Source organism: Elephas maximus, chromosome 15, assembly GCF_024166365.1.
Source record: "Elephas maximus indicus isolate mEleMax1 chromosome 15, mEleMax1 primary haplotype, whole genome shotgun sequence".
Classification (NCBI taxonomy): Eukaryota; Metazoa; Chordata; class Mammalia; order Proboscidea; family Elephantidae; genus Elephas; species Elephas maximus.
The window spans coordinates 23,587,923-23,660,011 of record NC_064833.1 but is presented as its reverse complement, the minus strand read 5'-3'; the positions used below and the strand labels follow the sequence as shown (position 1 = coordinate 23,660,011).

General features: G+C 40.2%; 1 protein-coding gene across 1 annotated transcript; it reads right to left on the bottom strand.

The window, feature by feature from the left end:
- Positions 1-14,639: 14,639 nt before the first annotated feature.
- Positions 14,640-46,425, bottom strand: TNFRSF11B (TNF receptor superfamily member 11b). The gene is made up of 5 exons (XM_049854099.1): positions 46,187-46,425; positions 24,675-25,044; positions 19,997-20,188; positions 18,037-18,261; positions 14,640-15,767 (listed from the first exon to the last, which is right to left on the bottom strand). Exons 1-5 carry the CDS (start codon positions 46,214-46,216, stop codon positions 15,379-15,381), a joined length of 1,206 nt encoding a protein of 401 aa, XP_049710056.1. The 5' UTR covers positions 46,217-46,425; the 3' UTR covers positions 14,640-15,378.
- Positions 46,426-72,089: the final 25,664 nt, after the last annotated feature.

Here is a 72,089-nt window from a genome sequence, read left to right as displayed (position 1 = left end):
GCAGATCACTCCATTTACATTTCAACAGGTAATAATTTGCTTTCAGTTCTGCCTACCCCATTAAATCGAAGTGCTGTGAGAGCAGATGCTGGATTTTGTTAATCATACTGACCCCAGTACATAGCACAATATCTGTTCGTTGGAGTGGCCAGTGAATGAACTGATATTTGCCTTACATTTTGTGAAGTTCTTTTTCATCTACTCTTTTCTCTAACCCTTAACTATAGTTCTGTGAGATAAGTAGGGAAAGAATTTCTTTGATGTCCACTTTATAAATGAGAAAATGGAGGTTGGGAAAGTCAGGTGACTGCTCTACCATCACTCTGTCATCTAGCTAAGTGAGGAAAGTAAAACTCAGACAGGTTTAGACTTTCCAATGCCCCTTTTCACTAATTCTTACTGCTTTGTTTCGATAGGCACTAAACCCTACTGAACACTAAACCCTACTCTTTTAGGAAAAGAGTAAGATCTCAAGGAAGAGAAGATATGGGACCAAGGATGTTAGGGGAGATGACAACACACTCAGAAACCACAACTGCAGAATTGCTAGAACTTGCAGGTAAGGCTGCTTGGGCATGATGAGAACCCTGGAGAGCACTGTTGAGTGACGTAGACTTGAGAGAACACATTCTTTGATTAGAACAAAGTAGGTAGGAATAAGGGTCAATCGAAACACCACAAAAAAGATTCATATGCAAAGCCAGATTACACTTAAAATCCAGCCTCAGGCACCATCTCTGAGTGCTGTTACTTTTCAGCAGCCCTCTGGATTGCTCTAAGTCACGATGGATAATTTTATAAAAGTCTTAACCTGTTTCTAGGAGTCCTTTTTTAAAGCTATAAGCAAGACAAAGAAAGTCCTAAAGAGCCAAGAATAAGCTCCGGAGAAGGGGAGGGCAACCGAAATAGTTACAGGCTGGGGTAGAGGATGGCAGTGTTGCTTGTTTCACCTCATGAACATTGTTGCCTTATCCACTTGCAAGTTCTGTGGGCATTCTGAGCTTGGCTGAGGGTGGGGTGGGGGAGAGGCCAGGCAGGACTGGAGGGCTGAGAGCTATTTCAGACTTGATGCCCAACATCCACGGAGACCTTGAGTTATGCCACTGAACCGTCTGGACTCTCAGCCCCTTATGCCAAGTGCAGTTTCCAGAAAAAGAATCCGCCTCATCTTTGGAAGCCCATCAACCAAAAGTTGTCGAGTCACTTTCATACGAAACTTTTTTTCATTTGTGAATAGCATATTATTTTGTTTAATTATGGGCTTTGAGGAGATGGCATAAAACAGTGGAAAAAGCATGGGCTCTGGAGTCAGAGAGACCTGGGCCTGAATCACAGCTCTGCCATCCACTGACCTGGTGGGCCTCAGAGTCCTGGTCCATGGAATGAGAATAAAAAATCAGGTAATATCATGGGTTGGGGAGGACTTGATAAATTATAAAGATATGTAAATACAAGTTATGACAACATGAATTTTGTTTTGGATCCTTTGGCAAAAGCTAGGAAAGTTCTTGGTGCTGTGGCCACCTGCTAACACTGTTGACTAACTTGTGTTAAATGCCTGGGAGTCACCGTGAGGTTACTTAGAGATTCTCCACCGCCAGATGGAAGGAAATTGGGCAACATTTTTGAGTAACTGTCTCCTCTGAGTCATGTTCTTTGCAGTTCCCAACATGACCTGTGTGCTGCTCAAGGTGAGCAAGGGATTTCCTTTCTGGAGTTGGCTGAGGAATAGTTTAAAAATCTCTTCTTAGTCTTTTGTTACACCTCTTCTAATACTATCTACCTGAGTACTGATTCCAGTAGCTGCTGCAGTCGAATATATTTTGAGTACTTGCTCTGTGAAGGGCACAGAATCCATTTCTCTAATGGGACTCCATTCAAGGATACCCATCATGCCTTAAAGACCTATTTGATGGTCAAGCATAATTAATAGATGGCATAAGTGCCAATAAGTGGTTAAAAGATACCTTTTAGCTGTAGTTGACCGCCTTTCTTTCTTTACTTTCTCTCTCTCTCCATTTTTCCCTTTTATATTCCTTCTCTTTCCTTACTTTCCCTTTGCTATACTCTCCTTCAAACCACAGGTCTGAAATGGCATTCCTAGGTATAGAGCATTCAGCTTCATGAGAGGTACTCAGAACACAAACAATTGTAGCCGTTTAGTTTAGGTCTGAGATTCTTACACTTGCTGTCCGTTATAATTACCTGGAAAGCTTAAATGATACTGATGTGCAACGAAGTCAGTATCTTTAGGGGTAGGCCCTAGGCCTGTTTTTTTTTTTTTTTTAAGCTTCCAGAAGGACTCTAGTGTACAAACCAGGGCACAAACCATTGATATAGTTGAAGATACTTGAGAAGCAAAAATATGACTGAACTACCCTAAAAATAAAATCAGATTTCAGGCTCAAAGGGCTGCAATCATGTGGTTTGACCACACTTGCTGTTACCACTCCATCAAATAACACATGTTTTTTGAGAACCACAGAGAGGACTTGGTCATGCTCAGGCAGAGCTTCTAGGTCAGCTTCAAAGATAAGGCAAATACCACAAAGCACTTTTATAGCTAACATTTGTTGAGAGTGTACTCTGTGCCCATGCAATACTAAGCACTTTCGTATACATTATCTCATTCAGTACTCCCAACAATTCTATGAGGTATTATTATTCTCCCAGGTTTACAAATGAAGAAACATATGCACTGAGTAGTTGCATAATTTTTTCAAGATTCCACTAGTAGTGAGAAGTGGAGCTGGGAGATCTGAATACAGACTATTTGATTGCAGAGTCTATCTTTTAATCATCATACTATACCTCCTTTCCATAGTTACAAATAAGATGAAATTACAAAAATTTACTATAGCACTAGTTGTCAATCTTGGCTATATATGAGAATCACTAAGGAAGTTTTTTTTTTTTTTAATATAATTCGTTTTATTGTTGTTGTTGAGAATATAAACAGCAGAACAGACAAGTCAACAATTTCTGCATATGCAATTCAGTGACATTGGCTACATTCTTCAAGTTGTGAAACCATTCTTACCCCCCTTTTCCAAATTGTTCCTCCTCCATTAGCAAAAACTCACAGTGCCCTAATTTCCTATCTAATCTTTCAAGTTGCTGTTGTCAGTTTAATCCCATCTAAACCAAAACAAAACACCAAACCCAATTGCCTTTAGGTCAATTCCGACTTAATCCCACATAGATAGTTCTTAAAAGAGCACAATGCTAAAGGCAGACATTCATTACTAGTTAAGCAAAACTGTTATTTGGTTTTAAGAAGACTTCAGGGATATTTTTGGTTTAGGTTTAAAGGTTATCTCAGGGCAATAGTTTCAGGGGTTCATCCAAACTTCATGGTTCTAGAAAATCTGAATTCCGTGGGAATTTTACATTCTGTTCTATATTTTCCCCCTTTTGATCAGGATTCTTCTATAGACTCTTTGATCAAAATGTTCAGTGGTGGTAGTCAGGCACCATCTAGCTCTTCTCATGGCAAAAGGGACAGATGTTTATGGAGCCAATTAGCCACACATTCTATATCCTCCTATTCCTGACTCTCCTTCATCCTCTCTCTCTTGCTCCAGGTGAATAGAGACCAACTGTTGTACCTTGGATGGTGCTTGCAAGCTTTTAAGACTGGCTGGGGGAGATTTTTAAAAATCCTTTGCCCAGGCCACATTCCAGGCCAATTTAATCTGCATCTCTGAAGAATGCAGTCCAGACATCAGTGTTTTTTAAGGTGCTCTAGGTGAAAACTACTGCACTAGAGGAAAGAAAGCAACACAGGTAGGAGTTATCAGGAAAAGCTTCACAAGTAAGATGCTACTTGAACTGGGCCTGTAGTAGGCAGAATAATTCCTTCCCCTCAGCATGTCCATGTCCTAATCCACAGAATCTGTGAACATGTTACATTACAGAGAAAGGAGAATTGGATGACAAATGGAATTAAGGTTGCTTATCAGCTGACCTTAAAATAGAGTATATCCTAGGTTATTGAGGTGGGCTTGATGTAATCACAAGGGTCCTTAAAAGTAGAAGAAGGGCAGAAGGCAGCACCAGAGAGATGGAAGTATGAGAAAGACTCAGCCTGATGTTGCTGGTTTTGAAGATGGAGGAAGAGGGCTGTGAATGAGTGTCTCTGAGAAGCTAGAAAAGGCAAGGAAATGGAGTCCTTCCTGGAGCTTCTGCAATAAATGCAGCCCTGTTGACACGTTGACTTTATCCCACTGAGAACAACTTGGGACTTTTAACCTTCAGAGCTGTAAGGCAATGAATGTGTGTTGTTTTAGGCCGCTAAATTTGTGGTAATTTGTTACAGCAGTAATAACAAACTAATACAGGGCCTTAAAAAGTAGAGGTAGGATTTACAGAAATGTGTGGTAAGAGAAAGAAATGCCTACTGAACTGCCAATTAGATTTTTCTGTTACAGCATAGTGTATAATATTAGACGAACATATTGCTTCTAAATACTGGAATATTTAAAGAAGATTGATCTGATAGTTGAGTGCAGAAATTATTGAAGTCAGTGAAGCTGGAGTCAGGCAGATCACTCAGGAAGTTGGACAATGATTTAGAATCCTGAGGACTTGAACTCTAAATGGCAGTGAGATTAGAGAGGAAAGTATGTGAAGAAATTCAACCTGAGGGAAATTATCCTACTTGAGGAGGGAAAAAGAAAGACAGAGTCAAAGACAGCTCCAAGTGTTCAGGTCTGGAAGACTACCAAAGTGGTTGGTGATGCCCTGAAAGAATTGGGGATACTAGAAAAGGGAACTAGCTTGAGAGCTGGGGAGGGTACAGTGGACTAAGATTATATAAACACCTGTCTGTGGGCAAAGTTTCCAATTATAAGAAACCAGTTTTCTCTCAAATCCAGGGTAAAAAGAAAACACAGAACATTAAACACAACTTTTAAATGTTCATGTCTTGATTCTTAACTCTTTGACTTTCCCAAAGGTTTTGGGCCGGTGTGATAGAATGAAAATGCCATGGGTTTGGAAGACAGAATTGAGTTCAAATTCTGTCTCTGTTACTTACTTGCTATGAAATGGTAAGCATGTCATTTGGCCTCTTTGGGTCATAGCCCTTTATTTTCAAAATGCGAATGTTAATACCTAATTTGTAAGCTGTTAAGAAGATGAACATAAAAAGGTAAAGGTATTGGTAGTTGAGAGATGGTCAATGACTGTTATGTTCTGCAGTCTTTCAGGATTATTCTCAGTGTTAGAATGACTATGTCTGAGAGATTCCCTCTTACCCAGAGTTATCAAAAAGAAATCGAAGTGATTGATGGGGCTTCACTGAACACTCGGCGAATTGCCTGACTTTTGGGGGACATAGTGACTCAACCTCTGTAGTGTCAATGGCTGTTAGAGAGTCTTATCCTAAGGAAGGTCTTAACCATCACTGTCTTTGTGATGCATCCCAGAAAGGAGGACATCTCTCTAATGCCCGCAACTGCTTGGTGCTACACTTGTCACAGGATATCTGAGTGGCAGGTACATTGGGTCCATACTCTGAATGGCGCCATTGCAACAGGCACACTGTAGCTTAAATGACTTGCCAAGGGAGATCAAGAAAGTCTGGGGCCTTGAACGAAAGCCAGGCCTGCAGATACCTCCTTGTATCCTCAACTGTTTCTCCTGACTTGCTTCTCTTTCATTTTGTGGTGAAGAGGTTACAGCTCTGAACCAAAGAATCAGCAAAATTACCTGGAAGAATTCCCCTTTATCTTCACCCTCAAAATAATCTCATAAAATATCTGTGTACCATCCGTTGTGCTAATTTATCTCATGAAGGAATAGGTTTTAAAAACACCGTGCCAAATTCTGTAATAGAAACTTGCACGGGGTGTCAAAACAACTCCATAGATTATATTCTATCTGTTGTGCAGATTGGGAGCCTGAGCCCCAAAGCAATCAAATAACTCACGCGAGGCCACTCTTTTAAGGAGTAGAGCCAGGATTTTATCCCTGGTATGTCTCACTCCAAGCCCTCTTGCTTTTACTGTTTGTTAATCTGTATGGACCCACTTCTGAAAAAGAATACTATTTATTTCTGTGTGAAATCTGTTCTTATTTTCTCTTTGTTCCCAGACCCCATCAGTTTTTGTTTTCTCTAAAAGCTTTATAACTTTCCCTACTTGTTAAATGTAGCTTAGTCAACAGAGTCTATTTTCAAATTATTGGGAAATAATACAGTGCCAGTTACACCCAAGTGCCAGTCTGCTGGCTTTAAGTCTTTTTTTTTTTAAGACCTAGTCTCAATTTCAGGGTTTGGGTTTAAACAGAAATTATTCTGGGAGCTTTAGCAAAATTTACTGCTTTTGCCATCTCCTCTTAGTAAGCAAAACCTGGATACTTTCCTTGCCACGAGTGTTTAATGGCAGCGAAATACATCTTGTCACTGTCCAAGGCAGATCCTTTTGACTGACATGTTCTTCTAGCTCAAGGGGAAACTCTGAATCAGACCTCACAAATAGCAGATGGAGTTTTCCATACAAAACCATTATTCTTGGATTCCTGACTAGTGAATTTCTGTTTCTCAGAGTTGTGATTTTTTTTTTTCTCCTGACTCTTGATGTCATCCTGTCTGAGAAGTGTGATGTTTAGCTTCTTAAATTTAAATTCAAAGGCATAGGATAGATTATTGGTAGAATGGATACGTAAGACTTGGGAGACTTGAGTCAAGAAGATCAGACAAACATTGGGGCCAGTCCAAGCAGTAGACAGTAGTGGAGGCCCCATAAATGAGACATTCTTATATGTGATGTCAAAAGAAGTCAGCTGGTAAGGTTGTTAGGCTTAGTAAAATGGTGATGATTTAATACATAAGTGGAGGAGGTCGGGAAGAGTCAGCTAATTGGGTTATTGGAATGTAATGAGATGATGTCTCTAATGGATCTGAGAGTGATTATTTTGGAGCCCTGGTGGCACAGTAGTGAAGTGTTTGGCTCCTAACCAAAAGACCAGCAGTTCAAATTCACCAGCCACTCCTAGGACACCCTGTGGTGTAGTTCTGCTCTGTCCTATAGGGTCGTTATGAGTCAAAATTGACTCGACAGCAATAGGGTTTTTTTTGTTGTTGTTTTGTTTAGTTATTATTTTACTAGTTTTATTACCTTTAGCAGCAGCATCAGAGGAGGCAGATAAACTGACAATTATAATTTCAGGTGGTAAGTACGATAAGAGATGCATACACTGTGTGATAAATGTATCCAAAGAGGAGGTCTAGTTTTTCCCTGTCTTCATTAAAAGAGTCACAAAGTTAATCAATAAGAACCTTGGTAAGAGTCAGAAGCTCTGAGTTCTGCCACCAGTTGTACAATTTAATCTCTACGGGCTCATCTGGATTCATAAGGATTAGGTTAGACTAGTACTCACAAATTTGCTCAGTGAGGATTCCAGCGTCCCAGCCCTAATGCATGGAGTGAAAACCAGCTTGAAAGAGTGCTTGGATGTGCGTTTTCAGCAAATATCCCACGTGATTCTTATGATCAGGCAAGTTTGATGAACACTGAGCTAGAACAATCTAGGCCCTTTATGCTCAGAAACTTCAAGAGAATAGGAACTTCTACCAGTTAGGAAACTATGACCAATTAGGAAACTACTTTCAGAGTGATATTTGTTAAGCCTTGGAATTGGATTCCATCAGGTATGGTGTATATGTGGCATAGAATGGGGAGGATATAGAGGGTAATTATAGCAAGAAGATTAAAACTGATTAAATACCAAGTCACCATTCTCTAAGGTGTTTTAGACATGGCCAGTTCAAAGGCAGGAGAGTTGGATAGAGGACCTCATGGTATTGCTTAGAAGCCTAGGATTCCAGGACAATGATACAGGTTTTATGCATGATCTGGCCTATTTACCTCCTCTTGTCTGAAGTCAGTGAGTCATGCAAAGCCAAAATTGCTGTAGAAATGTCAGTTCAGAAGATATCTTTGTTTCAGTTAGAAGGATTTTTGTAGAACTACAGCTTAATCTTTTTTTGTCACCAAAGATGAGGTGGATTTCCCTGGGAAAAGACTCAAGAAACCCCAAGGAAATAGGAGGTTTATTTGAATTAAATACTTGGAAAAAGACAGAAATCTCATCCCATTAGTCATAACCAAATGCCCAGTGATGGTGCTGCTCCTCTGATGACTCGTCAGGGAAGATTAACGGTTCTTTAATTTGACCTTTCTTTTCCACTCAGGGCTCCGGCCTCCGTTCTGAGTTGTCTGTCACCTCATGGCTGGACTGTCCTAATAGTCAGCCAGCCAATTTAATTGTCTCTAGCCTATTTCTGCTCCAATCCATTCTACACACCCATGTCAGAATAAGCTTCCTGAAACACTACTTTGCAAACATCAATACTTTTCTTAAAACTCTAATTGTTCCCATTGTGCTTATAGGTAAATACCATAAAACGAAAGATTCTCAGGTGGGTGGCACCTCAAATCATCATATTTAGCCTCTCAAATAAAAACACCTTTGTCGGACATCCAAGGCCCTCTTAGATCACTTCACATATTAGTCAGGACTCTTGTTTGCAAGTGAGAGAAACACAACATTAACTGGCTTGGGTGAAAAGGAAAATTCAGTGGTTCACAAAACTAAATACCAAGAGGAAAAGATGTAACTAGAACCAGGGTCTTGACCACCATCAGGTTTCTTTGCTGATCTCTTATCCCTAGCTCTCTCTGCTCACCCCACTTTTCTATAACCTCTGACAGCTTTAGGTTCAGGATTATGATTAATTTCTTTTTTTTTTTCTTTCTTGAATCTTGATGTCATCCTATCTCAAGAGTTTCACTGGACAGCAAAGAATCCTCTTTCAGTAATTCCAACTGCCAAGATCCTAGGGAAGGCCTCTGAATGAATTGAGTTAGGGGTGGGGAAGGGTTGTGGGGGGCAGAAAGAGAGGCTATTATTATCAGCCCCTGTTAGAATAGAACTATGGAGCCCTGGTGGTACAGTGGTTAAGAGCTATGGCTGCTAACCAAAATGTTGGCAGTTTAAATCCACCAGCTGCTCTTTGGAAAACCTATGGGCCAATTCTATGCTGTCCTATGGGGTTGCTATGAGCTATCAGAATTGATAGCAATGGGTTTGGGCTTTTTTTTTTTTTTTTAGAACTACCTGGTTGGATTGGAGATATGAGGTCAGGGGGAACAGTTCCGTAAAGGAAGGGGGTGCTTACCAGAAAAAAGTGTCCTGAATATATAAAGCAATTACTTTTATATATTATAACCCTTAGTCTGTTAGTATTCAACTTCTACAAGCTTGTTTTATACGATTCTTTGAACTTTTATACAAACTGCATGTATCCAGTCAATCTTTCTTCTGTAAGGCACATTTTAGCCTCTAAGATTTTTCCAATACAATTCCCTGTGTCTAAAATACCCCATCTATGTCTCTTTGCCTAGCTAAAGCCTCCTTTAAGACCTATCTGAAATCACTGCTTCTTGGCCTGCCCTTGGGTTCAGAGATGGTATTTGATGATCAAGCCCTGCTTATACAACTTAATTGGCACTAAGCACATACATTATTGTATTAGCATTTACTCTTTCACGTGTCTATCCAACTCATGTCTTCAGAACAGATGTATTTAAACTCAGTTACAGAGAAACTTGCTGCTGGCTATTGCTGTTGGTTAAATCCCTGTTCATAATTTCCGGGATTTGGGGAGGGACAAATTTGGGAAAAAAACAATGAGAAAGTCATAAAGAATTACAGCATAGTTCTTGTATTCAAAATTATGATTCAGCAACCATAATTATATTAGCTGAAGTGAAAAATACCCACTGGGATCTCTGATCAAAGAAAGAGAATAGTAAAAGTTTCTCCTTTAGATTGAGTTTGGGCATTGTCACAAAAGGTGCTAAGTATTTTGGAAAGGAGCTACTTGCAAGGATATAGAAGGCCTCTGTATTGGTAAAGACGGGCTTAGGGTTCTGTTCTTAAAGTTCTGTCTCTCACACTCCTGTCTATACTTGTGCAAAACTTTGTTGACAGATACGGTTTCACAAATAAAAAATTAAAACAACCTAAGACTCTATGCTCCTGAGAGTGGTGATGGTTTGTGTCACAGATTAAATTGCGTCCCCCTAAAATATGTGTCAACTTGCCTAGGTCATGATTTCCAGTATTGTGTAACTGTCCACCATTTTGACATCTGATGTGAATTTCCTATGTGTTGTAAATCCTACCTCTATGATGTTAATGAGGCAGGGTTAGAGGTAGTTATGTTAATGAAGCAGGACTGAATCTACAGAATTATGTTGTGTCTTAAGCCAGTCTCTTTTGAGATACAAAAGACAGAAGTGAGTAGAGAGATATGGGGACCTTATACTACCAAGAAAGTAGTGCTGGGAGCAGAGTGTGTTCTTTGGACTCGGGGTCCCTGCACTGAGAAGCACCTAGACCAGAGGAAGATTGATGACAAGGACCTTCTTCCAAAGCCAACAGAGAGAGAAAGCTTTCCCCTGGAATTGGTGTCCTGAATTCGGACTTCTAGCCTCCTAGACTATGAGAGAATAAACTTGTTTTTTTAAAGCCATCTGCTCGTGATATTTCTGTTATAGCAGCACTAGATGACTAAGTTGCAAACTGTAAGATTGCTTATAACTGGGTATAAAGTACACTGTATTGAAAACCCTAATTTGGCACTCCAAAGCATTTTTTAACGAATTAGTGATGTTTTCAATAAATGAAAGCAAAATTAAAAGCACACAACCTAATAAGACACTTAATAAAATAAGTAGACTAGAAAATTGTGGTTCTATAAACATTTCATAGAATGTTTTTGCTGACAGGTCTAGAATAATGAAATTAAAAATTATTTCATGGTATGAACCTTTAGCCCCATAATATTATCCCATTCAAAGTATATCACAGCTTGTGGGGGCTTTTGGATTTGATAACTTTTACTTTGGATTTTCAAAAGGAGATAGTGGATCTGGACTCATGGGGACAGTTTTAAGTCTCATCAAATCTTTCATATGAACTGTTTAAACAACAAAATTGACTCAGTTCTGGCTTCTATTCTGAGATCTATAGAACTAGAGGTTTAGAGGCTGGAAGTGATGATGCTCCCAAACTTACAGCAAAAAAATTACTAAATTAAGTTCAAATTTATGACTTTTTTTCCAAACCCATTGAAGATCTGAGACCACAGAGCAAATAACTGGCCCAAACTCTAAGGTGAGATGGTGACTCCAGGGACAGAGGACATGCAAATGTGTGCTTACCTGAGGTAGACACGACTAGACCTTGCTAGGAAGAGTTTAGCTAGGATAACTGAAAAATTGGTGAAGGCTGAGTTTGAGCTAGTGGAACAGTGTGAAAACCCTGGGTGCTGTGGAAATTGAGGGAGCCTGCACCCTTTTGCAGGCTCTTCTCCATGAACCCCATTGAGTGCTTATACAATAGAACCATAAAGCCTTGGAAAGAGGGGCAGTTGTCCTGTGGGAAGAGCAAGAAACTGTATCTGGTGCAACAAATGTCTTAGAGTTCTATTCTTAGAACAGGCAACAGTGCTGGCTGCATGACATTGGTGAACATTGATTGCAGCTGAGGGAAAGGAACAAAAAGGGGGAGCGGAAGCTTACTCCTGTCTGCAGGAGTAGGAGGAATAAGTTCTGAGCCCATAACTGCAGCCTGAGGAGGGTTAGGAGAACTGAAAAGGCCACACATCCCAAGGACACAGTGCACTCATAACTCAGAGCCTAAATCAGAACAGCAGAGACTGTGTCTCCCATCCCACACTGTCAAACAAAGAAGCTTCTGGTAAAAGGTAACAGCAAAATACTGCTGTGAGAGGAATAAAAGGGGAACAAAACTCTGCACAGAGAAGCTCCCTGAGGCACAGCTCAAAGGGAAGACCTAAAACTTAGAATCAAACAGAAATTGCTCTGATAAAACAGCCCCATCCTAGAAACAAGCTGTCTCTATAGGAATGTGAGACCTGAGGTGCATTGAGAGTAGCTACAGCAAAACACAAAACAAAACATAAAATGAGTACAATTTCTAACTAGATTAATGGAAAGCCCTGCATTAAAATTCTAGTAGAAGGAAAGGCATGCTTATTTCCAGGTATAAAAAATATTTGCCTCAGTTTCTTTGGTTCTACATAACATATTCAACTTTCAAAAAAAATCATGAGGCATACAAAAAGTCAGGGAAAAAGCAATATACTCCCAAGTGACAGAGCAATTATCAGAACCAGACTCTGATATGACAGATTTTTCAACTGACAATTTTAAAGTTATGATTAATATGTTAAAGGCTTAACAGAAAAGGTGGATACCATGCAAAATCAGATGAGTAATTTCATCAAAGAGATGGAAACTGTAGGAAAGAATCATGTGGAAATGCTAGAAATAAAAAAGAGAGATGACATAGCCAAGAAAGAATAAATAAACTTGAAGATAAAGTCAATAGACATTACCTATAACTGAAACAGAGAAAAAGAATGGAGTAAAACAGAACAGCATATTTAAGAGCTGTGGAACAATATTAAACCTTCTAACATATGTGTAAGTGGAATCCCAGAAGGAGGAAAGAAGGAGACAGAAGGAATAGTTGAAGAAATAATGACCAAAACTTTCCCAAAATTACTGACTGACACCACTTATCTGAGAAACTAAGAAAACACTGTTGTTGTGTTGTTATATGCCAGCATGTTGATTCTTACTCATAGCAACCCTACAGAACAATGTAGAGCTGCCCATTAGGGTTTCCTAGTCTTAAATCTTTATGACAGCAGATCACCAGGTTTTCTTCTCCTGTGGATCAACTGGTAAGTTAGAACTACTGATCTTTCAGTTAGCAGCTGAGTACTTAACCATTGTGTCATCAGGACTCCTTAATAGAACACTGAGCAGAATAAATACCAAACAAACAAACAAACAGGAATTCATGTTCAAACTGCTGAGAACAAAAGACAAAATCTTCAAAGCAGCCAGAAAGCAAGAAGTATACACAGGTAAGAATTGTAACTGACTTCTCATCAGAAACGATGTTTGCCAGAAGATAATGTGGTGACATCTTTAAAGTGCTGAAAGAAAAAAAAGAAAGTCAACACAAAATTCTATACCCAGTGAAAATCTTTTGAAAACAAATAAGTACTTTCACAGCAATCAAAAACTGAGAGAAGCCATTGTCCTGCATACTCTCCTACAAGACAAGTTAAAGGAATTTTTTCAGGCAGAAAGGATGTAATATCAGACTGAATATTGGATCCATATAAACAAATGAAAATTTATTTTCCCTTATTTTTTATTATTCTAAAAGGTAACTGGAGTGCTGGTGGTACAGTGGTTAAGAGCTGCAGGTACCAGTTAAAAGGCTGGCAGTTTGAATCTACCAGCTGCTCCTTGGAAACCCTATGGGGCAATTCTACCCTGTCCTGTAGGGTTGTATAAATCTCTGCCTCTGTCTTCACATTGCCTTCTCGTCTTGGGTCTGTATCCTCTGTGTGTCTCTTGTAAAGACACTTATGATTGGGTTTAGGACCCACATGGATAATCCAGGAAGATCTCCTTATCTCAAGATCCTTAATTTCATTGGCAGAAGCCCTTTTTCCAAATAAGTGAATATTCACAGGTTCTGGAGTTCAGGATGCAGACATATCCTTCCTTCCCCAAACCCCCTCCCAGCACTTTAGTGTTTTATGTTTTCATAAACATGTATTTAGACTTGTAGAAGAAATAATTAACTTCGTCCCCAAATCATTGGATAATTGCAAGCCACATTCTTTTTATTTTTTAATTTGGATGCACGGTTCCTATTTGCTGTCATCCTTTGAGCATTTATTTATTCTTAAAACCAGTAGCTGTCAACTTATCTTCAACTTATGGCAGCTCCATGTGTGTTACAGTAAAATGGCACTCCACAGGGTTTTCAATGACTGTTTTTTTTTGGAAATAGATCATCAGGCCTTTTCCATGAAGTGCCTCTGGATAGACTCGAACCTCCAAACTTTTGGTTAGCAGCCAAATGTGTTAAATCTTTGAGCTACTTAGGAACTCCTTATTCATTCTCACCATGTTTTTATTAGGCTAGCTTACCAAGATTGTGATTTGCCTCAACAGTAAGTAATGCATTTAATAATAATCATTAATACATCTTTTACAAGCTTCAAACTTACTAGTGACTTCTCTGAACCCTAACTTATTCTAGCAATAAATAATTTTCACCCATTGGTCCATTTTAATGGGCATATCTTTTCGGGGGCTGCCATTCAACCCACTCTACCACCCTTCTAATTACTTTTGTCCTTTTAGTAGTGTCAGATTCTACTACTTGCAACCAAAAGAACTTAAAAGGTTTCATCTCAATATTAGTGGCAGCCATCGTTAGCGGGTTGCACCATCTGTAATGCTAACCCTGCCTTCATAAGTTCTTCAGGCCTCCGCAGAGTTGCTTGATAAATTGGACAAGGAATCTGCATTTTTAACATCTCCCAGATGACCCACCCAGATGATGCAGGTAATAAAGGAACAACGGTAATCATGAAAGCTCAGATCCCACAATGTCTCATTCAAATGAAAACAAAAGGAAAAGCAATGAAAAATAATTTGAGAAGTTTAATGATGTTGTTTATATGGTAAAATCATAAAATCTTTTAAATAAGGTACATTCAATTTCTCAGAGCATCTAAATATTCAGATAACTTATATTTCATATACTTTCCAACATTAAACAACTGACTAAATAATGCATTTTCTATACAATGATATAACAGCTTATACAGATAAAATTATATTACAAAAACACTCCACATAGGAAGAATCGCAGTACCTATTAGAAAATGCTACACACTTTCTGTTTAAAAATATATTTTATCTCTTTCATCTGTCATAATAATAAACAGAATATAATTTTTTCTTTCTAAAATTAAGTCTTACACAATTTCCCTTTAGGATGATAATATGTACAAACCTTATATCTGAATGAATATAAATAGCAAATACTGAAATAGTGTTACAGATATATTAGTAACTTTTACAGAAAAAAAATGGCTTTCTAATAAAGCCTATAGCACTGCTGAAATCTCAAAGCTATTTAAGTTAGACATTCCCATATTTAGTAAGGCACAATGGAGTCTAGTTTATTATTTCCAGTTGAATTACTGCAAGCAGTAATAAAGGAAAATATAGTCAGTAGATATTGGACCAGATCTGACAGGCGGATAAACCATTTGGGGTTTATTAAACTTTCGGGGAGTGCTAGTTCTTTCTCCACACCATGGTTTCTTTGAGTGCCCTGGGCAAAATCTAGTCATTGATGACGAGAAAGGAATCACTGTACCCCCTCAAGTGCCTGAGAAACAGTTTACACACCCATTGGATCTGGCTTATTGTGAGGAAACAGTCCAAGGGCCATTTCCGGTTATAGGCAGCTTATTTTTACTGATTGGACCTGGTTCCCTATCATTTCTAAAAACAGCTTCTGATATAATCTGTACATTGTGAAGCTGTGAAGGAATCTGATGGTCTTCTTCAGACTCTGAGTGACAGTTTTGGGCAAATGGTATGTTTTCAAATGCTTCAGTCCATGCATGAGGCCCTTCAGGGTGTCTTGGTCACCATTTTTCATTCTCCACAGGCTGAGCAGCTTTAGTATCTGTTCACTTGATTTGCATGCCTTCATTGTTCGTTCAATGTCTTCCTTTTCAACTTTCTTCCCCGGCAAGCTTTCCATCAAGCTGCTCAGCTGCTCGAAGGTGAGGTTGATATGCCCAATGTGGCGCTGCACACTGTTTTCACAGAGGTCAATATCTGCAGAAAGCAAAGGCCCAAAGAGAGGTTAAAGTAATTTTATTTACCTAATGCCACCACAAACCAGCCTGTTCTCTTGGAATTTTATAATTTTATTTAAAGGATAACCTTTCATTTGTTTTTTTTTGGGGGGGGTGGGGAAGGGGGCTAAAGTGATGCTACTCTGAGAACTAAGGTAAATATTATTTTTCATTGCAATAGGAAAATATGCTATGTCTTCTAGGCATCTGACAACCAAACCCAAACCCAAACCCACTGCCGTCGAGTTGATTCCGACTCACAGCGACCCTATAGGACAGAGTAGAACTGCCCCATAGAGTTTCCAAGGAGCACCTGGTGGATTGAAATTGCTGACCTCTTGGTTAGCAGCTGTAGCCCTTAACCACTACGTCACCAGGGTTTCCAAGGCATCCGACAAAGCATTGTTAAAACAGCTGCCATCGAGCTGATTCCAAGTCATGGTGACCCCATGTGTGTCAGTAGAACCGTGTTCTATAGGGTTTTCAAAGGCTGATTTTTTGGGAGTAGATAGCCAGGCCTTACTTCCAAGGTATCTCTGCATGGACTTAAACTTCCAACCTTTTGGTTAGCAACTAAGCGTGTTAATCATTTGCACCATCCAGGGACTCCAGAGCTTTGTGAGAAGCACCCAGTTTTGGAAAATTAACAGTAGAAAATTACAGACACACTCTCAGTTCTCTAAGAAATGTCTATATAATTTCAGAAACAGAAATCATTTTGTAAGATCAACTTTAATTATTTGATATCTGATATATGCACAATTTGAAAAGAGTTGCTTGGATTACTACTGTTGAAGGAAGTATCTGAAAACCCAATAATATCAGGCTGAGGAACTGGAGGATACACACCAAAACCAAAAAAACAAACCCACTGCCATCAAGTCGATTCCAACTCATAGCGACCCTAGAGGTCAGAGCAGAACTGCCCCATAGAGTTTTCAAGGAGCGCCTGGTGGATTCGAACTGCTGACCTTTTGGTTAGCAGCCGTAGTACTTAACCACTAAGGATTTCCAAGGATAAACACAGCCTAGAGAATATTTCGGTGATAAGTGTTCAGCCATATACAAAAGACCGAGTAACTAACATTCCTATTGATGACGTGAGTCATTTAATATCTGTGAGCCCTAAGGCAAATCAGTTCATCTTTCTGGGCTGAACTGTCCTCATTTATAAAAGGGAGAATTTGGTCCCTTCCAATTCTAACAGTCTCTGATTATCTACTTCCCTTTCTTTTTGCTTCAGGGCTAGTTATACTTTCAAAGAATACTTCTGGCTTGCCAAAAACAAAAGTTTACCCTTTTGCACAAACAAAAGCATTCTGCTGTCAAATATTTTACTCCTAGTATCTGTTGCCTTGGTTTCCTATGTTTGAGGCCTTTTGGGTAATGTAGGATTACTTAGTGACTTTAGCTGTCAGTGAAGAACAGATTGAATTTCTCACTGGCACTATCTGTATTAGGAAAACTTTCCCTCATTTTTTACTGGCATATCTCCCAATGCTAACTGAAGTCAGAACTCCTTCCCCTGTATATTGTAAGGCTTACAGTCTACATGGTACTTATGAAGGCCATTCCTTCTCTCCAGTTTCTTTCACATCATAAACACACACACACACACACACACACTCACACTCATACTCTCTCTCTCACCATTTCTAAAGCAGATTATTTATAAGCCTCCTAAAATATGAGAGTACTTGGTTTTAAACCAGCTCTTTCCAAGACGCTCAGTTTTCAGACCTTATCTCACTAATCCTTACCACATATTCTATTAAAATGGTAATTTTAAAATAGGCTGTGTTGTGAGGGCTCATGAGAGGATATCTGTAAGATACTTGAAGCCTTTATGAGGAAAACTACCAGATAAATACAACATAGAAATACCAGCTAAGATCCAAATGGTTAAAGGACTTCTAGGTAGGCCAGAGGGGATGCTAATAAAACACCTAGGGAGTCTGGAAGCAGAATCTCTGAGATATGCCCTGCACTTGAAATGCATTGTCTCTTCTTTTGGAGTATTCAATATACTTACCAAAAAAAAAAAGTGGGGAGGAACATAGTCATAAAACCTCGCATGACTGCTTAGGAACAGCATCTACACTTATCACAAGTAGAAACTCTTCTCAGTCCAACAATGATTCCAAAGGGAAGCAACATCTACACAACTCAACAGGCACATAGCCTTATTCCTAGTTTATGATAAAAGGCCTCTGATTTCTGATAGACTTGTACATCCCAGATTACCATACCTTGGATGATCTTCTTGACCATATCTTGGTCTTTGTTTTGATGTTTCCATAGCTTCAGCAGCTGGAAAGTCTGTTCTTGTGAGTTGTGTCGCCGTTTTATCCTCTCTACACTCTCTGCATTGACTTTGGTGCCGGGCAAATTGTCTACCAGGACAGTGAGCCAATTAGGGGTAAACTTTGTAGGAACAGCAAACCTGAAGAATGCCTCCTCACACAGAGTGATATCTATGAAGGGGGAAAGCCAAGAAGATTTACTCAACTATTGAATTCTTGGAAGTCTATTGGACATTAACGGAAATAAGAAACCAGTGTAACTGAGTTTTTCAGGATATAATATGCTAAAATGCAGGGTTTGAATAAAATCAACCTCTGTTAGCTAATCTTAGTGGCAGAGTATCTACACAGGCTGGGCTCATTCATATTCTCTCTAAAGTTCTCTTTGGAAACATAAGCTTTTTTTTTTTTTTTTTTTGGAGTGGTGGGGGAGTTTAATAAATGTCAAAAATAATATTGACATAAATAAATTCAGCCAAAAATGAATTATATAATTTAATTTTTTTTAATGTAAATACTACATTCTGTGAAAGGTTTACCTAGTGCCCACAGGGTACTTTAAGATCATTGTCAAAATGAACATCTCTGCCTTTAAAGAGCTTGAAAAGTAATCTAGAAAAATATTTTATGCACACATACAAACACAGTTTACCTTTGAGAACAGGCAGGATGTAGATACGTACGTGGAAACATACATCAAAAGGGAAAATAATCAAACACAAATACATGCCATTTAGAAGAGAAGTGCAGTGGCCTGGGTGTCTGGGTAGGGAAAGTATATCCAGGGTTTACGAGTTAGTCTTTGGATGTGTCAGGCCTGGGTTTGAATCCTGGCTCTACCACTCATCACCTATGGGACCCTCAGGGACCTTCACAGGGTTGTTGTAAAGAATAAAGCCCATAGTAAAATGCCTGACACATCATACGTGCTCAATTAATGATAAAAATAAATTAAGAAGCTAATTAAATAATTATAGAGAACGTTAAAGTCAGAAGATACCTAGTAATTCGTCCGTCTTACTACCCCCTCCCTCATTTCATTCTTCAGATAAGAAAGCAGAAAGGCTAAATGACTTGTCTAAAATTTTAGTTGTATAGTGAAAATGTGTTGACACTGGGTTGGAATCTAAATCCTCCAACCTAGACTTCTCTGTTTCATAAAGTTGAATATTGTACAAACGGATGGGGAGAGTCAAGCCACTCCATGACACTGATGAAATGCACACAATATCATGAACAGTTTGATGCTCCCCACACACCCTCAGTGTCCTGAGTCTTTGAGTAGAAGGTTTGAGACTAGTTCAGTGGTGGGACTGATATGGAGAGGATACCAACCTGCTCAGTACCATTACTAACATGGTGTACATGCAGATAGCTTGATCTTGGAGACAGTGACCTTACTGGGTAAAGAATTTAAGGCAACCACAGGGAATCTGGAACTTCCATGCCATCAATGCAATAATTCCATTAGTAAGAAAGCCGATTATACATTTCTAATTTGTCACCTGTGTATGTCACTTCGCTTCTTAGTTGCCAATTTATGCTTTGTCTAATAATGTACGCATTCTTGAAAGCAAGAAAAATGCTTAACTTAAAATATTCTACAACTTGGACTGGGCTAATTTGACCTCAATCACAATCTTTACACTGCCGTTTTCTACATGGGAGAGATTTGACTTGAATGTGAAAAGAAGAGGAAAAAGTCTGCATTTGGAGTGTGCTCTGTGAGAACATGGGAATTTCTGAAGGACTGTGAGTGATGACTTTAGCAATGATACACAGAAAACAGTCTTAGGTTGTTAAAATTCAAAAACAGGAAAATGTGAGTTTGACAAAGGGCCTTCTGTTCAACTCAAAGTGATACTATAAAAATGCTACCAAGGCTTAGATTTTGGAACATAATTACCTATTCCACATTTTTGAGTTGATTCACTATTTCCAGAGCATATATTGTCATGCGTCGCGTTTCCTTTGTGAATTAGCAGGAGACCAAATGCACCGCAATTCGTGTGTTTTCTACAGGGTGCTTTAGATGATGTCTCATTCGAGAAGAACCCATCTGGACATCTTTTGCAAACTGTATTCCGCTCCGGGGTCCCTATAAACAATACCAAGTGATTTAACAGCTTCTTATCAAATACTTTCACAGCAGATACCTTCATAACGCAGTTTTGGAAACACCTTCCACTTGGTTTTTACTACTACTATAATGGTGCACAAAAATTGATTCATTCTTCACTTTGCAGAGAGAGAGAGAGAGAGAATGAAACTTCTACAGTTAGCCCCTTAGGCAGTCTTCTCTCTTTGTAATACAAACGCAAGCTTGTTTTGTTGTTACCGACAAAACTCATTTTATTTGAGAAGGGAAAGAAGTATATGGTGTTCATTAGTCCTGCCTGTGCTAAATTGTCATAAGCCTTGTTGTCAACTCTGCTCTTCACACACTAATTCCTGGAAAAATCATGAAGGTAACTGCTATGTGTCTGCTATAATATCATTCTTAGAAATCAGTACCCATTGAGCACCACATATCATTAAAATCCAATTGGTTCCTGGTGAAATTCTGTTTCCTAAATCCTAATTGTGAATCCTCATATGCGTGCAAAAGTTGGACAATGAATAAGAAAGGCTGAAGAAGAATTGATGACTGTGAATTATGGTGTTGGTGAAGAATATTGACTGTACCATGAGTTGCCAAAAGAACAAACAAATCTGTCTCGGAAGAAGTATGGCCAGAATGCTCTTGAGAAGCAAGGATGGTGGGACCTCATCTCATGTACTTTGTACATGTTATCAGGAGGGATCATTCCTTGGAGAAGGACATCATGCTTGGTAAAGTAGCAGGTGTGCGAAAAAGAGGAAGACCCTCAATGAGATGGACTGACCCAGTGGCTACAACAATGGGCTCAAACATAGCAATGACTGTGAGGGTAGCTCAGGGCAGGGCAGTATTGCATTCTGTTGCACATGGGGTCACTATGAGACAGAACCGACCCGACAGCACCTAACAACAACAATTGTGAAGTAACTCGTAACTATGCTAACCTTGAAAAGTAAAAATTTATAACATTACAATAAACTTGAAGGCGGCAATGAAGTTGGCAGCGGATTCAAAAGCGTAAACCTGCAGTTAAGCTAAGCTACACAGTAAATGGAAGATGATCTACCATTTGCTTATACAGTTGTGTAAAAAGCAGAGTTGTTTAAAAGCTTCAGGGAAGGGTGACTGCAAGGGCATTTTATTTCATGGTGGAAAGATATTTGAAAAATTTAGAGAAATCATTGTAGGAGCAAATTTAACCAGTCAACAGCTAAAGATGCTATTAAAAATTAGTACCTTCAAACCCTTGACTCTATTATGCACGGACAGGTCATACATTACAGTGTATTTGCATATGAAAATACCTCCATCTAGTGTAAGCTAGTTGAACAGATTTAGACTTCAAGGTTCACATGTAGCTTTTACAGGCTAATTCTGGGTTAGCTGCAATAACAAGTAAAAAAGAGACAAATAAAAGTTATTAAATTTCATTTACTAAAAATTTCAGCCCTCTACTTCATTGTATTTTTTACCAAAAACCAACTCGAAATAAGGGGGAAAAAAGGATTGGTTCTAGTTTCATCTCCTGTCTCTTTCCTTTCTAGAAGGATTGATGATGCATTGACCAGTAAAAATGACAAAGGATCTGACAGAAACCAAGAGGAGGGGGAAGCCAAAGGCCTGAAACTTCCACACATTAAATGTCATGCCCAAACCTGTGGTGACATTATCTTAGGAACCACCTCACAAAGAGGGTCTTTTGAAGTGTCTTTTTGGTACTTTGATTACTACATCCACTCTCCTTAAGCAGGATTCGACTCTACACTAAATCATACAGGATCATAAGCAGAAGTATTTGAACAGGGTTTCCATGGTATTTTCCCATTGCTAATTCTTGGGAATTAGTGACTATTTAAGTCTGGATCTAATTCCCCCTTTGCCCCCTGCCATATGTTCTGGAAAAAAAAAAAAAAGACCTTGTCATTCTTGAGATACATATTTGTGGCTTGGGTCTTCTCATGGATCCTAATGAAGTCGTATGCACAAAATACTCTTCTAGGTAATTTAGCCTTAGCAAACATCCCTTAGCAACAGGAATCCAAGAACGATAGGGGGCAAATTTCTTAGTACAGATACAGGCTTTATTTAAAGACCTTTCTGAAGAGGACTTCCCGCTTTTTATAATTGTTAGAATGTTTTTAAAACTATATCCATCTAAGTAAATGATTTTGCCTTATTAATAGCAATGGAAATATAAAAATTATAACCTGGCAGGCAAAATGTGAAATATCCTGATAATGAGAAGGGCTCTGCCTTGCAGTTGACAATTTCACCATACTAGTAGAGCCCTGGTGGCGCAGGGTTAGCAGACAGAATGGAAGGAAATAAAATCTGGAGAGGAGGCAATCTGGCTTAAAGTAATACACACACACACATAGAGAGAGAGAGAGAGAGAGAGAGAGGAGAATGGTTAGTAAATGCTATTTAATAAGAAATGAATAAATACTATTTAATAGGGCATATGAGTAAGACCTCATATTCCTTCCTTCTATTTGGGCTGGAAACTCCTTATTTTTCATGAGGAGTCACTGTGTGGGTGTTTAGGGACGGAGAGGTAAATAAGCCCCACTGTGGTGCTGCAAAATTAAATGTCTACCTTGTCTTCAGTCTTCTGACTGCCTGCTTCCCTCATTCTACAGAGATATTTTCATGCTTACGTGACGAAAATCCTTGCCATTTCCATTATTTTTCAAAGTTTTCTAGTTTTAAGCTGTACAAGTCATGCTTAAGTCATTTTTCTGCATTGCGCAACTTGAATTAAATGGACTTGTTTTTGTTGGATGGGCTTTCCTCCCTACAGCTTGGCTTGGCTTTGGCGTCCCTAAATATCATCCAGTAAAACAAGGATACGCCACCAATTGCTCCCTCAAATTCTCATAAACCAAAAAGCCAAACCCGTTGCTGTCGAGTCATTCTGACTGAATAGTGACCCTACAGGACACAGTATAACTGCCCCACACGGTTTCCAAGAAACAGCTGGTGGATTCGAACTGCCGACCTCGTGGTTAGCAGCCAAGCTCTTAACCACTGTGCCACCCAGGGCTCCCAAGTTCTCATAGTAGAGATACTTTAAGTGAGTTTCATACAATTTTCAACCTCTGTGATTAATTTTGTAAGATTGCAACTTAGGAAACTCAATATGTTTCAATTTTGGTTTACATTTCCTAAAGTATTTGCCATCTAAAAATACAGATTCTGTATACCACAACTTCTGAAAATTAAAATAGTTACAAAAAATTGTTATTGTCATGTGCTGTCTAGTCAATTCTGATTCATTGCAACCCTACAGGAACGAGAACTGCCCCATAGGGTTTCCTAGGCTGTAATCTTTATAGCAGCAGATTGACATATTTTTCTCCCGCGAGAAGCTGCTGGTAGGTTCGAACTGCCAACCTTTTGGTTAGCAGCCCAGTGCTTAAGCATTGCACCACCAGGGCTTCTTTTACAAATAATCAGTGCCCTCTAAACCAGTGGTTGTCAAACCAGGAGTGAGGAACTTCGTCTGTCATAACTGGGGAATGGGTGCTATTGGCATCTAGTGGTAGAGACCACCCTACAATGCACAGGACAGCTGCCCACAACTAAGACGTATCCAGCCCAAGTGTCCTTAGTACTCAGACTGGAAGACCTGCTCTAACCCGAGTAATCAGAATTTGTACAGATCACTATTTCCTCTAGGAGAGTAACAAAATACTCTTGATTTTCCCATCATGAGAGGATACAGACTACACTGTGGCTTTGTCCAGGTAGAAAAAACGTGGGTTGCAGCTTCCAAAGGCTCAATGAGCACTGGCCCTAACCTACAGTGCTCAGAATGCAAAAAAGAGAAAGCACTTTGTTTACAGACAAGTACTTACTCTTGGCTTGATGATCTGTTTTGTCTAAGATAAAGCATAAGCCCATTGAAGCGACCCCGCTGCAGTCTTTATCCTCCCAGACACTCAACTCCCATGCCAAAGGGAGAACTAGCTTCATTTTTAATAATGAAATACATTTCCCCTAACCATTCCCATTTTTTACATAATTAATCATAACGGTTCATTGTTAGTGCTCTGGAGCCTCATTAATATCAGCATAATTACTCTCTTGGTATCAATTAACATTTCTGATGTTTGTCAAAAACATTGCAGTTTGAAGCTGCCCAGGCGACAGTGAAACATAGAGGTATATATCAACTAGAAACAGTGCGACTCAGAATGTGTTCCTTTAAAAAAGAGCAATCCATCATGCATCTCATTAGAGAGCAATTTGCTGCATTTGAGATTTGTCACCAAGTTGCCCCTGTAGTGCCAAAGGATTCCTCTGAGGGATGCTGCTTCGGCAGCCATCCAGATGTATAGTACGTACCTAGTGGGTTCCATTACCACTGCAATTTGCTATCCTGTAATGTCATCAGGACAGAAGTGTTCCCTTAACCTTTCATTACTACGTGACTTTGTACAATCCTAATTAATTGTGCCGCACATTGAAAGCTGATACGTACCAGCTTGTGCCACTCCAAATCCAGGGGGACAGCTCCTGTGCTTCAGGCAAAACTCTACCTCCAGGTAGCGCCCTTCTTGGCATTCGCACACGCGGTTGTGGGTGCGACTGCACTCCTGCTTGACGTACTGCAGCTCCTTGCACACTGGGCTGCAGTATAGACACTCGTCACTGGTGTGCCAGCTGTCTGTGTAGTAGTGGTCAGGGCATGGGATACACACCGTCTTCCTCCTTGCTGTACAGTGCTGTTTTAGGTAGGTGCCAGGGGGACATTTGTCACACATCAGCTGACGGGAGGTTTCGGGGTCATAATGAAGGTACTTTGGAGGAACGGTTTCCTGGGTGGTCCATTTAATAGAGATGTCCAGGAACTACAAGGAGAAAGGGAAAGAGTGGGAACTTAGCATGGAAATAAGAGTGGTTGGTTGTTCTATACAAAGGCATCATTAAACTCAAAAAGTCCTTTACTACCTTAAGCCTAATGTACCTGTTGAAATGCATCGCAGAGGAGGTTCAAAACCACAATTTTTTCCTATAGTAGCTTAATCTCAAAGATAGAGAATGCTGGTGGCAGCAAACATATTAAGTAAATCCAGACTCATAGATGACTGGGGTGGAAAGCTCATCAGAATAGAAATCCTTACACTGAGATGTACCACTAAATGGCCATGGGGCCTGATGACACTTCTCTCCCCAGGCTTCAGGATTACCTCTAAATTAGTGAGTTGGATGAACTGGTGGTTCTTAGAACAGCTATACCAGAATCACCTAGACTCCTTTTTAAAATACAGATTCTTGGGATTCGTACCCTAGACATTCTGATTCCACAGGTCTGGAGTTGGGCTTTGGAATGTCAAAAGCTCCTATAATGGTTCCTGTAAGTGGGGTATACACTTAAGAACTACTCTTCCATTCATTCATTCATTCACCTGACACATAGTTTTTGAGCCCTGAGTGTGTGCCAGGCTCTGTTCTGGGCTCTTGGGATACAGCTGTAAATTAAACAGGCAAAAAACCCTGCCTTTGTGAAATTTACAATGGGGGGGGGATAAGAAACATAATAATATAATAAATTATAAATAAACTGTATGTTAGAAGGTGATACCAAAACCCAAAACCCATTGCTGTCAATTCCGACTCATAGCGACCCTATACGATAGAGTAAAACTGCCCCATAGGGTTTTCAAGGAGCGCCTGGTGGATTTGAACTGCCGACCTTTTGGTTAGCAGCTGTAGGACTAAACTACTATGCCACCAGGCGCTGTTAAAAAAGTGAGCAGATAAAAGACATTGGAAACATGGAAGGGAGGTTGGGAAGATTCCAATTTAAATGGGGTGGTTACAGTAGCCATGTTTAGGACTGGATGTTATCTCTTTTCGTTTTCACATTCTAAGACTTAATAATTCCAACCAAAAAGTGAAGTAAAGAGCTAGCGACGTGTGAAGGTTACATGATTACATCAGGTCACTCCTATCATTCATCAATTCATTCATGCAACAGCTATGCCTTACATGCCTACTACACGTCAAGCACCAGGAAGATGCTGGTGAATAAGACATGATCCCTGCCCCCATGAAGCTTGCAATCCAGAAGAGATTCCAGAACTTTAAGACTGTCATTCTCTTCAGAATATCATCTGATCCAGTCTTAACTCACACAGGTGAGTAAATTCCAGAAAATTAAATGACCACCTCTTTTCAGGTTAATTGGGAAAGATTTCAGGGAGAGAGGCAGGGTTTCAAAAGTTTCATATAAAGATGGCCAGAAGAAGTCTGCACAGAAGGAGAGGAGATGCCATGGGTGAGGGTACTGCTTTGGAGGGCACTTCCAACTGGGAATTCTACCTTGTGTATTCTAGATTTCAAAAGGTCTTCAAGAGAGCACTGAGGGTAATCCTTCACCTAAATTACAGGAAACACACACACACACAAAAGAAAGAAAGAAAAACCAGTGTTGTTTGTGTGTACGGGGTGGTTGGTTGGTTTGGTTTGTATTGTTTGTGTTTGGTAGAGGGCTCTGACTGTTTTCAGGCTTTGGGGAGGTAGCAGTCCAAACACAATCATTATTTTTTCCAAACTCTTCTTTGCAGAACTCAGTAAATTTTACAGGAACCCCCTGACCTACCAAAAGCCTGCCAAGCTAGAGAAACAGCACTGCCTTTGATTTGGGGGTGGCAAAGGCAAAGAGTAGCCATTGCATCAGCATTTAGGCATTTTAATCTAAGTCACTTCATTAACTTCTTACTGAACCATGGAAAGCTTCAGGTCTGATTGTACCTAATATGAGCTGCTAAACCAGAAGATTAAAAGAATAACATTTCACCCAGCTCCATGTCTCTTTTAACTGAGGGCAACTGTCAAAAAGAAACATTCTTTGATGTAAGAGACCCCCAACCAACACAAAGAATAAAGAGCAAAAATGGGGCTGGTTCAGTGGTTTTCTCAGGAAATTCTCTTGACCTGGGGGTTTCTGGGGGAAAGTATGTTCTTGAAATTCACTTTCTCCCAAACTAGGAGAAAGAAATGGGCCAGTAATCCAAAAACCCACTGCCATCAAGTTGATTCTGACTCATAGCGACGCTATAGGACACAGTAGAACTGCCCCATACGGTTTCCCAGGAGTGCCTGCTAGATTTGAACTGGTAACCTTTTGGTTAGCAGTCATACCTCTTAACCACTATACCACCAGGGTTTCCAATGGACCAGTAGTGGCTGGAAATTCTGATTTGATCTAGGTTTTTCAGAAACAGATGAACCTATTTATTCATTCAACACGTATTTATCGAGCATCCACTATGTACCAGGCATTGTAGAAGGAAACTAGTTAACGATGGTGAACAAAACAGGAATGGGGTTTGCCTTCATGGAGCTCACAGTTTGGTGAGGAGCAGACAGAAAATAAGTAAAGAAATAAATAATTACAAGTAATGGTAAATGTTATTAAGGAAACAAGCAAGGTGAAATGACTGACTTTGTTGCTAGCTGGTCATTAAAATATTTCTTGAAACAGCTTTCAAGCCCCCTTGTGTAGATTTGGCTCAAATCTTTCTAAAATGCTCAACGCTAAGGAATGAGGGTTTCCCAGTGCAATCTGCAAAGACTCATGCAATGAGGAAATACTTATTTTCTCCTGTTGTTGGCTTTTGATTTCTTGGAAAGCCACTTTTGAGGGTTTTGTTTTCAAGAGGCATGGCTCAGAGATCCAGAGAGACTCCTTTGTCTTGAGTGCTACTGTTGAACGAGCCATATTCTGGTAGGGCTGGAAGTCCTGAGTTTCCCCCCAGCCCAGCTCCCCACCTCCCCCCTTTCCCATGCCATCCTGGAACAGGTGCCCTCATTTGTTCATCAGTGCTGGCTCTTTTCTACCTTACCGAGAAGTGCTGAGGATATATGGGAAAACCCGGCAGGTTGGGCTTGTGTTTCTCACTAGAGAAACTGTATAAATATAAGATAGACCAAGAATCCTGATACCACTTGTATTTTTCTAGGTAATTGCACACGGCATTGTTGGTTTCCTGAAACCATGCTTTGAAATGTGTTTTCATTTCTTCAAAATACAGGAAAATTGGGATGACGGAAATCCATAGGGTAAAAAAATTAATAAGGTTGATTTAAGGATTAGAGAACAATTATGTTAGTGAAGGTAATTTCTTCAAGGTGGACATATAGAATTAACATACATATTTTTAAAAATCAGAAAGCCTTGAAGAACTGTAGACTTGTTTTCAACAAGTTCACCTGGGTCTCTTGTGTTTTATTTGAAAATTTTCCACTTTGGTTAAAAAGACAGAACTGTGAGTGGCCAAAATTAGATGTTTAGATCTCAGTCTCTGGTTAGCCCCAGTTCCCATACTGAATTTCTGGTGAATGGAACCAGTTTGTGGACAGAGGATGGGCAAGATTAATAGAGCTCTTCACCTCAGTCCTCTCTCTTACTTTCTTTTGCATTTCCTGGACAAAGCAACTAAAAAAAAATGCTATGTGACAGATCATCTGACTACTGGCTGGCTCTCCTTTCCCATGTGATAGTATTTAGAATCTAATTACAGCATAAAAGGAATTTTTGTGTAAAATGCAGTATCCGAATAACCACCAACGAAGATCTGCAAAAGCTAGGACACATATACAGGTACGTCTGCAGAAGAAGAAAGTGTTTGGTATAGAAGAGGCCACTCTGTTTTTGTGTTTTAGATGCCTTACTTTTGAAGAAAGGTTAAATGAAATTTCTTTCCAATTTTTTTCTTTCATGCCCTTCCCATTCCCTTTCTACTCATTCTTTGGTGGAAAAGCCTTGTGCTTGAAGGAAACCCAGAATTTCTCCAATCTAATGCTTCCCACCAGTCCAAGAGTCTTCCAGAAATCCCCATGCATCTTTTCTTGAAATGAAAGTGAAGGCTCCATCTCTAATAGTTTGGTCCCTCTCACTGCCTTCTATTTTTAACATTGGGCAGTGTTAAAGAATTTTCCATTTCAAATCCAGCCAAAAACTGGGTTTGTTCTCATGTTCTCTTTCTTCATTTATCAGATGTTAGCAGACGATGGTGATGGTAGTAGCTGAAGGGGATGGGCAGGTTGGATCGCTATGGAGTCGGAATCCAGTAGATGGCAAGAGGTTTGCTTCTTTGTTTTTTTTTGAAAGCCCCTTCTAGCTCTAACATTGTAATAGCCTGTGGTTGGAATGGAACCACTTACTGACTAATTAGCTGATTGGAAACAACCGTCTTGCTCTAACCCCCTACATACTTCTTGCTCCATCCTGTTTTACTTGTGAAACCCCTTTTACAGCAGAACTCACTTTACCCATCTCCACTGAAGTGGTTTTGCAGATTCGCCTATGTCTCCCATTCCCTCTATAAAATCAACTGATGCCCCAGTACCCGAATTCTCAACTATGTCATTTCTCTAACATGCCATCTACTTCTGCTCTTACCTGTGGAGTTCTATGCTTAACAAAAGACAATTGTGTGTTGCTAAAGCTATTTATGCGAGTTGTATGTGTCATTAAAAAAAATTCAATTAAATATTATGTAAATCAATAAACATGGGTATAAAAATTTTTATTTTTTTCAAAAGCTATTAGAATTAGAATCTATTTTTCTATGAAAAGTAAACTGAATGCTTTGGAATGACTGGATAAAGATGAGCCACAAAAATGGTTTACCTAATTATTTGATTACTCATCTAACTCTCGGTCCCAAACACATACAAAATTTTCAATATGATTTCTTCATATTTAGGAAGTAGAATGGTATGGTAATAATATGTACAGACAGGAAAAAAGGGGAGAGGGGCAATATAAAGATGGAATTCTGTCCTTTCTAGTCCACTCTAATATCTATGTATTAAACTCTACTTTATGCCAGGCAGTGAACTAATAAACTTTATAATATTTTGGTTAGTACTTCCTTTAGGATGCTTTACCATTATTATCATTAAACCTCAACCGGCTACAAAAATGAGTCTTAGAAAGGGTCATTAACTTGTCCCAAGTCACAGTAATCAATGGAGGCAGAATTCAAATTCAGGGTGTTTGCCAAATAATACTATTTGCAGGTTGAAGTCTTTATCATTACCAATGCTTTTACTTAGGCTGTAGCCTTCATACATAGTTCAAAGGCACTTACTGCAAACCCTACAGTGTTTATTTTTCACTCAGATTCAAGGGTATAAAGTTAGGAGATCAACCAACACCTTCCTTAAACCCAGATGGGCTGACATTGACTTTTCTTGTCTCGTGCTAAGACTAGCTCTTCTCCAAAGCTACCAAGATGAAATTTCTCAGATAATAAGTGATTTGACTAGAGCACTCTACTGGTATCTTCTTCTTCCAAAAGGATAAAAGAACACACTTCCTCCAGCAAGTTTCCTTTTGCATTATGCAAGGCAGTGAATCCCATACTACAGAGCTTGCTCTCTCTGGTACGCAGAGCCATGAGTGACCCGGTAGGTTTCCATTTATGGAAAATTCATTAAAGGGAACCCACGCAAAGCCTAAAATTACCACTTGGTTTGGGAGTTCCTTTTGTGATCCCTCGTCATGAACTTTGCCGCAGAGAACTATTTGAGGACTATCCAGAGTTAGCTAAACTTCTGGTCAATTTGGAAACCATGGCATTTTACAGTTTGTTTTAGCCAAGAAAGGAAATATCCAGGACATATGTCATGATGAGTTTCCTAAAGATCTCTTGTCATATAAACTATGAAGTTTATAAAAAAAATTTTTTTTTTCATATGAGAGTTAATTTAATTTTCTGTCTTACAGTGTTCTTTCTCTTTTTCCTTCATTTGTTAAATAATTCATTTATCCATTCATTCAACAAACATTTATTGAAACAACTGCTATGCTCTGGCAATATTGCTAAGCACTGGATTTGAATATGTTAATGTTCCTGTTTTATATGAACATTAAGCTGAAAGCCCAGTCTGATGTGAAACACTCATAAATCACTGAAAAACACTGGAGGCAGAAGAGAGGAGAAAGATTGAGACTCGAGAGAGGAACAGGTCAGAACTGATAAGGGGTTGAACTCAGGCACTAGTAGTGGAGGAGAGGAAGGGACAGATATGATATGCTGGCTAATTGGATTGAAGGGAGTGGTACCAATCGAAGAAGCTGTTGAAAAGTATGCCCAGAATTCTAACCATTAAGTTTGTGGTGCTGCCATTAATCACTGACAGCAGGAGGAGGCAGCAGTTGTGGAGAGAGAATGAATTTAGCTTTGATCATCTTCTATCTATGAGACTCAAGTGGTGATGTCTATTAGAGAAATGGATATACCAGTTGGGAGCTCAGGACAGATATAACTAATGACAGTTTTCAGCATTATGAGCACATAAATGGAACTAGAAATGGACAAAGTAGATGACATCAGCCAAGAAAATTGTATACAATCAAAAAAAGAATGAAAATGTTAATCCTTGGAACTATAAACATTTGTGAGATGAAGAAGAGATGGTAGAAAAGCAGGGATGTCACAGAGTTTCAACAAGGATGCTAAATGGCTAATGAATAAGTTCTGAGAAGTGTAGAGCTTGGGAATTAGATCAGTTTTGTGAATTCCCAAGAGCACTTTCAGCTGGGAAATCTGCATTTAGAATATGCATACTTGAGTTCCAAACCCAACTTTTTCTCTAGCTTAGTAACCCTGGGCCACTATATCATCTCCAAAATGATAATAATCCTTATTTTGCCTACCTTCATGCAATTATTGTACTTCAAAAGATTAAAGGGACACATATAAATTTGCTAAAGAATAAGATTCCAGCCAAGTATAAGGCATTATTACATATGCTAAGTACACAGGAAATAGGGAAGGGGAACATTTTGAGTCAGATTCATTTCTGAAGATGTTTAGAAGTTTCTTGGTCAATAGGAAGTGACATACCTGCAGTGTGCCATATGTTGATTTTCTACCCTGTACTTCATTGTCTCCAGGGAAAGTGTCTCCGACTTGTTTTTAAAATCAGTTTCAGCGTTGTCCCAACTGGTATCATTTTCTTGGTCTAGAGAAAATATCTCAAGGCAGGAACCCTGGTGGTGCAGTGGTTAAGCATTTGGCTGCTAACCAAAAGGTGGGCAGTTCGAATCTACCAGCTGCTCCCTGAAACCCTATGGGGCAGTTCTCCCTCTGTCCTATAGGGTCACTATGAATCGGAATCGACTTGAGGGCAACAGGTTTTTTTTTGTTTTTTTTTTTTACCATGGCTTTGCTTTTTTTTTTTTGCTTAGAGGACCCAGAGAGAAAAGTGTTTGCTTCTGTAATCCTTAAACATCTAGCACGAGGGACATCTTACACATAGTGAGTATTCAATACAACTAATTTAATTTTAAGGAGGCCTGGTGGTACAACTATTAAGCACTAGGCTGCTAAATGAAAGGTCAGCGATTTGAACCCACCCAGTGGCTCCTGGGGAGAAAGACTTGGCAATCTCCCTCTGTAAAGATTACACCCAATAAAACTTCATGGGGGCAGTTCTACCCTGTCTCAGAGGGCTGCTAGGAGTTGGAATTGATTCGATGGCACCTAACAACAACACAATTTCATATTGGTCAATTCAAAAGATGTATTAAATACCCACTATGAGCAATCAGGATTATAGATGATCATACAAACACAGATAAATATCCACCACGTAAAAGATAAATTTGCAAGGACAAGCACAAATGGCCTGCACTTTTGTTATCTGTAAAACGAAGATTTTTTTTAAAGCATTTTCCATCTTGCATGGTGTCTTGCATGTACTGTATCGTTTGTATTTAGCGTCCATTCTATAGATGAATGTGTGAAAAAGCAGGCAGTGCATTTGAGAGGTTTATCTACCGATGCCAGTTCTCCACCTGAGGGTCTGCCACTGCTTAATAATTTTCACGATAGCCAGTTGTTTGGCCGAGGATTATGTCTCTAGGTAAGGAATTAAGAGCAAATGAATGAAATCTGTTCATTTATACATAACTAACCTGGTGCCAACAGCTTCTACTAGGCAATTAAGGGAAAGGAAATACAAACAATTATGATTTACTAGATGAACCACTGGGCCAAATTCTATACTCTTTTGCTCACATGAAACTCCCTTGGGCTGAAGAACTGTCTCCAGGTAAAATTGAACTTTAAGTGTGACTTTTGTTCCCTTCAGAAGTTTCTTTTAGTTGTTGGAAGGCTTTAAAACTAATTAGCAGTATCTTGTTTACGTTCAGAATCAATCCGAATTGTCACGATGGATTTACTGACGATATTTTTGCTGCTTCAGAGGAGTTTTAAAGACAATATTTTAGAGATTAACAAATAAAGGGGAAAACAATCTCAAGAATGAAGCACTCCTAAGGCAGGTGAGTGCTTGTAACTTTCCAAGGAAGAGACGTAGAAATCTCACACATTTTGGCTTCCAGATCTTAGAATTTCTTTTCTCAGGCTGCTGCTGATTTGAGATAGAACATCAGTTCTGAAAACCCTGCAACTTGGCAGCAAGGCTGGTTGCATTTTTCCTTCTAATCATCTCCATTCAAGCCCACATGACAGGCACAAGGGCAACCTCATGATTTCAGAGTTGTCCAGCCTTAGTCTCTGCCATTTTGGGCTCAGAATTGGCAAAACCATTGGTATTTCTGAATGTTATTTTTTAAGCTCCATTTTATTTCTGCAGTGCATTTCCTTGATGATAATGTATCATTCATTTCATCTCATGGATCCTTTTTGGTTCACAATGACCCATATCGAAGCCCAATCAATATATGGGGAAGGGCACCTGATGAGACAAAGTTAGAAAAGAAAATCCATGGTGGTTTTGAAATGGAATAGAAACTGAAGATTTGTAAAGCATCACTTTAATTAAACACGCAGATATTTACTGTGTGCCTGCGATTCGTGAAACATCACACTAGAAGTCATGGGTGAGATGGTGAGTAATAATTGCTTGTCACTGTTTTTAGGTGCCCTTGAGTTGGGTCCAACTCATAGCAACCCTGTGTACAACAGAACAAAAGACTCTCTGGTCCTGTGTCATCCTTACAATCTTTGCTATGTTTGAGTCCACTGTTGCAGCCACTGTGTCAGTCCATCTCGCTGAGGGTCTTCCTCTTTATTACTGACCCTCTATTTTACCAAGCATGATGTCCTTCTCCAGGGACTGGTCCCTCCTGATAACATGTCCAAAGTACGTGAGATGAATTCTTGCTATCCTCCCTCTAGGCAGCATTCTGACTGTACTTCTTCTAAGACAGATTTCTTCATTCTTTTGGGAGACCATGGTATATTCTATATTCTTTACCAACACCATAATTCAAAGACATCAATTCTTCTGCAGTCTTCCTTATTCACTGACCAGCTTTTACATGCATATGATGCAACTGAAAATAGCATGAATTTTGTCAGCCTCATCTTAGTCCTCAAAGTGATATATTTGCTTTTTAATACTTGTTTGACTTCTTGACTGCTGCTTCCATGGCTGTTGACTGGGATCCAAGTAAAATGAAATACTTAATAGCTTCAATATTCTCTCCGTTTATAATGATGTTGCTTATTGGTCCAGTTGGGAGGATTTTTGTTTTCTTTATGTTGAGATGTAATCCATATTGAAGGCTGTGGTCTTTGATCTTCATCATTAAGTGCTTCAAGTCTTCTTCACTTTCAGCAAGCAAGGTTGTATCATCTGCATATTGCAGAGTCTTCCTCCAATCTTGATGCCACTTTCTTCTTCATATAGTCAAGCTTCTCAGATTATTTAATCAGCATCCAGATTGAACAAGTATCCATCCATCCACCTCCCCACCCAACCATTCACCCACCTGTCCATCACCCATTCACTCCATCTGTCTATCTACCTATCTACCTACCCCTGCCCAATCTGGACTGATGAACAAATTCTTCACCCTTGCTCTCCTGTCCTGAAATGGACTTGTTCTTATAGCCTCTTTGGAATGTAGTCCTATGAGACTGAGCAATCAGATGCATTTTATCCTAAACAGTAGTTTTCAGTAATGTACCCCTTTATATCTGTTCTCCTTTTTCTGTCTTACTTTTTTTTTTCACTCACTCCTGCTTCCCCAGAATTTCCCTTTTCAATTAGGTAATAAATCACAAGCATTTGCTTCATGCTCTGTTTCCTAGAGAATCTGGGCTTAGACCCATATCCATTAAGGTCAGGGCATTAAATTTTAAAAAAAAACAAAAACAAACCACGGTGACCTCTTGGAGCTGAAGTATAACTGGAAAAAAGGATGAAAAAAAAAATGTATCGGAATGATTCCACCCAAGGGCTTAATCCTTGTGAGCCCACCCCCCACCCTGGAGAGAAGAGACCTCTGGGTTGAAGAGCACTCACAGAAGTTTCACTCGCATTTATGCGTTTCATTGAACTCAGCTACTAGATATAAGCTCCTGTACGAAAAGCTCAGCTAGATAACCGTAGGGAAAATTACTTAATGCCTCTGACCTCAGTTTCCTCATCAGTACGATGGAGATAATAATACATGCATCACAGGATTTTTGTAAAATTAAATGAAATATTGTGTGTGAAGTCCATATATGATAAAACCAAAAACCCACTGCTGTCAAGTTGATTCCGACTCATAGCGACCCTACAGGACAGAGCAGAACTGCCCCATAGGGTTTCCAAGGAGCTCCTGGTAGATTTGAACTGCCAACCTTTTGGTTAGGGGCCATAGTTCTTAACCACTATGCCACCAGGGTTTCCCCATATAGGACAGACATTCTAAAAATGATTAGCATCTTGCTATTTAAATGTACAGAAGTTGCTCAGATCAAAGAAGACGAGTAGACTACTACAAAGGAAGGGTCACTCAGAATTGACAAAAAGACAAGGTCTGTTTGTCTACTCACACATCATACAGTGTTTGATTGAGAGTCTCCTGTTGAGTGTCTGATGACCTGAAGCCCAGCTAAGCCTTTTTTTTGTCTCAGTTCCCTAAATTTTGAATTTTCAGCAGCAGAAGAAAGAAGAGGCCCTTCCTTGTGAATCTTTCTAGCAATGCCTTTGGTGAAGAAGTAGTTTAAACTGATAACTAATCTAACCTCATAGATTTCAGCCATTTCTGACTTTTAAGTGTACTTTGCAATTATTGTCCCTCAAAGATCAGCTATAGCTGGGGTTTGGCCACTGTATCAGTCAGGATTGACTAGGCGTTACGCTGAGCTAATAAAGAACTTCAAAACCTCACTGGCTTTAAGAAGCAAAGGTTTATTTCTCACTCATATGAGACAGGTCCTCTGAAGGTTCTTAGCATTGTCCTCTTATTAGAGCCCAGGCTGATAAAGCAACCACTATCTGGAACATGGGGGCAGTGGTGGTTTAGTGGTAGAATTCTCACCTTCCGTGTGGGAAACCCAGGTTTGGTTCCCGGCCAGTGCACCTCATACACATCTGCTATCCTTCTGTCAGTGGAGGCCTGCCTGTTGCTGTGATGCTGAACAGGTTTCAGGGGAGCTCCCAGCCTACAATGGACTATGTAGAAGGCCTGGCAACCTAATTCCAAAGATCAACTGATGAAAACCCTGTGGATCATAACAGTCTGATTCACAACCAATCATGAGGATGGTGCAGGACCGGGCGGTGTTTTGTTCCATTGTGCATGCATTGGAGCTAACTCAATAGCAGCTAACAACATCTGGAACACTGCTGGCTTGTTGTGGAGAAGGGAGAGACAGAAACAAAACAGCCTGGAGAAGGATGCACATTGGCAATGAAGTGCTCTAATTTGGAAGTGGATTACACTATTTTAACCACCAAGTCACTGGCCAGAACTATCCACATTTCTCCCTACCCCCGTTTTCTTGCCAGAAGGAGGCTGGGAAGTACAATCTAATCATGTGCTTGGAAGGAAGGACAAAAGACAACAATTGGAAAACAACACAAACAGCCACAACATCACTCAATAAACATACCCCTACCTTTTAGTTGACCTTTATTTCAGCACAGTGTAGTTTTTTTTTTTTTTTTTTTTACTGGACATTAAAAGAAAAAAACAGGAAAACAAAATATGGGAGAAGAGGTCTTCTATCAGCCAGATGTATTATTCAAGTGTATTATTTAATGGTCATGCCAACCTACCCATTATCATGCTTATTCTGCCTGAAAGGTTGACATTTATTCCAAAGAGCAATGTGCAGTTGTCAAGTACTTCCTCGTGAATACAAATTCAAAGAAAATTCTGCTCCGTGGGTCTAAGGAGATTGCTAGTGACCATAATTACACCTCTTCCATAAGTCCTGAGGGAATGTCTTGGACCAGGCTTCTAACTAAACGGAATATGAAAAACACACACATTAACAACTTTGACGCACACCAGCTAAATACAAGAAGGACTTGTTTCAGTAGGGAAAAAATATCTTTTTTGGTTTAAAAGAATAATCTGCGATCCTAAAACATGTAAGTCATACTACTTAAAAGTAGGTTAACATTTCAAATGCTGCTTCCTCTTGTGGGTTCCATTGACTCAAGCAGAATTTCTTATACATAAACCAAAAGGGCAGAAACCTTGACAAATGCAACAAAAGAGACTTTTTCCTTAAACTTTCCTTTAGGAAAATGTTTCCAAGAGATAAATAAGTGCATTTGAGTCTTGCACGTTTAGAGTATGAAATAGTGCATGATCAGTCTTCTGTCTTTAAAATTCAGATGATCAAAGTTTAACACTAACACGGACTTTCCACCGATCACCTGGTCCAGCACCTCTAGTTTGCTGTTGTTAGCTGCGGTCTAGTGGACCCTCGACTCAGGGAGACCTTATGCATGATACAGTGGGAAGAAATCCTGCCCAGTCCTGTGCCATCCCCATAATCAATTGCAGATGGTACCAATGTGATCCATAGGGTTTTCACTGGCTGATTTTCAGATGTAGATCACCAAGCCTTTCTTTCTAGCTTGCTTTAGTCTAGAAGGTCCACTGAAACCTGTTCGGCATCATAGCAACACACAAGTCTCCACTGATAGATGGGTGGTTACTGCACTTGAGGTATATGGGCCAGGCATCAAACCCAGGTCTCCCGCATGGAAGGTGTGAATTCAACCACTGAATCACCGCTGCCTCATGCTTCTAGTTTAGAGGTGAGTAAAGTAAGACCCGGAGAAGTGTAGTCACCAACTGGACCTCAGACACTAAGGCAGAGCTGAGAAATTAGAACTCTTGTCTCCTGTCTATTGCAGAGGTTTTATTGACACCGCGCCCCACAATTGATTCCTAAATTACATTTTTGTTGTTGGTAGTGGTGGTGTTGGTGCAAACTGACAGAGGGGGAAAATTTTTCAAGACTAGGGTCCTTATGTCCATATTTTTTAAGAACAGAAGAAATAATTTGAAATGGCAAGAAAATAATATTACATGGAAAGGGAATGCAGGCCTGGGATCAAAGACTGGAGAAGAAAACTGAATTTACCAAAAACAGTCACAAAGCATAGATCAATTACTGTTTTGCTTTAAATCTAAATTCATCTTGACACCTATTTTCCTACTTTAGAGTTGAGTATTTAAGAGGCCCTTAGAGAGAGTGCTGCCAACGTACAGACTGAATGGAAGTGAAAATCCTAAAGCTATTGTTTTTATTTCTATCGAAGAGCCCTCAAGGAAATTAAGCAATGTTTTGAAAGTACTAAAGTTGTAATTTCAGAGAGGGTGAATATTTAAAGAAAATCTCGATAGGAAAGTGATAAAGCAAGGCCACGAACAGCACACTCCATTTTTAGAAGGGCTTCAGGAATGATACTTCATTTCCTCCGGCATCCTCCGTCTACTTACCGTCTGGCTGATTCAGGTGTTTCTGAGAAACTGGGGTGAAAAAAAATCTACCCCAGCACCTGGGAAATTATGTCACCTGGTAGTTGGGAGAAACCATTTTTGTGTGTCTGTAGACTGTTCTGGTCTTGGGATACTAATTTAGAGAGGCCAGGTAAATGTGAGAGGGAGCGGGTACCACACAACTCCTTACCTAATGTGTAGTAACACTATTCTTACCCCTTACAACTGTCTAAAAGAATTCTTTTTATAGAACTCTTTTCTATGCTAGTTACCCCAAAATATTCTGTGGTAGTGAGTTCCAAAAGCTAATTACATGTCACATAAAAACACTGTCCATGTATCTATTTCAAGTTGGCCATACCTCACTCTTTCTCTGTGCATAGATAGTTTACAGATGTTGCTAGGATTTCCGATTCACTAGTTCCTGCTATTGTGGGTTGCTAAGTTTTATTTTGATTCTTGTTTTCCTTTCAAAACATGGCTGTTCATATTTGCATTTTGTCTACCAGACTATCAATACCAAAAATGGGCCGTGGGGCTGTTCACCCTCTTCTCTCTTGCCAGGTAAAATCATTCTTTCCTATGGCTTTAAAGACCATTTCTAAGCTGGTGACTCGAATTTCATCTTCCACTTCTCTTGTGCTCCAATTTTTTAAAAAATTTAAATGGCTACTTAGCATGTCCATGGAAACCCTGGTGGCGTAGTGGTTAAGTGCTAAGGTTGCTAACCAAAAGGCTGGCAGTTCGAACCCACCAGGCGCTCCTTGGAAACTCTATGGGGCAGCTCTACTCTGTCCTAGAGGGTCGCTATGAGTCGGAATCGACTCGAAGGCAACGGGCTGGGTTTGTTTTTTTTTTTAAGCATGACCATTGGGATATTTTACAAAGACATAAAATTATTCAAATCAGAAATGAACACTTGATCCCCAAACCTAATACCATGAACTCCTGTGTTCTCTACTCAGTAGCTGGTACCACAGTCCACCCAGACATAAGAGGTCAGAAAGCAGGTTCTGTTGAGCTTAGATTGCACCTCCAAGGATCAATATACAAATCTGGTAAAGTTTTGTTGCTCTCTTAAGTACAGGCCTTCATAAAGGTAATGATATGAACTATCATAGCAGTAACATACAAAAGAATATTTCAAACAATTGTCGGGTTGTTGTTGTTAGGGGCCATTGAGTCGGTTCTGACTCATAGCGACCCTATGCACAACAGATAGGTAGGGTGGGTAGGGTATCATATTTTCAAAAAGGCCAAAGCCAATATTAGAATTTTCCGGTTCTGTCAGTAAGTTAAATTCTGTTGAAACATCCACAGGACCTGCCAGTAGATTTTCCCAGCCCCTAGCAAATCTCACTATAGCTTCTTTCAACTCAGCAAACACTCATTTAGTGTCAAGCACTGTATGAACATTGGGGCTCCAAATATGACTAAATGAAAAGCTTTGTTCTCATGGAACTCTTACTTTGTTTGTCACAGGGGTGGTGCTACCCTTCAAGAGATGTTCTGGAAATGAGGGTGGGGGGTATTTGTGGTGTTACAATGATTGTGTAGCGCTAGAAGTCCTGGACAATGAAAAATAATCTCATGTCCCACACACTTTCCTACTGGCAACTGACCTAAGTGATCTAAGTGAAAAGCCTATTTCATATTATCTGAGCCTAGATCCAAACTCCATTTTATACGTATGCAAAGTGTTTTCTGCATGATTTTTATGATTACTGAATTTTCCAGGACTTTACCAACATACACTTTGAGGGAAGATTGTACTTTGTTTTGTTTAATACTTTAGCTAGATTTGTTTACCACTTCTGAAAATCACAAAACACCAAAGGCAACACTGCTCATGGTTTTGAATTCACCAGTGCCGCCCACGCACTCCGGCCTTCGTTCCTAGTGGTCTCTTCATGGCGATTCTACATAAAGATGCTAGCATATGACTATTTCATTGTCTCTTCTGATGAAGCTTCTTTTATTATAAATTGCTTAGATTTTATTTCTCCTTTATGGTATAGTTATGTCAGCACATTGATTTTTGGAAATAGTGTGTGTAAGTAAAATATACGTTCTATGAATTTCATTTCAGGACAGCGAAGGGGTTGTTAGAAATTATTTATTATAAATGTGCACAGAAGAAGTCTGATATGATTGTGAGTACTGCTCTGCAGGGCAAGCCACACGAATACACTGGTAATTTGGCATCTCTGTGCCATAAGGGGATGCCAGGCATCATTAGTCAGGGTCTTGGATAATGCAAACATAAATTTTACGAGATGACTCTCTTCAATATACCTCCCAGTCCTCTTTTTTGGCCACAAAGGAGAAACTCAGATTAGAGGAACTGCTGATGGGTTAATGGGATGCTAAAAAACAAAAATCCTTTCACAGGCTGCTTTCAGACAAGGAGAAAATGGGGCGGGAGAGGAGTGAGGGTTACCGAGAGCAAAATGCAGCAGGCAAGTTAGTGGAGAGGATTGAAAGGCTATCTGACTGTGTCTTTAATATCCCTCTGATAGATATCGCCAGAGCTCTCCTTCTAGAGCTAACTGGAAAAAACATTTGGCACCAAATACTGTCTTCCCCAACCAGTGGAATTTGACAACTGTGGTTTCAGCCAAAGAATAAAATTAAAGGCCAGGTTGAAATTAAGAACTCTGCTGAAGGTTGCTAGGTGACAGAGGCCAGAAGGTTGCTAGGGACAGGGATGAGGTCTGTATTGGACTGAGTATGTGTCAAATTCTCTTCAGACTGTTCAATCTCTTTAAATAAACAACAACAACAGCAAAAGGCTAAGCAAATATATTCAGCCACTGCGGGGTTGGGGAGGCCAGAAACCAAAATAAACAACAAAGTACTTCCCCTCCTCCCCCCCAAAAGAACAAAAAGCCCCAAAGGGCATTATCCTAAAGGAGGACAGACAGATTAAGCAGGTATCCTGAGAAAAAAACATTTCCCTGGCCCCCAACTCCTAGTATCATAATATTGATTCAGAGCCTAGCTTTGAGAAGTACAGCGGATGGTTCTGATGCTATATGATGGGAAGATTCAGGCATCACTTCAAATCTAGACCTAGGCAGGATGTTCACAGTGTATTAGGGGGATCCTGGGCAACCATGAAGCAGACATCTTCGTGTGTTCCTATCCTCCCTTGAGGAACAGGTCTCTGCTTGCCTACATTCAGGAGCATTCCAGGAATGCCCATTACCAAAAAAAAAAAAAAAAACCATTGCTGTCAAGTAGATTCTGACTCACAGTGACCCTACAGGACAAAGTAGAACTGCCCCATAGAGCTTCCAAGGAGTACCTGGTGGATTTGAGCTGCTGACCTTTTGGTTAGCTCTTAACCACTATGCCACTAGGGTAGCCCATTAGTAAAAAAAAAAAAAGGGGGAATTAGTCCTAATGATACTCCCCTCATTGCTTTCTCTGCTCACACAAACAGATTCTAGAATTCTACTTCACACAATTTTGCCTTCTCTCACTTACTGCATCCAAGAGGCCCTGCTTTTATCCCCAGCACTGAAAAATCCTCCCCATCTTTCAAGGTGGCCATCTCTCCCTCCTGAGCACCCTCGGCACTTTGTTTCTCTAATTCGCTGGGCTCTGGGTTGTCCTGAGTTATCGCTGAGCATACTTGAAGCTTGTGTTAGTATGGAGCAAGGACTTTACATGGTTACTTTGCAGGCGTGCATATCATTGCATATCATTATCTCCATTTTATAAAAGGAAAAATAAAACTCGAGAGAGAAGTAACTTGCTCACAGTCATTTATCAGGTAAATGGTGATTCCAGTATTCGAATTTTGGCCCAACTATACTGCAACTTACCTTATAAGATCTGGAGGGCAGGATCTTTCATATCCCCAAGTCACCCAGCACTTCCCCTATTGCAACTCTCATGACGAATCAATCACTTGTCCCATATCTGCCTTCCCGTTAGGCTGTATGGTTCACAGGGACAAGAATGGCATCCGTCTGGTTTTCTACTCTATCTCTAGTCCCATGCTGGGTAAAAATAAATAAATAAAACCTATTGCCACCAAGTTGATTCCAACTCATGGCGACCCCATGCATGTCAGAGTAGAAGTGTGTGCTTCATAGGGTTTTCAATGATTTTTTTGGAAATAGATTACCAGGCCTTTTTTCCAAGATGAAAGAATGTTTGGATTCATTATGTGTAATTACAGTTTCAATTTCCAATCATTTTTAAATAAATTCAACCTCAGAAACTAAAGAAAGTAAAAGGGAAATTCTTCCTATTTGAAAAATTTATTATGTTCACAAAACGTATAAAGCCTTCTCTTCTAATAAGGATGTATCATCTAAAATTAATATTAACTGTGCACATATATATCTGTCCATACAGACTACAGAAACCCTGGTGGCATAGTAGTTAAGAGCTACAGCTGCTAACCAAAAGATCAGGAGTTCAAATCCACCAGGCACTCCTTGGAAACCCTGTGGGGCAGTTCTACTGTGTCCTATAGGGTTGCTACGAGTTGGAATTGACTCGACAGTAACCGAGTTTGTTTTACACAGACTACACATAAAAACAGTTGTCTGTTATTCAGGCACATTTATTTATTAGTACTTGTAGTATTTAGTGGAAATGCTGAAATTTAACAGTCACTGATAATGGCTTATTATTAATTAAATCTTTAAAACAATAAAGCCAAAACCAAACCTGTTGCCATCAAGTCGATTCTGACCCATAGCAGCCCTATAGGACACAGTAGAACTGCCCCATAGGGTTTCCAAGGCTGTAAATATGTACGGAAGCAGACTGCCCCATCTTTCTAGTTCGAAGCAGCTGGTGGGTTAGAACTGCTGACCTTTCTGTTAGCAGCCCAGTGCTTTAACCTCTGTGCCACCAGGGCTCCTATTACAAAGGGCTAGGAGGAATAAAAGTATTCCCATATTATTATATGAGGATTATTTACAATAGCCCCAAACTATAATGGAAACCCTGGTGGCATAGTGGTTAAGTGCTACAGCTGCTAACCAAGAGGTCAGCAGTTCAAATCCACCAGGCACTCTTTGGAAACTCTATGGGGCAGTTCTACTCTGTCCTATAGGGTCGCTATGAGTCGGAATCAACTCGACGGCAGTGAGTTTGGTTTTTGGTTTTTTTATAATAATTAAATTGTGGTGTATCCATACAATGGAATAATATACAGCAATGAAAATGGACAAACTATTGTATAACCAACAGTGGAGGTGAATCTCACAAGCAGAACTTTGATTGAAAGAAGCCAGACACAAAAAAGTACATTAAGTCCATTTACATAAAGTTCAAATACAGGCAAAGACCATCTACGGTGTCAGAAGTCAGAATACCGATTAATCTGGCCACGGGCAGAGCAGTGACAGGGAGGGAGCGTCTGGAATGCTGGCAGCACTGTATGTCTTGATTTGGGTACTAACTAGCTCGTGTGTTCACCCGGGGAAAGTCGCTAGGCAGTTGTGATTTGTGTGATTCTGTGTATGTACTATTTAGTAAAGAGTTTCTTTAATTAAAAAAAAAGTTTTCCATAGTATCCACACTGGAGTTACATGGATATATATACAGCTATATATATGTATGTGTGTGTATATATATACACACACACACACACATACATATAATCCATTGCCATCGAGTTGATTCTGACTCACAGCAACCCTATAGGACAGAGTAGAGCTGGCCCATAGGGTTTCCAAGGAGTGGCTGGTGGATTCAAACTGCAGACCTTTTGGTCAGCAGCCAAGCTCTTTATGGAAGCAGACTGCCACATCTTTCTCCAGTGGGGCAGCTGGTAGGTTCCAACCATTCACCTGTTGGTTAGCAGCTCAACACTTAATAAACGTATCACCAGGGCTCCTTCCATATATATACGTATATACACACGCATACATACATATTGATAGGTGTGTGTATTTATTTGTATATGAGATTAACACATTTATGTATGGACTCCTGTACAACCTACCTTTTCTTTAGTAATTTTCCTATGTATGTATTTATTTATTTATTTATTTGTGTTTGTGTATCTTAGTAACTTGTTGGAAGACTACCTAGCCTTCCATTCACTCCTTCTGAGTTGTAGGTTGAAATTTTTCCAATACTTTCAAAACCCATAAGTGGGTTTTTCTATCCTTATGTGAATGTCTCATTCCTATCTCAATGTATTCTACACTGTAGTGACTTAAATATGGGTTTTTCTATCCTTATGTGAATGTCTCATTCCTATCTCAATGTATTCTACACTGTAGTGACACAAAAGAAGAAATCATTCGTCACAGAATAACCTACTTACAAGTCTTATTAACTTAATTGGCCAAAAAGCTAAGCTACAAAAAAAAAAAACCCCAAAAACAAAAAACTAAGCTTAGTCACAAAAGATTCCTTTCTTTCCATATTGCATGTTAACAATAAATTTTAATACTATCTGATGTTGAACTTCAAATTACTTAAATATATTTTAGAAAATAATTAACATTATCCTACCAATATTTTTTACATTATATTGAAACTGAGACTGGAATAATACATTTTAATAATACAACTCTATTAAACATTTTAAATTGCACAGTTAAGAAGGTTTTTGTGTGTGGGGGGGGCCATCTTTGGTGCCAATTATTCAAAATCTTCCACAACTTTTGCGTGAATAGACAATGTGCCTAATGAAGTATCATAACACATTCACTGCGTTCAAATTTTATTCTAATTATACCCAGTGCCTAGTACCGTCGAGTCAATTCGGACTCATAGCGACCCTATAGGACAGAGCAGAACTGCCCCATAGAGTTTCCAAGGAGCGCCTGGCAGATTCGAACTGCCAGCCTTTTGGTTAGCAGCCGTAGCACTTAACCACATAAGTTTTAAAAAGACTGGCAACTCCTCCCAACTTACTGGGATTCTAAGGGACCACTTCATTACCAATAAAGTCCAAGTGAATTAAACAAAGATAGTATGAACTATATAAGGGAGCTAATCATCAGAGAAGAAGAAAGCAAACGAAAGGAATAAAAATCATTCAAAGAATAGGAGTTCTAGATTTCCCCTCTCTCTCTTCTCCGTAAACTTACGGAACTTTCCAGCATAGAGGGAAACCCCAGGAGAAGGTTGACAGAGCTTGAAAGAGGGCTTCTGTTCCAACCTGACCTCAAACCTCTCTCCGGGGAGAGGGAGCGTGTCGAGCTTCCTCCCCATCAATCAGCTGGGAGATCCGGGGACCAAGGGAGGCAGGCAGCCTCCCCAGGCGCCCCGGGCCAGGGACTTACCACGAGCGCGCAGCACAGCAACTTGTTCATTGTGGTCCCGGGGAAACCTCAGGCGGCGGCGGCGGCTGCGGGCGAGCGCTCCGGTGCGTCTCTGCAGCCCGTGCGCTCGACACTTTATATATAGCGTTGCGGCAACAGGAAGTATCGGCTGGGCTTTGATCACTCATTCCTTACCCTGGACCAAACTTTGCACCTTTCTTTTTTAGGAACCTTGGGCCGGCGGGGGTTGGGGGGTGGTGGGGGCAAGGGTGTACGGAAATCTCCACCGTTAACACTTTCAGAGCCAGAGCGGAAAGGATCGCCCAGGGAGGTGGGGAGCGAGGGGCGGGGCGGGGCGGGGATGTCTGGCCCCTGGGGAGGGGGGGAAGCCACTGGACTGCTGAACAAGGCCTCTGCTGTCTCGGCGCGGCTGGGAGGTTTCCCTGCCCCTTCCCGCCAGCGACCGGCCTCCTGGCAGCCGGGCCAGCGGTGGGAGGCTGGGCGCACGCTAGGGAGCACTGTGCCAGGGTATCCTCCCCCCGGAGAGCCGCCCAGCCAAGAGCCTGTCGTAGCCTGGGGTGCGCCCCAGACACTTTGTCACTCTCTCTAGGAGAAAGCTGTGAGTTTCCGTCTTGCCCCGATGTCTGACCCCTTCTCTGCTGATTCAGAGAGCTGGAATAGCAGGGCCTCTTATTTAGTCATTGCCTTAGCTCAGAGCACTTTTCGGGGAGTTTGCCATCATTAATCTTCTAGCTGAGGAAATGACTGGCTCATAGATGTGAACTAACAAGATTACAACGACCGTGTAGAAGAAGGAACTTGCTAATTTATGTCTGTTTGACTTTAAAGCCAGGGCTTTTTCCAGTTCACTTCTTGGTGCCTGGCGTGGTGGTGGTTGTTAGCTGTGGTCTAGTCGATTCCGAGTAGAACTGCTCCAATGAAGTTTTCAAGGCTGTTAATTTTTCAGAAGCAGATTGCCAGGCCTGTCATCCAAGGCACTTCTGGAAGAGTTGAACCACCAAACTTTAGCTAGTAGTACTGAGTTTAACCATCCTTGATGCCTGGGATAGTTAGAGACAAAGAGAGTTAAGCAAAATAAAAACTAGTGCAATAAAAACGTTGCAGACCATGGAACACCCAGGCCACTACTTTCTTCATCAACATCATCATCATCAAAGAAAAGGCTGTTGGTACCTTGGGCTCCTACATACTGGACTTCTGCCCTCTGGGAATGCCTCTGTAAGGTCATCCCACTGCCCCCAGCTTTGGACAGAGGTTTGGGCTCTTCACAGAAGGTTCTAGCCCCTTCTCACCACCTTCACATTCAGGCAGGGTGCACATGGCCAATTGTCTGAGAGTTGAACCAGGACCTATAAAGTGCATTCCTGTTCCTTGTCCAGCAGCTCACTGACTAGATTCCTCAGGTTGCCACCAGAACGTTCTACCTTCAGAACTTTCTGAAATGTCACTGCAGAGCCAGCTTCCCCATCAGGGTGGTGAAAAGGGCTAAAGGCCAAGTGTTTATTCATGCCTCTCCTTAGATGGGCAAGTTCTGCTTTTCACAAGTTCAAGGAGCCGAAGGCAAAGTCAGGAAAGAGGGCTCTGCGGGAAAAATACTTCATCAGGGATCAGAGTGTTCTCCTCTTCAAGTGGGCATTGTTCCACCAGGATGAAAGTGGCTCCATAGACCTGACAGAGCATATCTAGAGGAAAAGCTAGTTAGCTTTTCCACTCTGTGAGTTAGAGAAGACAGGACCCCTTATTCCTGATTGTATCTCCAGGGCCTGGACATAATAGCATGCTGGTGTCTTAAGTGAACTAGTAAATAAATGAAGGTTAATGAGGAGGACAAAATGGAATAACACTAGATAAGCCCCTCACTTTTGAGCTTTAGTTTTGACATCTACAACCTGAGGCAGTATCACTTAGGCTTGCCATGGGGCTCAGGTAAATCCAAATGTTAGCAGTGAAGCACTATATAAATGGGAGTAATACTGTTTATCTGAGTGCGAGATTTGTCTGGGAAAATGTCTTAAAGCATTTTTCTCAAAACATAATAAAAAAGAAAACCAAACCGAACCCATTGCCGTCGAGTCGATTCTGACTCTTAGTGACCTACTGGACAGAGTAGAACCGCCCAATAGGGCTTCCAAGGAGTGCGTGGTGGATTCGAACTGCAGACCTTTTGGTTAGTGGCCGTAGCTGTAAACCGCTACGCCACCAGGGTTTCCCAAGACGTAATATGGCACCATATATGGGGAGTTGAACCTTGGAAAAGACATATCAAAGGTTGAGTCTTACAGTGTTAATTTTAGAAACAGCATTAAGCCTCCTTTTTCTCATCTGTAAGGTAAAAATGTAACACGGAAATGTGATAGGGAGAAAACGGAAGCATTTAAAAATATCACATAATTGATGTTAATCATTAGTCGTGAGCATTAAATAATCATTAAATAAATGGAAACCCTGGCGGTGTAGTGGTTAAATGCTACGACTGCTAACCAAAGGGTCAGCAGTTTGAATCCACCAGGCGTTCCTTGGAAACTCTATGGGGCAGTTCTACTCTGTCCTATAGGGTCTCTATGAGTCAGAATCAGCTCGACGGCACTGGGTTTCCTGGGTTACAAGGTCTGGCCCACGGGAAGTATTTGCTGAATTACAATTATGGTAGGAGAGATCCAGATTTGAATCCCAGCTTCTAGCTCTGTGACTTCAGGTAAATTTCCTAACCTATTTGTGTGTCTGTTTCCTTGTCTGTATAATGAACATAATAATCACACCTACCTCCATAGGATTATAAAGGTTATTTTAACATGATCATCAGATAAAGCATGTAAAGCCTTCAATATAGTGTCTAGGCCATAGTAACTGCTCATTTTGTGTTAGCTGTTATTATTCTTATCTGAGGCTCTTGTGGGGGTCTTTATATGAGCCCAAAGTGAGTCTAGTTTATAAGCCCCTGAAGGCAGGAACCATGTATTTACCTATTCCTTTGAGTTCAGACTCTGGCTGTCTAAGTATTCAGTAAATAGTAGTATTAATGGTGGTGGTGGTGGAGGTAGAGGTGGAGGCGGTTGTTGTTAGCTGACATTGAGTTGGCTTTGACTCATGGCAACCTTATGTATAACAGAAGGAAACATCCCCCAGTCCTGTGCCATCTTCAAGATCTTTGGTATGTTTCAGTCCATTGTTGTGGCTTTTGTGTCAATCCATCTCATTGATAGTTTCCCTCATTTTCACTGGTCCTTTACTTTACCAACCATGGTGTTCTTTTCTAGCAACTGGGCTTAACTGATGAGGTGTCCAAAACAAGCGATCCAAAGTCTCACCATTCTCCCTTCTAGGGGGACATTCTGGTTGTATTTCTTCTAAGGCTGTAATTAGCTATAATCTCATGATCTTGAGACAAGCTGGGGCACCATTTATCTAGAGTCACAAAAGAGACTGTGTATCTCAGAGCCAGAGCATGGGCCAGTTATTAATCACCCACTGACAGGAAACCGCCAGACTCTGTGAGTTATCAGTCATTTCATTTGTCATATTCCTGGAGCAATCTGGCCAATTCCCTGGGGGTATACCCAAGTGATCTACTGAGTAGTCCTGAACTCTCTGAAGCTAGAGTTCACCTTGAACTTTAATTGGAATGGACCTAGTGATTCTGGATGGACCCAAGGAGGGACTTTTGAACAGTAACTTGGCAGACTATATTCATCTTCCTGTGACAGGCTCCTCATTGACAGGGGCCATCCATGACATTAAGTGGTGTGTCCAGCAAATTTAACTCTGCTTATGGCCACCAGATAATGTGTGATGCTAACTTCTCCATGACACCTTATCAGATATACTTCATCTTCTCTTCCCTGTACTCATTTGAGTCAGGCCCCAAGTTGGACACATTTTCACTGCCCATTTTTCTGATTGTCCCATCTCACCTCATTTTTTCCTTCTTATTTCAGCCACTGCTAGAGCTTAGAGAAATGGTCGCTGCATATTGGAGCTCCCAAGGGGGAAGCACTTCATCTCTTTAGCCCAGAAGCATAGCACCTGGTGCAGAGGGTCATTTATAATCATCATCATAATGGAAATGTCTGCAAGTCAAGACAGGAATTGATCTAGGTGATAGGGGAGGCAAGGCAGGCGCTGGACTCTGAAGTGATGGATCAAATGTCTGAAACATCTTGAGCTTAAGCTCTCTAACCTGGAGATTGAAAATACAAATTCTGAGATTATGTACATGAAAGGCTAGTAACTTAAAGAACAAAAACAGATTCCTTGTTATTTCATTCTTATTAGAAAGAAGCTTTAACTCTGATTTCATAGGAGAAGGAACAAGAGAAAAAGGAGGAGAGAAACTGTGCTAGTAGCCAGTAGCCTATTGGCTTCATTTATTTATTTTTTTATTAATATTTGCCAGTTTCTTCATTAACAAACATGATTTTTAACTGTATTAGTATTCTGCCAGTACCAGTACTATTTGCCATTGAGTCTACTCCTACTCATGGTGACCCCATGTGTGTCACAGTAGAACTATGCTCCATAGGGTTTCCAATGGCTAATATTTTGGAGGTAGATAATCAGGCCATTCTTCCAAAGCACCTCTGGGTGGACTTGAACCTCCAATCTTTTGGTTAGGAGTGGAGCACGTTAATCATTTGCACCAGCCAGGGACTCTATTAATACCCTAGACAAAAGCTATTTGACTTCCAGGGTGTTATAAACTATATACAGAAATGCATGTATACTTGCTTTGAGAAAAAAAAAAAAGAACAGAAGGCAAAGGTAGTAATAACTGAAGCACTTGAGTAAGTCACTAGTTGCTTAAGGATCTGCTTAAATGTGTTGGATGGGTTGGGGCTAGGGGGTTAGTAGGTGCTAGTTGTGGTTCACCCACATGACAATGGTGTAATTCTGGTATTATCACTCTTACATTAAAATAACCCTTTCACAGACTTTGCGGAGCCATGGAGGCTGGAGGAACCCCTAAAACTATTGCCCTGAGATAATCTTTAAATCTTAAACCAAAAAATAGCCCCTGAGGTCTTCTTAATACCAAACAATAGTTTAGCTTAACTAGTGAAAAATCTCTGCCTTGAGCATTATGCTGTTTCAAGAATTTTCTATACGGGACCAAATTAACAACAGCGACGTTAAAGATTAGACAGGAACCTTAGGGAGTAGTGAGTGTATGTTAATGGGGGAGGAACAATTCAGAAAAGGAGGGTGAGAATGGTTGCAGAACTTGAAGAACGTAATCAGTGTCACTGAATTGTACTTGTAGAAACTATTGAATTGGTGTATGTTTTGCTGTGTATATTCATAGCAACAACAAATGAAATTTTTTTTAAGTGGAAGAGAAAAAAAGACCGACAATCATACAAATACATAAATATAAACAGGACAATGTGTTAGACCAAAGTAATAGGTTGCAGTAGGAGCACCAGTGTGACTTTTAAACCCTCTGAGAAATGAGTGTGTTAACTAGGGGTGAAAAGATAGTGGAGAGGTGAGGGGAGGATGAGCCTTGAGGCGGGAAGGTCAGGATGTGAGCAAGCCATCAGGTGGGAGGGAACAAGGGATGATTTCAAGGACCTAGAAGAAGCCCAGTATGGCTGGTGCATGGTGAGCAATGTATTACACAGACTGGAAATGAAGCTAGAGAGGTAAGTGGACAGTGATCAGGTTGCAAAGTCTAACACGTTCCCAGGCAATGCTGATGCTGCTGGTTAGGGACCAATCTGAGAACCACTAGTAGGGCAAACCTAACTAAACCAAACTCGTTCCTGTCAAGTTGATTCTGACTCATAGTGACCCTACAGGACAGATAAAACTGCCCCACAGGGTTTCCAAGAAGTGGCTGGCAGATTCAAACTGCTGACTTTTTGCTTAGTAACCATAGCTCTTAACCATTCTGCTACCAGGGCTCCGCTAGTAGAACAGCGGTTCTGAAATTTTATTATACTTAAGAATCACCTGGGGATCTTGTTAAAATGTAGATTCTGATTCATTATACCTGGAGGAAGGTAGCAACACAGTGGCTCTGTCCAGTGGAATCTGAGCTACTAGTGAGAAGGCTTGCTATCTGAAATGCTACACTCCAGATCCCCTGCCAGAGCTTTCCATTGGTCAAACAACCAGAAGCCAGTAGACATGGAAACCAGGAAGTGCGGCATGCATTGGTGAGCCTCCTGTGGTGTAGAGAAGAACAGGCGAAACAAAGGATCAGTCTCTGGGCAAACAGAATAAGGACTTGCACAAACATATATAGAAATGCCTCCTTTGTTTTCACTGTAGCCTAGTGTATGAATCTATCGTGATTTTTTTAACCAGGACTGTACTGATGGGCACCAACATATCAATGATCGTGAAGATGGTGCAGGATAAGAAAACATTTTATTGTGTTGTATGTAAGGCCGCCATGAGTCAGAGCCGACTCATCATCAACTGACACCAACAGTATACTATTACCAACAATGAGCACTGGGCAGCCTTACAGATACATCCTTGTACACTTACGGGTTTGTAGTCTTAGAGTAAACTCCTGGAAGTGTAATTGCTGGGACATTTTGATAGATGTTGCTAAATTGTCTCCCAAATACGTTGTTCTTAATAATAATCTTACCACTTTGGGGGGAAAAGAAAAATTTTGGGGGGGGGGGAGTTAACTAAAATCAGTTAATGCTGCTACCAGTAAACCATGCCACGTGGCATTGGAAGTAGCACTGCATTCTTGAAGCGGGAAGCCTGATCATTCAAACCCATATAGAGACCTACACAGAGAGCTGTGTCATTCACAATCCAAGGCTTCATGGCTGCTATCTGTCCTTCAGGGAAAGTTACAGGTGGACATATTTCTATCCTTTCTTATGGCTCATAATCTCATGCGTAATTTTCAAGGGAATTTTAGAGTTTTCAAATACTTGCTACATGTTAGTTGCTGTCAGGTTGGCTGTAACTTATGATGATCTTATGCATTACAGAATGAAACGTCTGCTCCTATGCCATCTTCATGATCATTGGTATGTTTGAATCCAGTGTAGTAGTGCCTTCTAACCTAGGGAGCTCATCTTCCAGCACTATATTCGACAATATTCTATTGTGATTCATAAGGCTTTTCTTGGCTAATTTTCAAAAAGTAGATCGCCAAGCCTTTCTTCCTAGCCTATCTTAGTCTGGAAGCTCCACTGAAACCTGTCCATTGTGGGTGATGTTGGTGGTATTTGAAGTACTGGTAGCATAGCTCCCGGCATCATAGCAACACACAAGCCACCACAATAAGGCAAACCGACAGACGGGTGGTGGACTTGCCTCATGTGCCAAATAAATATTATGGATATATACCTGTCATGCCACTCTTTTTTATTTTTTGCTCTCAAAGTTCCTTTTGCCTCCCTTTCTGGACTCTTTTTCTCCTTCCTCAGTCTGCTAAAATAGCCTCCATACAAATGTAGGTCAGGTGGTTCCGATTCACGTCCACATTACTTCGCCTGTTTACAGATTCTGGCCTCTCTGGGTGCGCGAGGTTGGCGAGCTGTTAGCAGGGAGGAAAGCTTGCACATTCTTTGACAAAAGCTTTTCACAGAAGAGCTCAGTTACATAAAATACCACAGTCGACCCTGCCCACTTAAGCAGAGGAAAACATGTCAACCTTCTTGCGCATACAACACACATCACAGTTTTCTCTTTGAAATTTCTGTCAAGGATGGTGCCAAATTCATGACACCTCTGGGTAGGAGAGTTGGGAAATAAAGAACAAAATCTCAAAAGACCATAACAGAGAGTCTGGTGTTCAAATCAACCAGATGAAGAGACATAACTGCTTGCTTTTACTTTTTGAACTTTTCTGCCAACCACTTCAATCATTTCCCTCGAAGTTTCTTGGAACTCAGATACCCATTTAGTGCCTACTCAGCCCCAAGAAATGGGATCCTCAATTAAACAGTAATGCACATTCTCTTGGAGGCTTCTGAAGAAATAAATATTGATATCGGAAGAGTGTTAAAGGGTACGGAATGCCCACTCTGGGTTCCACCTCAGCATTCCTTGATGAAATTTGGTCATCTCTAATATTAGCTCAAAGACCCTCTGCCCATCCTCCCTGCAATTTGTGTGCACCTGGCTAACGAAGATATGATAGAATGGAACCCTTAGAAGTAGCCTCTTAATAATCAGTTAGGTGCTTCTACCTGGGAAAGTCCCCTCCTTTAACTAAAGCAAAACTTAAGAAAACGAAAGTCGATAAGACAGTTTTCAGAGAAATTTGCCTACAATGGTGAATTGTTTCCTGAAACAAGGCTTTGCCGATAAAAGGGTTAACCTAAACTAGCATCTAACACAATATATTGTTGTTGTTAGGAACTGTCAAGTCAATTTCAATGCACAGTGACTCCACGTGACAGAGTAGAACTGCCCCATAGGGCTTTCTAGGCTGTAATGTTTACGGAAACAGATGCCAGGTCTTTTTGCTCACAGAGCCGTTGGTTGGTTCAAACGGCCAGCCTTTAGGTTAGCAGCCAAGGGCTTAAACATGGTGCCACCAGGGCTCCTTAGCTAAATATGGGAGGCAAATTATTTAATATTTAACTGAAGGGACACCATTAACAAAACCAGAAAACAAAGCCTGTCTCAGCACTAGTAAAATAATTAGCATTCATTTATTTAACACATATTTCTTTAGTACTTAGTAGGCACCAGGAGCCCTGGTGGTACAGTGGTTAATAGGTATGGCTGCTAACCAGAAGGTCAGCAGTTTGAATCCACCAGCCACTCTCTGGAAACTCTATGGAGCAAGTCTACTCTGTCCTATCGGGTCGCTATGAGTCAGAATCCACTAGACGGCAACGGGTTTGTTTGTTTGTTTTTAAATTTAGGCACCAGGCAGAAGCAGTAGTGCTTCAGTGTTAGAATTCTCCCCTTACATGCAGGAGGCCCGGATTTGATCCGGATTTGATTTCCAGCCTATGTACCTCATGTACAGCTACCACTTGTATGTCAGTGGAGGCTTGCATGTTGCTTGGATGCTGGACAGGTTTCAGCAGAACTTTCAGACTAAAACAAACCAGGAAGAAAGGTCTGGAAATCTCCTTCCAAAAATCAGCCAGTGAAAACCCTTTGGATCACAATGGTCCAATCTGCCACTGATCATGAGAAAAACAAAGGACTGGCAGGATTTTGTTCCATTGTGCTTGTGATCACCATGAATTGGGGGCCAACTAGCTGGCAGCTAACAATTACCTGTAGAGGGTGGCTTAACCCGACGAACATATAGATGAGATCACACTGCCTGTGCTGAAGTATTTTAAAATAAATTGTAGACAGCATAACAGGAGTCCAGAGCAAGGGCGTAGGCAGAGAAAAGAATTGGGTGCAGGGAATAGCCAGACTACAGTGAGAGAGAAAGGACAGGGTTTGGCTCTGGAGGAATGTCAACAATGTGTAAATGAAAATCAGGCTGACTTCTTTCACTACAGTTCCTTCTCGGGTGTATGAAATGGCCTTTGAAGGTTTCTTATTTCTGTAGGTGCCGCACTGCAAAAGCAGCAGCCACAATCGGTGTGAATTAGGAGGATTAGAGCAGTGGAAGCTGGAAGCAAGCAAGGTCAACTTTTTTGGTCCTGGTTTGTCGTTAGTTGCCTTCATGTCAGCTCCAACTGATGGTTACCCCATGTACAACAACAAAACGTTGTCCAGTCCTGCCCCATCGTCGTGATCGTTGATATGCTCAAGTCTGTTGTGGCCACTGTGTATTTGGAGTGCCTTCCAACCTAGGAGGCTCATCTTCCAGTACTGTACTGGACAATATTTTGTTGTGGTTCATAAGGTTTCCATTGGCTAATTTTCAAAAGTTGATCAAAAGTAGATCACCAGGCCTTTTTTCCTAGTCCTGGTGGTGCTATGCTTTCTTCTCTCAAAAGACACACTCCCACTGGAGGAGTTCCGGTAGAAGCAAAGGAATGCTTGCACATCGAAATCAAACCAGTTGGGAAGGTTTTACACAGCAGGACCAAAGGCTGGGTCTAGTTTCCAACTAGGATGACTTACTGTTTCCAACCCTAATCAATGTGCTGCTGGAATACTTTCTTGGCAAAAGAAAGGCTAAGGCTGGGTAACAAAGCCAGGAAAGCTATGGGTCTCCTGCCCAGAAAAGTGTGTGTAGGCTCACACAGAATTTCCATTCGGTTTCAGAAGGTTTGTGGCTTACGTCTCCAGTGGGGAAATTGATTTGGAATATGAGGAAACTATTTGTTATTCAGTTTTAATGAGGTGTTTGCTCCTGGGTTAGTAATAATATTGCTGTATCATCAGTTGACATTTTTCAAAATTTATCTTTCCCTGGTTCTTGTCCAGGATAAAAATACTGATCTTAAATTTTCCATGTTATATAACGAGGGTTGTTTTCTTCTTACTGGAGCATCATTGTACAAACCAAGTCTATAAATGGGCTTGCCCTTTGAAATTGTGTACTTCCGGCACAGGTTAGATCTCAGGGTGGTGGATTCTGCTTGGCAGGTGTGGGATGTACGATTGAGTCATTCTAGCATCTCAAAGAGATATTTGTTAGAGGGAGAAGCAAACAGTAACTGATTCAGTAGCTCCTTGGGTTCGAAACAACCTGGTACTTACCACAGTTTACATGTGAAGGAAGCCCTGCCCGTCTTTGGTGGCGTTAGATGTAGGGGAGATGAAAGGAATACAAAAGCAGAAGTCCCAAGGGCAGGCACAGTGGGAAGTGTTGAAAAGGGGATTTCTTGTGGCCTTTTTTTTTTTTTTTAAACCAATGAAAGATAAGACTTAAATAGCATAGGATGGAGATCTGACAGTTTAGCAGCAAATGTGTTCATGTCATTTGGGGCCCTCTTAGACTAAAAACAATAGAGCGGAGAGTTTAAGAGTCCAGGCTTTGAAGCAACTTTACTTGCATTTGAATCCTTGTTTCCTTGAACACTAGCTGCGTCCTTTCATTTCTCTGTGTCTCATTTTCTCCATAGGCACGACAGAGAAGCTAGTAACAGCTGCCATCTCTTTAAAGTTGTTCCAAGTATTAAATGAGAAAATATACGCCAGGTACTTGAAAGAATGCTTGGCATACTGTAAGCTCTCCACAGCCGTCAGCTCTTAGTTTTAGTTGAATTTACTGACTTTATTTTTCTGAATTTATGTGTACTAGCTTCATTTTTTTGAATTGTGGTAGATATATATGTAACAAAACATTTGCAATTTCAGTATTCTTCATATGTTCAATTCAGTGACCTTATTGCGTTCATCATGTTGTACAGCCATCACCGTTATGCCATCATCCTTAACAGAAGCTCAGTGTCCCTTAAGCAATGAGTCCCTTCTTCCCTCTTACTTCCACCGCCTCTGGTAAACACTAATAAACTTTGGTCTCTGTCCACCAAGAAATACGAATGTCAAACAAGCTCTTGAAAAAGATGCTCAAGGTCTTTAGTCATTACAAAAATGCAAAGCAACACCCCAGTGAGATATCATTCCACACTCATTAAGATGGGTATGATTAAAAAGCAAACAAACAAAAAACAACAGGCATTGGCGAGGATGTGTAGAAATTGAAAACCTCATCCATTGCTGGTGGGATTGTAAAACGAAATGGTACAGCCACCGTAAAAATCAGTTTGGCTGTTCCTCAAAAAGTTAAACATAGCATCACCATATGATTCAGCAATTCCACTCCTAGGTTATACCCAAAAGAATCAAAAGCAGGAATGCAAACAGATTCTTGTAAACTGACTTTATTTCATTTATTAATTTGGAATTATTGTGCTATGTGGACAATGCTGTCAAGAGCACTTCATGGAGAGTTTTTGTAGTTTCAAAGAATGTTCATACTATGTTGACTGCCTATTTAAAAGTGTAACCTAGATATTCAAAGCAGAAAATCCCTTGCCAACCCCATGGCAGTCAAGTCAGTGGTGACATAAGCTGTTCGTGAGAGCCTTCAATGTATTCGGCCCCTCGCTAGGCACTGCGGAAACCTCTGGAAGCCCTTGCCTTCAGGAACTTATGATCAGGTCTCTTAATCAGAGCTTGTTACGAGTGCTTTCAAAAAAGTTAGAGAAAATAAGTGTTACAGGAGATCAGGAGGTGCAGTCCTGTAAACATGCGATGAAGTCTGTAGGAGTTTAGCGGTTAGAAAGGATACATTTAAAATGAGATTGGGGAGTGTCTGGAAAGACTTCTTGAAAGTGAGGCTTTGAAAAATGAGTGGGCCTTTGAGAAGCAGATATGAGAGGCAAATGGGTCCAGGCAGGAGTAACAAGACTATTGAAGGCCTAGAGGTCACTGGAAGGTGGGGTGGGTAGGAGGGGTGGTTGTGTGTATGCTGGTGGAGGTGAAAGTAAGGGGCAGCAGGTGCGCGGTCCCAGCAGGGGACGGTGAGTGACAGAGGTGGAAGGGGACCTTGTCTCTGATGCTAATGCTCAGAGAAGGAAAGGACTTAAGGGAATTTGTCGATGATTTTGAATGCCAGGCGTTATTGCTGCTGCTGCTGTTTTCTGGGCAGTGGAGGCTCGAAAGCATTTTTTTTTTTTTAAGCGTGATCAAAACTGTGCTTGAAGACACCATCCGTGAACCATTTTATTCTTTTTTTTTTTTTTAATTGTGCTTTAGGTGAAAGTTTACAGCTCCAGTCAATGTCTCATACAAAAATTTATACACATATTGCTTTGTGACATTAATTGCAATTCCCACAATGTAACAGCACGTTTCCCTTTTCCACTTAGGGTTGCCTGTGTCCATTCAGCCAGTTCCTGTCCCGTCCTGCTTCCTCATCCTTCCTCCAGACAGGAACCGCCCATTTGGTCTCACTTTATTCTTTTTAAAGTACTTTTGATGCCTTATTTTGTCCTTATAGCAAGGCTGTAAGATACATACGGGAGCCATTGCTCGCCTCACTTTACCTAGCTGTGCGGTAGCATTGCAGATGAAACAGGAGGATGGAGAGACTCCTGCTGTTCACGGGAGAGATGTGTTTGGAGTAAGGGGACTGCATGGTATGGGACCGGCCTTCGGCCCAGTGCTGCTTCTACTCTGCAAAGCTACTTGCGTAGCAACAGAATCTACCTTTGCTCCAAATTGTGTTAAAAGTTTAAATAAGAATAATGTTGTAGTCATAAAAAAAAATCTAAATTGTCATAGTATCTTTAAATATATACCATTAATTTATAATTAGGAGCCCTGGTAGTACAATGGTTAAACTCTCAGCCGCTAACTGAAAAAAACAAAAAACAAAACAGCGGTTCAAACCCACCAGCAGCTCCTTGGAAAAAAGGGATCTGGAAATCTGCTCTTGTAAAGATTACAGCTTAGGAAACCCTATGGTTTCCTACTCTGCATATAGGGTTGCTATGAATCGAAATCAACTTGATGGCACACAATGCAATTTATAATTTAAGCTATTAGAGAAAATACAACATTCGTACAGTGCTTTTAAGTTAACAAAATATCATTTGGTCATTTAATCATTGGACCTTCCCAATAACTGACAGGTTGCTATTGTTGTTAGTTCCCGTTGAGTAGGCTTGGGCTTGTGGCAACCCCATGTACAACATGATGAAATGTTGCTCAGAGCTGCTCCACCTTCATGAACATTGGTATGCTTGAGTTCATCATTGTGGCCACTGTGTATTTTGAGTGTCTCCCAACCTAGGGGACTCATCTTCCAGCACTATATCCTACTATAGTCTAAATGACAGGGAGAAGACAGGTTAAACTATTAGTAATGATTCTATTATAAACCCATTGCTGTCAAGTTGATTCCGACTCATAGCAACCCTATAGGACAGTATAGAACTGCTCCATAGGGTTTCCAAGGAGAGGCTGGTGGATTCAAACTGCCGACCTTTTGGTTAGCAGCCAAGCTCTTAGCCACTGCGCCACCAGGGCTCCATTTCTGTTATACATATGAGAAAATGAGCACTAGGAGAGGACCAGTGACCAGTCCAAGATGTTGCAGTCAGCAAGAGACAGACTCAAAGCTAAGAGTTGAACTCCAGGTTCTTTCAAAACCTCCATGCTTCATTGTGTTTTGCTGTTTCTGTTTAACTTAATTCAAGCCATTATCCATCATTTGATAGCACGGATCTGTAGGCTAAAGGGTATTTTTGACTGTTAGAATCCTAAGGAAACCTGGTGGTGCAGTGGTTAAAACACTCACCTGCTAACCCAGAGGTTGGAGGTTCAAACACACCAGCTACTGCATGGGAGAAAGATGTGGCAGTCTGCTTCCGTAAAGATTTAAAACTTTGGAAACGCTATGGGGCAGTTCTACTCTGTCCTATAGGGTCGCTATGAGTCAGAAGTGACGTCACAGCCATGAGTTTGGTTGGATTAGAATTCCTCCTTGCTTGTGGCTGATTTAGTTGAAGCCTGTGAGTGGGTGCCAAGATGGAAGACATAAGTGCCTTGTTTACTACAGGGGCTGACCCTCTGCACGGTGGGGAAACTGTTCATCAGCATTAAAGGACTCTAACACCGCTGGCTTAGATATGAGGCATGTTGCACTTCGTTGATTCTGCTGGCCTGCCTTCCTCTTCTCCCATCTTTCACCATCCTCACTCCTGGCCCAGAGGAGCAGGGAGAGGCTGACCGTGGAGCCCTACCTTTGCTGGCTGGCTACTCATCTGCGTCAAAGCGGTGTTGGCTTTGGCGCCTGGGTGGCTGAACTTGAGTCCATCCTTGGGCAGCTGAGATGATTTTTTTCTAATGGTTTCTTGATCTGTGAAGCCAAAACAAGGTTATTTTTGCTTAGGGAGACCTCAAGATTTCAATGGGGAGCTTGGTTTTGGACATTTTTTAATGCCCTACTTAGTTCCTGGAGCCGTGGTGGCACAGTGGTTAAGAGCACAGCTGCTCACCAAAAGGTCAGCAGTTTGAATCCACCAGCCACTTCTTGGAAACCTTATTGGGCAGTTCTACTCTGTCCTATAGCGTCGCTATGAGTCAGAATCGACTCGATGGCAACAGGTTTTTTTTTTTTTTTTTTAACTCGGTTCCTAAGAAATGAAAAGAGGCTAAGTTATTTTCAAGGAAGTGACTTTGCAGGTTGGCTTGTCAGCCAGTGGGTCTACAACTAAGCCCGTGCTCTCTAAAGCATACTTTTCTGAATGAGACATGGAAACCAATCATCCCTCTGCTATTTTGCATTACCTAAAAGATAAAGATAGCTAGCACTCCCACAGGGCAGTGGTGGATGTAAATTCTAGCACCCATACAAAATCATTGAGAAATGTTTGCAGTCTCTCTGGAAACTTGTAAAGTTATCAGCTTACCATGGGAAGCACCTGCTGGGGCAGTACATCCAAGTCCAACTGAGAGGAGTAACTTCCTGTGGTAGAGATTAACTGGTGTGAGCTTTGGAAAAGCCCAAGATGAGTGCTATCTGTGCACTCCATAGGATGTTCCTGTGTATTCTAATGAGCAGTAATCCTGTCCTTTGAAACTGTAGTCAGGGGCCCCGTAAAGTCCCTTCACGCAACACCTGACTGCATATTCACTCATGGTCCCAACCCCTATAAAGCCTATTACATTATAAATTCAAGGTACGTAAAATGGTTCTTAATAACAAGTGGACGCTATTTTGTGAAGCACATCAAAACATTATTATTATTTTTACAATATTATTATGTTAAAGATGTTTTAGTGTATCTGGAAATGCTTCTTTAATTTTTTATGCATAGGAAGGTACCTTATATAATATATACTAAGACAAGACATTTGACTAACTGATGTTAGATACGAACCATACTTAACTTTTCTGACTCACATACAAATTCGACTTAAAGACAGATTTAGGAATGAAACTCATTTGTAATTCAGGGACTGCCTGTATATAATATGGTGTTGATACAATGTCCAAATCACATAATGTCCTGTTTCACAGAACGTAACGTGGATGTTAAGTAATGCATGACTGTATTGCTAGCCAGCATGCAAATGAAATTTTGTCACATGAATATACGAATGAATGGAAAGATGCCCATTGCATTCTACCACCAGAGCCTTAATGAAAACATTCCCTTCACCTGGAAGTTCCTTTACCCAGCAAATTTGTTCATTCATAATTCATTCAACAGATATTTTAAGAACCTTCTAGATGCCAGGCACTGTACTAGGGATATGATGGCGACTAAGGGGGTTTCAGTTTGTGCTTGTCTACTAACTTAAAGGTTGGGCAGTGCATTACTATGGAAGAAAGGCCTGACAATTTACTTCAGTGTAGATTACAGCCAAGAAAACCCTATTGAGTAGTTCTAATTTGTAACACATGGGGTCACCATGAGTTAGAATCAACTCAGCAGCAATGGCTTTGATTTTGGGCAGTTTTCATATGCTCAAGGAATTTATAATTAGTAGGGGAGATAGATAAGTAACAAGATGAAACAGAGGGTGCAAAAGGCAAGCAAGATGTATGGGAGCTCATAGAAGGGGAAGTAAGCCCAGGCTGGGAAAGTTAGGATTGAAGTCTGATAGTTAAACAAACAAGCAAACAGCAAATAAATAAAAATTCAGTTCAAAGAAATCACTGAATAAAATGATAAAAGTAATAAAAAAAAAAAAAAAAAGAAAAACAAACCCATTGCTGTCAAGTCAATTCTGACTCAGTGACCCTATAGGACAGAACAGAACTGCCCCATAGAGTTTCCAAGGAGCACAGGTTAGATTCAAACTGCCAACATTTTGGTTAGCAGCCATAGCTCTTAACCACTACACCACCAGGGTTTCAGTATCCATTAAGTCAAATCTTTCATATAAGTTATCTCAAATGTCACAGCTTTTCATGGTAACTATTATTATAATATCCATTTCCAAGTAGGAGGCTGAGACTTGAAAACTTGCTCAAGCCCCTACACACAAAAAAAATTATTTTCAGGACTGGAGTAAGGATATATCTGCTACAAAAGTTACTACATGCCATGTGAATATAAGGGTGGTTCTTGATTAATATGTCAGTTCTTTATGGCCACATATGTCCCTAATATTACTATTCCTTCATACCTAATTCCAACTTAATTCACTTATCAACTCAGCAAGTTCTCACTGACATGTTCTGTCTACTTTTATTTTTCTGTTTAACATGTATCCTCATCTAACACACAATACGCTGTATTTCTTCAATTCTAAAATGTCCCTTTAGTCATATTTTTACATCTCTAAAGTTAGGATGCATCAAAACATCAATGGCTTGACAGCTTTAAAATTGACAATGTCTTTTTCTTTGTATATAAAATAATTGATAATTGATAAAAATAGATGGCATTTGTCTTTCCTTAAATATGTATTCTCTTACATACATTGTTGCTTATTTTCTTGACTCCCCCCAGTAGAATGTAAGTTCCAAGAGGGCAGAGAGTTTGTCTGCCTTTTTCATCTTTGTATCCTCATCACATAGAGGTTGTTGAATCAGTTAATGACTGAATAGCTATACAGTTCCTACTATGTGTCAGAAGCTGTGCAAAGTGCTCAATATAGAGCGGGGAATAAAATAGATACGGTGCTTGCCCTCTTGGAAGAGATGAAATTAAACAAATAAATGCATACGCAAATGTGCAATGTTACATGGAATTTGGGAGAAATGTTATAATGAAAAATTTGCAGGTGCTGTGGAGAGAATAACGGGTGCTGGGGTGGCTTCCAAATTCAGATTAGAAAACCTGAGGAAGTAACATCAAAGCTATCGCCAAGAGGGTGAAGGCAATAAATCCCAGAAACCAGACTATCCTGCTGCCTGGCGCATGTAATAGCCATTCTTCTCCATCCTAGCCCAAGACAGGCTCTCCCTTTTTGCAATAATCTTACAAATGCACTGATCCCTTCTGGGAGAGTAGAAAGAGCAATGGATTAAGAGTAGGCTTGGATGGTAGTTCTAGTTTGTCTTTGCAAAGTGGGGAAGTTGAGTAAGCTCTCCAGGCTTTGGTATCTTCACCTGTAAAATTAGGTTATATTCAAGAAGCTCCAAGGTGTCATTGAGCTTTAACATTTCAAATTCTATAATTGTCAAGTTGTTGACAGTTATTAAAAACAGTTGTTGAGGAACTATTTTATGTTAAACTCTCTCAGGGCACTGGGGAAATTAAAATTAAAAACAAAAGAGGAAGACACAGGCCCTTCATTTTTGGTGCTTACAATCTGGTAGAGGAGTCTAAAATATTGATGATTTCAATATAATGCAGCATCGAATCTCTTCTACTTGGAAAATTCCAACTGTCTTTTCTAGCAGTGAACAAAGTCCCCCTTTTAGCAAAGTCACATAATTCTGCCTTCTACCAACAGGTGGCGCAAGTGGTCACATCAGTTTGACCCTGTTGAATTGGATTTCAGAGCTAATTCATGAAAGGCAGCATTTGGGAACCTAAGTTGTTTCTAGGAAAATAAATATCTGTATGATAGAGTGCCCTGGGAATTGAGAGGAAAGGTCACTCTGTTCTACCTGGGTGAGGATGAAAGTGGGAGTGCTGTTGGGTAGACTGAAGAGGGTATCTATGGAGATAACGTCCCAGGTGAATTTTGAAGGAAGAGGAAGAATCAGGCAGGTATATTGGCTGGAATGCCTTCAGTTGCAAAATACAGACTACTCAATTAAAAGTGGATTCAATAAGAAGTACATTTATTATCCCAAATAATATAAAGTGCAGAGGCAGAAAAACTCCAGGTTTACTTCAGTGGCTAAGAATTTTGAAGACTCAGGCTTTTTCTACCTTTCTGCCTGGTTCTTGTTCTTAAGATTTTCCCCTCATGGTTGCAAGATGGCTTTTGGCATCACATTTTTATACAACTACAAAAAAAGGCTGGAAGGAGGTGATTTTTCTCAAAAATACCTTTATCAAAGAGAACCATGTTCTTTGTGTCCTCATTTCCCCCATACCTTGCCCCAGTCTAAGCAGACTATCCTTCAGGTCCCAATGGCAATGATCGTGTTACAGACCATGCTCTAAATGCAATGAAGGTTGGGATTTTCAGTCTCCATATTGGATAGTGAGCTTTGTCTATTACGAAGAAATTTGTATATGGATGAGGAAAGAGGGTGAGTAGAGTGGTTGCTGGGTAGGCCTCCAACACTGAGCTCAAAGCAGGGAAAGAAGGAACAGGGAGATCTCATCCTTAGCCCCTAGTGTAGTGATTGCTTCCCACATTGTAGAGACATGTAATTGAAATTTGTTGATCGTGGGATCACTGTAATGGAAACGGAAAATCAATGTCATATCCAGACAGTGAGTAATGAAATCAACTCATCTTTCCTGGCTATAACTGGATAGAAATTTTTTTTTAATTTTGTTACTTGAATGGGTGACTGTTGACATGTGCAGTGAGTGGCCAAACTGAAATACTAATTCAACATCAGAAGAGGTGGTGGTAGTATTCTTTAGATACCATGTCTACTTTGGCAACAGTTATATAACCTAAAAGCAAATCAGGAAGCTCAATAAAGACACAGAAGATCTAAATGCCACAATCAACCAACTCAACCTCATAGACATATACAGAACACTCCACCCAACAGCAGCCAAGTATACTTTCTTTTCTAGTGCACATTGGAACATTCTCTAGCATACACCACATATTAGATCACAAAGCAAGCCTTAGCAGAATCCAAAACATTGAAATATTACAAAGCATTTTCGCTGACCATAAAGCCATAAAAGTAGAAATCAGTAACAGAAAAAGCAGGGAAAAGAATTCAAACACGTGGAAACTGAACAATATCCTGCTCAAAAGAAAAAGAAAAAAAAAAAAAAAAACTAGGTTACAGAAGACATTAAGGGTGGAATAAAGAAATTCATAGACTCCAATAAGAATGAAAATACTTCCTATCAGAACCTTTGGGAAACAGCGAAAGCAGTGCTCAGAGGTCAATTTGTATCAATAAATGCACACATCCAAAAAGAAGAAAGGGCCAAAATCAAAGAATTATCCCTACAACCTGAACACATAGAAAGAGAGGAACAAAAGAAACATTCAGGCACTAGAAGAAAGGAAATAATAAAAATTAGAGAAGAATTAAATGAAAAAGAAAAGAGAAAAACGATTGAAAGAGTTAACAAGACCAAAAGCCGGTTATTTGAAAAAATTAACAAAATTGATAAACCATTGTCCAAATTGACAAAAGAAAAACAGGAAAGGAAGCAAATACCCGAATAAGAAATGAGATGGGTGATATTACAATAGACCCAACTGAAATTAAAAAAATCATATCAGATTACCACAAAAAATTGTACCCTAACAAATTTGCAAACCTAGAAGGAATGGATGAATCCCTAGAAACACACTACCTACCTAAACTAACACAAACAGAGGTAGAACAACTAAATAGACCCGTAACAAAAGAAGAGATTGAAAAGGTAATCAAAAAACTCCCAACAAAAGAAAGCTCTGGCCCAAACTGCTTCACTGCAGAGTTCTACCAAACTTTCAAAGAATAGTTAACACCACTACTACTAAAAGGTATTTCAGAACATAGAAAAGGGTGGAATACTTCCAAACTCATTCTATGAAGCCAACGTATCCCTGATACCAAAAGCTGGTAAAGACACCACAAAAAAAGGAAATTAGAGACCTATATCCCTTATGAACTTAGATGCAAAAATCCTGAACAAAATTCTAGCCAATAGAATTCAACAGCATGTCAAAAATAATAATTCACCATGACCAAGTTTTTTATGCAGGGATGGTTCAACATTAGAAAAACAATTAATGTAATCCATCATATAAATAAAACAAAAGACAAGAACCATATTATTTTATCAATTGATCCAGAAAAGGCATTTGACAAAGTTTAACACCCATTCATGATAAAAACTCTCAGCAAAATAGGAATAGAAGGAAAATGCCTTAACATTATAAAGGGCATTTATACAAAGCCAACAGCCAACATCATTCTAAATGGAGAGAGTCTGAAAGCATTCCCCTTGAGACTGGGAACCAGACAAGGATGCCCTTTATCACCACTCTTTATTCAACATTGTGCTGGAGGTCCTAGCCAGAGCAATTAGGCTAGACAAAGAAATAAAGAGCATCCAGATTGGTAAGGAAGAAGTAAAAGTATCTCTATTTGCAGACAACATGATGTCATACACAGAAAACCCTAAAGAATCCTCAAGGAAGCTACTGAAATTAATAGAAGAGTTCAGTAGAGTATCAGGACACAAGATAAACATACAAAAATCAGTTGGATTCCTCTACACCAACAAAAAGAACATCGAAGAGGAAATCACCAAATCGATACCATTTCCAGTAGTCCCCAAGAAGATAAAATACTTAGGAATAAATCCTACCAGAGAAGTAAAAGACCTGTACATAGAAAACTACAAGACACTACTGCAAGAAACCAAAAGAGACCTACTAAGTGGAAACACATGCCTTGGTCATGGAAAGGAAGACTTAATATTGTAAAAATGTCTATCCTACCAAAATCAATCTATAGATACAATGCAATTCCAATCCAAATTCCAACAACAATTTTTAATGAGATGGAGAAACAAATCACCAACTTCATATGGAAGGGAAAGAAGCCCTGGATATGTAAAGCATTACTGAAAAAGAAGAGCAAAGTTGGAGGCCTCACTCTACGTGATTTTAGAACGTATTATACCACCACAGTAGTCAAAACAGCCTGGTACTAGTACAACAACAAATACATAAACCAATGGAACAGAATTGAGAATCCAGACATAAATCCATCCACATATGAGCAGCTGATATTTGACAAAGGCCCAAAGTCAGTTAAATGGGGAAAAGACAGTCTTTTTAACAAATGGTGCTGGCATAACTGGATATCCATCTGCAAAAAAATGAAACAAGACCCATACCTCACACCATGCACAATCACTCAAAATGAATCAAAGAACTAAATATAAAATCTAAAATCACAAAGATCATGGAAGAAAAAATAGGGACAACGTTAGGAGCCCTAATACACGGTATAAACACTATACAAAACAATGTTAACAATGCAGAAGAGAAACTAGATAACTGGGAGCTCCTAAAAATCAAACACCTATGCTCATCCAAAGACTTCACCAAAAGAGTAAAAAGATTACCTACAGACTGGGAAAAAGTTTTTAGCTATGGCATTTCCAATCAGTGCCTGATCTCTAAAATCTACATGATACTGCAAAAACTCAACCATGAAAAGACAAATAGCCCAACTAAAAAATGGACAAAGGATATGAACAGGCACTTCACTAAAGAAGACATTCAGGTAGCTAACAGATACATGAGGAAATACGATCATTAGCCATTAGACAAATACAAATCAAAACTACAATGAGATTCCATCTCATTCCAGCAAGGCTGGCATTAATCCAAAAAACACAAAATAATAAATGTTGGAGAGGTTGTGGAGAGATTGGAACACTTATATGCTGCTGGTGGGAATATAAAATGGTACAACCACTTTGGAAATCTATTTGGCACTTCCTTAAAAAACTAGAAATATAATTACCATACGAGCCTGCAAGCCCACTCCTTGGAGTATATCCTAGAGAAATAAGAGCCTTTACATGAACAGATATATGCACACCCATGTTCATTGCAACACTGTTTACGATAGCAAAAAGATGGAAGCAACCAAGGTGCCCATCAATGATTGAATAGACAAATAAATTATGGTATATTCACACAATGGAATATTATACATCAATAAAGAACAATGATGAATCTGTAAGACATTTCATAACATGGAGGAATCTGGAAGGCATTATGCTGAGTGAAATTAGTCAGTTGGAAAAGGACAAATATTGTATAAGACCACTATTATAAGAACTCAAGAAATAGTTTAAACTGAGAAGAGAATATTCTTTGATGGTGATGAGGGGGGGAAGGAGGAAGGGAGGGAGAGGGGTTTTCACTAATTAGTTAGTAGATAAGAATTATTTTAGGTGAAGGGAAAGACAACACACAATACAGGAGAGGTCAACACAACTAGACTAAACCAAAAGCAAAGAAGTTTCCTGAATAAACTGAACGCTTTGAAGTCCAGAGTAGCAGGGGCAGGGGTTTGGAGACCATGGTTTCAGGGGACATCTAAATCAATTGGCATAATCTATTAAGAAAATGTTGTGCATCGCACTTTGGAGAGTGGCATCTGGGGTCTTAAACACTAGTAAGCTGCCATTTTAGGTGCATCAATTGGTCTCAACCCACCTGTATCAAAGGAGAATGAAGAACACCAACGATATAAGGTAATTACGAGCCCAAGAGGCAGAAAGGCCCACATAAAGCAGAGACTACATTAGCATGAGACCAGAAGAGCTAGATGGTGCCTGGCTACAACCAATGACTGTCCTGACACAGAACACAACAGAGAACCCCTGAGGGAGCAGGAGAGCAGTGGGATGCAGACCCCAAATTTTCATAAAAAGACCAGAATTAGTGGTCTGACTGAGACTAGAATGACCCCGGAGGTCACGGTCCCCAGACCTTCTGTTAGCCCAAGACAGGAACCATTCCCAAAGCCAACTCTTCAGACAGGGATTGGACTGGACTACAGAATAGAAAATGATACTAATGAAGAGTGAGCTTTTTGGATCAAGTAGACACATGAGACTATGTTGGCATCTCCTGTCTGAAGGGGAGATGAAAGGATAGAGGGGGTCAGAAGGTGGCTGAATGGACACAAAAAGAGACAGTGGAGGGAAGAACTATGCTGTCTCATTAGTGGGAGAGCAATTAGGAGTATACAGCAAGGTATTCATAAATTTTTGTATAAGAGCCTGACTTGATTTGTAAACTTTCACTTAAAACAATAAAAATTAAAAAAAAATTTAATTAAGTTGCCGAATTAAAAAAAAAAAAAAAAACAAATCAGGGAAAAATCTGAGTTAAATGGAAAAAGACCATATCCTAGGAAATGAAAGTTTACTAAGAAGGCCATGTGTGGGACCTTAACAGTGTATGATATTCTCCCTCCCCCCCAAAAAATCCCTCATTGTCTAGTCAATTCCAACTCATAGTGACCCTACAGGACTTAGTAGAACTGCCTCATAGAGTTTCCGAAGAGTACCTGGCAGATTTAAACTCCCGGCCTTTTGGTTAGCAGCTGTACCACTTAACCACTGTACCACCAGGGTTTCCAAAGATGGCCCCAGATCCATGGAAAAGCATTTAATAGGTTCTAATAAAATATTTACTATCCACTGGGGAACACATGGAAACTCACAACAAAGAAGCAGGACATCCAAATTAGTTCTTTTTTTTCTCTCTCAAATTAATTATACAAGCAGCCATTAATTTTTTTTTTTTTAACTTCTGTCTTAGGCTGCATTGTCTAGAGGAGCGAAACTAGTGAAGTACATATATATAGAGAGAGAGAGAGTATTATAACATGTGCAAAGAACTGGAGATAGAAACTCAAAAGGGAAGAACACTTCCAGCATTTCTTAAACTGCAAGAAGTGAAGAAAAAATTCAAGCCTTGCATTGCAGTATTGAAGGATTCTACAAGGAGAATATTGAACAATGCAGGAAGCATCAAAAGAAGATGGAAGGAATACACAGAGTGACTGTACCAAAAAGAATTAGTCAATGTTCAACCACTTCAGGAGGTAGCAATGGCACTGAGGGAAGAAGTCCAAGCTGCACTGAAGGCATTGGTGAAAAACAAGGCTCCAGGAATTGACAAAATACCAACTGAATTGTTTCAACAAACTGATGCAGCACCAGAAGTGCTAGCTCATCTATGCCAAGACATTTGAAAGACAGCTTCCTGGCCAACTGACTGGAAGAGATCCATATTTATGCCTATTCCCAAGAAAAGTGATCCCACTGAAAGCAGAAATTATAGAGCAATATCATTAATATCACATGCAAGTAAAATTTTGCTGAAAGTCATTCAAAGTGACTGCAGCAGTACATCTACAGGGAACTGCCAGAACTTCAAACTGGATACAGAAGAGGATGTGGAACCAGGGATATCATTGCTGATGTCAGATGGGCCCTGGCAGAAAGCAGAGAATACCAGAAGGATGTTTACCTGTGTTTCATTGACTATGCAAAGGCCTTCAACTGTGTGGGTCATAACAAATTACGGATAACATTGCAAGGAATGGGAATTCTGGAGTACTTGATGGTGCTTATAAGGCACCTGCACATAGATCAAGAGGCAGTTGTTCGAACAGAACAAGGGGATACCGCGTGGTTTAAAGTCAGGAAAGGTGTGCGTCAGGGTTGTATCCTTTCACCATACTTATTCAATCTATATGCTGAACAAATAATCCAAGAAAAAGAAAAAAAAAGCTGGACTATATGAAGAAGAATAGGGCATCAGGATTGGAGGAAGACTCATTAACAACCTGTGTTATGCAGATGACACAACCTTGCTTGCTGAAAGTGAAGAGGACTCGAAGCACTTACCGATGAGGATCAAAGATTGTACCTCAACGTAAAGAAAACAAAAATCCTCACAAGTGGTCCAATAAGCAACATCATGATAAACAGAGAAAAGATTGAAGTTGTCAAGGATTTCATTTTACTTGGATCCACAATCAACAGGCTGGAGACTTCTCCTGACTCACGTGGTTGCAGGGGCTGATGTACCCCAAATTGGCATGTCAGACAGTAGGCTGGTGGCTCATGGCACCTTAGGAGCTGGAGAATCCCCAAATCTGCAGGTCAGATGGCAGGCTGCTGGTTCATGTCCAAGAATTGGAGGTCAGAGAATGACAAGCCGGATGCAGGATGGAGAGAGGGTGAGCTTTGCCAGAACATCCATATATATTGGATGCAGGCCACACCCTCAAGGAAACTCCCCTTTCAACTGATTGGCTTCTCACATCAGATCACAAAGTGGAGTATGATTACAAAATATCTGCCAAACCACTGAGACTCATGGCCTTGCCAAGTTGGCACATAACCATCACAACTCCCTTTGTCTTTCCCCACCTATAAACAAAACAGAAAGCCATAAAGCTTTCTGC

What these genes read in the sequence shown, in the direction of transcription:
- TNFRSF11B (XM_049854099.1), bottom strand. Translation starts at nt 46,216, where the DNA reads ATGAACAAGTTGCTGTGCTGCGCGCTCGTG. An exon ending in ATTTGGAGTGGCACAAGCTG is followed by an intron (nt 20,189 to 24,674) that starts GTACGTATCAGC and finishes TATTGTTTATAG; the next exon opens with GGACCCCGGAGCGGAATACA. An exon ending in AACTCAAAAATGTGGAATAG is followed by an intron (nt 18,262 to 19,996) that starts GTAATTATGTTC and finishes CCCCCTTCATAG; the next exon opens with ATATCACTCTGTGTGAGGAG.